Source organism: Carica papaya, chromosome 2 (assembly GCF_054855325.1).
Source record: "Carica papaya isolate Zhongbai chromosome 2, ASM5485532v1, whole genome shotgun sequence".
NCBI lineage: Eukaryota > Viridiplantae > Streptophyta > Magnoliopsida > Brassicales > Caricaceae > Carica > Carica papaya.
This window is the reverse complement of record NC_142310.1, coordinates 566,016-637,183: the sequence shown is the minus strand read 5'-3', so window position 1 is coordinate 637,183 and position 71,168 is coordinate 566,016. Positions and strand designations below refer to the sequence as shown.

Genomic DNA, 71,168 nt, shown 5'->3' with positions numbered 1-71,168 from the left:
TGATTTTTTTTTTTGGGTTTTTATGTATGTTGTAAATCAAATTTAAATTTTGAAATGGGTTTTTTTTTTTAAATTATAAATTATGTCATAATTTAGATGATGTCAAAAATTTAGTTGTTTATATTTGAATATTTAATGATAAAAGTGGTAAGGGTTAATTAAATTGTTAATAAAGGGGTGATGGGTATCTTTGAAGGGAAGAAAAGAAATGCTTATCATGTTATGTTATATGATAAACGATATATATATATATATGTAAGTATGCTATTGGAAAATAAAAATTAATTACTTAAATTTTGATTGTCAAAATACCCACAAATTAATAATTGCATTCAAGATTTGTTTAATTAATGGAAGCCAATATTTTCGAGTATCGAGTAATTAGTAATTATTTTAGAATTTTTCTTTTGTCCTCGGTGCACATCACTACCAAAATCAACATAAATTGAGAAAATAGTCGTAACCCATCATTTTAAAATAAATAAAAGTGGAGCTATATATATATATATATGTATATATATATCTTATATGTTTTATTTTTTAAATTCACAAAAATTTTTTCCTTCATGCATGGAACCCTAAAATTACAAAAACACTTTACTCAATTGATAAAATTCATTCATTTATTAGATAACTGTTGTTTTTTTTCTTTATTAAAAAATACAACTTCGTATCAGAATGTATGTAAATTTTTATTAAAAAATAACGAAATAGATGATCGTATTCTATATATATATATATATGTATGTATGCATGCATGAATGAATACAAACTCCATGATCAATAGTGCATGAAGCCAAACCCTAGAACACAACTTTTTTATAATTGGTTTTTACCAAAATTTTTGCTTTTCTCAAAGAGGAAGAGAGAAGTCTTTTAGAAGGAAGTGATTCAAAGAGTGCAATCCAAGTTTAGTTTTTTTTTTTTTTTTTTAATAAATAAATAAATAAAAAGGGAAATCTTTAAAAAGAAAAAATAAAGAAGAATTCAGCTTTTTTTAGTATATGATTTAATAAAAAAAATTAATTTTTTTACAAAAATAAAATGAGAGAGAGTATTTTTTAAGGGATTGATACAAAGGGTGCAAGTCAAGTTAGTTAAAAAGAGTGGTACAATTTGTACATATTTGTGTATGTATATGTACACACGTATATATAAATTTCTTTACTACACTTACAATATATATGTATATTTTTCTCCTTGCGTTGGCTAAATAAGACTAAAAAGTCAAACCCTTTGACTCCATTTTATAATGCAATTTAACCGGACTCAAGTGGCAATAAAAAACTCTTTTTTTAAAAAAAAAAAATTTATAAATTCATAAATCACGGCACCCGAAACGTAAATTATATAAATTATTATTATTTTTTTGAGAAAGTTAGATTAATTATTTTCGAAAAATCATCGCCTGAATTTACTGAATTTTCACACTTTTTTTTTTCTATTAAAGTTGGCGAAAGAAAAATAATTTTCTACAAAAAAATAAAAAAAAAACCCATAATTTGAAAAAATAAAAAAATTTTAATAAATAAAATACTAATTATTTATTAGAAAAAAATTAAAAAATAGAGAGAAAATTATAAATTATAAATTATAAATTAAAAAATAAAAAACTCCATCAAAATCAAAAGGCTGCCACGCCGTAACAAACGCGTTGGGTCTCTGAAAAAACAGCAAATTTTGTAGTTTTATGAAAATTAGGGGGGCGAAAACGGAATTAAATTAAAAAATTCAATTTTTTTCCCGTTCCTCACGCGCGTATTTGACGTGGGAAAATCACTGACGAATTACGTAGAGACATGTATGTGTTTGCGGCGACACGCGCGGGTAAAACGCTTGGGGAGGATATGTTTATTTTTTGTAGAGCAAATTGTTTTGGATTTTTCAGCGGAAGAAAATTTATTTTTATTCTATATATATATTAAAGTGTAATAATAATAATAATAATAATAATAATAATAAAATCTGATAAAACAAGGTAAAAATATTAATAAATTTCTAAATTAAATTTATTAATATTAAATTAAGATTTTAGCATTATATTTAAAATCTTACTTAGTTAATAAAAATTTAAGTAATCGCCATAAAAAGTTTATTTCGTACATTTAATTGAAGGACAAAATGGGAAATTAAAATATAAATTCAGAAGGAAATTAAAAAAAGAAAAAAAGAAAAAAGAAAATTAGGAGGGACCCACAAGGTAATAAGAAGAGAGAGAGAGAGAGAGGGAGGGAGAAGACTTCAACATCAAGACAGTGAAGGGATTAGTAAAAGACAGCTAGCAATGAAGGAGGAGGCTCACCTACCTTCACTCCCTTCTCTCCCTTTTTAGTCTCTCCTTCTCTCTTCTTCTTCTTTTCAAATTTCATTTCTCCTTCTCCCCTTCTATCATCAGACTCCTCCAACTCCAACTCCAACTCCAACTCCAACTCCCCTTCTCTCTCTTTTACGCACCAATCGCAAGGTAACTCTCTTGTTTGTGTCTTCTTTCTTCTACTTCTGAAGAAGATTTTACATGCATTTGGGTGAATTTTTTCTTCTGGCTTTGCTTTGTGCTTTTGGAGATGGTTGCGATTTGACTGATGAATTCTCACTTGGGATTCGAGTCTGGAGTTAAGGGCGGGAATTGTTAATTTTTTTTTTTTTAAATTTCTGATTTGAGTTTAATTTCGACTTTCAGTACGTTACTGTACGTAATTCTGGACCATTTTGAGTGTAAACCTGGGGTCTTTTTGAGTGTCGGCAGCGAGAGGGATTTCCCTTCTGAACTGCCGTTAATTCTCTGTTTGGTTGCTGAGAAAGCTTTGGGGAGGGGGAAATGGAAGCGAAAAATTAAAAGGACCATTCAAATGTTTTATGTCATTTTTAATTTAAGAGAGAATTCAATCGAGTTAGGTTTTCGGCATTTTTCAAGAATTTTTTCTTCCCTGTTCTTATTTGCTTTCGAGTTTTCTGCATTACCACTGTAAAATTAAACTAAATTATCCTGATAATTTGTACTCAACTCACTTTTTTTTCTCTTCTGTTTCGTGCAGGATTCTTCGATTACTCAGTTTCTCACCAAATTCCCAGTAAAAAAATCCATCTGAAATTGCTCGAGGTTTGCTTCTACGTTATCAATTCTTTTCTCCCCCGTCAAATTTTTCCAAGAAAATTAAAATTCTCTGCAAATAAAACCAAAATTTGCAGAGGGTGGGGCTAACATACGCCCCGTGTTGATTACTCTTCCTTTTTCAAAAGATTTTTTTTTTTTTTTCTTTTCTTAACCTCGAGTTTTGAAATATCTCTTTCGAAGAATGGCTCCAAATTTATTCAATTTTTCGAATTTTCATGACATTGATGCCCCCAAAATTTATTTTAAGAAAATTGAATTAAATGGTAACATTTTGATTTTTTCAACCTCGTTTTAACGTAACATCGGTTAGAAGAATCATCTTTACTGAAACGTAAATATACATACACGCATATATATATATATATATATAGATATATACACTGTACACAGATATATACGCATTTGCTAACATGCGCCACACGGCTCATGAGCTGGCTTAATCATTGACACGTTGCCAAAGTGCCACTTACCATAGATATAGCTTAGCACTTTTTAATAAACACTGTGTGCTGCCTCCTTTTTCTTCAGCGCACCCTGAAATCCTCCATCCCCTATATATATATTTACAGTTTTCTCTCATTTTTTCTTTCAGTTTCTCGAGAAATACACCCGACCCAGGACAGTTTTCTCACTGCCCTTATCTGGGTATTCTTCGTTTTTTTGTTTTTCTCAGGAACCAAAAGCGGTGTCGTAATGGGACCGAATTTCATCGACGAGATAGATTGCGGCAGCTTCTTCGACCACATCGATGATTTGCTTGATTTCCCCGGCGAGGACATAGAGGCCGGGTTGGGTTCCGCTGCAGATTCCAACTCGCTCCCTACCATCTGGCCGACTCAGTCGGAGTCGCTTCCGGGTTCCGAATCGGTTTTCTCTGGGAACAGCAGTTCCGACCTCTCCGCAGAGCTCTCCGTTCCGGTGAGTAATTTTTATCTCCGTTCCCTTCTCCCCTGATTTGCAGGCGTTGGATTTTGCTGATGATGACTTCACGCGATGTTCGTTATTGATTAAATTAATTAATTAAAATCATTACTGGTGTTTCGTAGTGATTTAAGTTGGGGTGATTAGTAGCTGATCTGCGGGGGGTTAATTAATCTTAGGGGGTTGTTTTAGTAATTATGAGATTTGGATTTTAATGTCGGCGACTGGGTGGAATCCAGTGCACCAAAAATAAAAATGAATTATTAAAGGATACATAATAATTGTGATTTCATTTATGGAAGTCACGTGATGGGCCATGTGATTAGTTGATTGAAATTGGTTGTCACTTTAAAAAAAAATTAAAAAATTAAAAAAAGAAAAAGAGAAATTCTTTTGGAATGTTCTTAATCGTAATGTACCCCCAAGTGATTTCCACATTGGTTTCTTGAATTTTTCATCTTTTGATGAATTCCTCTTTAATGCATTGAATGTTTTGTATAACCTAATAAAAGTAGATTCCTTCAGTTGTAATTCAGCTTTAATGTTTGATGAAATGAAATGGGCTTTGTATCAAAAGAAGAAACAAAGAAATTAGTCCCAAGTGGGTATTGATGTGTTGTTAGTCCTGAGTCTAATGTGAATTGTGGGCGACCTTATCTGTATTTGTATGATTGAGTCGGGGGAATTGGCGAGCTTGAAGTTAATTTTGAGTGTCTAATGTGAATTGTGCAGAATCTTATTGGGATTTGTATGATTGAATTAGGAGAATTGGCGAGCTTGACATTAGTTTTGAATATGTTTTGAGTGGATTTGGAAAGCTGTCGACTGATTTGGTTTGGTTTTTGCTGTGATTGCAGTACGAGGATATTCTTCAGTTGGAATGGCTTTCAAATTTTGTTGAGGATTCCTTCTCTGGAGGAAGTCTCGCAATGAACAAAGAAGAATCTTCATGTGTCACCAAGGACTCATCTCACAACCAATTCCAGACTTCCAGTCCTGTTTCTGTCCTTGAAAGCAGCAGCTCCTACTCTGGAGACAAGACTGCTCCGCGTAGCCCGGACACTGTTGCTGTTGGAAGGTGTGGACGTCCGCGCAGCAAGCGTCCACGCCCTGCAACTTTCAATCCTCGCCCTAGCCAACTCATATCCCCCCTCTCTTCAGTCAACGAGAATTGGACAATGCAGCCCCTTGTGGCTGATCCTAGCCCTAAGGGGTCTTCCGATTCGGAGAATGTCGTGCAGTCACGACTTGTTATCAAAATACCAAAGCAAGTTGCTACGGAGCATAAGAAGAAGAAGAAGAAGATCAAGCTTTCTGCTCCTGAAGGGAATTCGGATACAAACCAGAATCAACCATCGCAACCAGTGAGGAAATGCATGCATTGTGAGATAACAAAGACTCCGCAATGGAGGGCTGGGCCTATGGGGCCAAAGACACTTTGCAATGCTTGTGGTGTGCGCTATAAGTCTGGCCGTCTTTTCCCTGAGTACCGGCCTGCTGCTAGCCCAACATTTGTCCCCTCTTTGCATTCCAATTCTCATAAGAAGGTTGTTGAGATGAGAAACAAGAACAACGAGAAGATTGCTATGGTTGGGAGCTCAACAATGACGACTGAAATGCCCGAGTTGATTCCAAATAAGAGCTATCATGCACTAACTTACATGTGAAGGAGTGAGTGAAGTTGAGAGTTCCCCATCCGGGAATCCTCTCAGCTTCCTTCTCTATTTCACTCTTATGTTATTGGGTTATGTCATTTCATTTCTTTGTTCATTGGTTTTTTGTACAGGGACAGGTTCGAGAAGGAATAGGAGAGCCATAGATGACCTATTTTAGCTTTAAGTAGAGAGGGATTGTAATGAGAGAACTAAAAAAAAAAGGGGTAGAGAGAAAATTGCAAGTCTTCAAGAGTAGCAGAGTTCTTTTAGGGTTTAGTTAAGAGTTTAGTCTTTAAAAAGTCAGTAGGTATTTCGGGGTTATGTGTTTGTCTTTTTTCTCTTCTGAATTCTTTTTTCCTTTTCCCTTCTTCCTTATGGGAATTCTTTTTGCAGTTGATCTGTTAGTAGAAAATTCTGAGATGAGTAATGCCATTTGAAATCTTGTTCTAAATGCATGGCTCTCTGCAATTTTCCCCCTGACTCTTCCCTTTCCCCTACTTCAATTTAACTTCATTGGTGGTTTGATTCTCGTTGCCAAGTAAATCGAATACTTTGTTTTCTTGATTTTAACCGGAATTGAACCCTCGATGTAAATCTCCATAGTCGAGCAATTTTATGTGTGCACAAAGATTTTAAAAGTATACCGAGATATATATGCGCAGATATCTAATTGTCATTTTCATCAAGAGAAAATGACTTGTTGTTTGCCATGAACTGCCTAAAGAAAGGCCTTTTCGTAGTCGAAGATTAAACGTTAGTGCATTTTCGTACGAATTACAAACGAGTAATAGTATTTGAGCGAATCCATTGTTATGATCTCACGAAAGATGATTATCGGATGAAGTTGTCGATGCATGCTTAAATTGAATTGAAAGTATGTAGGATAGAAATCTAGGGTTTGTTGCAACCACAAACAATTAGAAAATATCTCTTTTGAATATGAACAGTGTAAAGATTAAAACTAAGGGTAAGGTGGAAATCCAATTAGTGTTTGGAAGGTGATGAATTAAATCCTAATTTTTTGTGGGAAAAATCCCAATCAATGACAAATAATGTAATCATGTCTAAGTTGTTGCCATTCATCTGGCAAAATGTCCAAATCCAACCCAACACCACCAAAATTATATATTATATATATATATATATATTTTCAAACTTGAATCGCAATTATATATGATTTACCCTTGAATGAGACTTAAAAAAGATAATTAATTAACTTAATTAATTGAAATTAGTAAGTAGATTACATCAATCAACGTTGATAATTTTGTTGAAGGGTGATTGGACTCCTAATCATATAGGGTGGTGATATTCTTTTCAAATGCATGTTTTTACGCTATGGTTGATTGAGACTCATAAAAATAAAGACAATACACCACGATTATGAATTTGGGTTCAATCTTTGTCAATTCTATCACCAAACAAAATTGCCTAACCAACCCTTTAAATATATATATATATATATATATATATATTACTTTTTAAATTCATATATCTTATTAATTATATATAAATATTAATAATTATACAATTTTTTTAATAAAAAACCATAAAAATTACTAAATAACTCGAAACTTAATCTCTTTTTTAAAAAATAAAAGTACCAACTATTTAGTAAATGAATTACTAATAATATTTTACTTATTTATATCCGTGTTTGTATTCATATATTATTTTTAATTATAAATTTATATATATATTTTTTTTTGCGTTAGTTTATCAGTAACTATATTAATTCACTACATTTTGATTAATTACTTATATAAAAAAATTAGTTTGCGTCGTTATTCTATCAAAACTTTTTCGAAGATCATATACTAAATTTTTATACCACCTTTTTAGTTTAGCAACGGGAGTATTATCTTATTATTTTTCGGTAAAAAGTAAAACATTTGCACAAAAGAATAAATGATTTAAAATAAATTTTTTTTTCGCAAACCCTTTTTTAGAAATTAATTTTAATTCTTAATTGTTGCAAATATAAGCACGACCCGTGTGATTTACATGAATTAGATGTCGAAATAATATACCTAAGTTTGAATAAATAGTAAGTTACATGTTTTATGGGGGCATAATTCGATCAAATTCACGAATTAAAATCATTACTATGGTTAATGAAGTTGGGGAATGGAAGACATTATTATTATGAGCTTGGATTTAAGACCCACTAATTATGTGAGTAATTATTTTTGTTCCATAAAAAAATAGTTTGAAATTTAAAAAAAAATACTTAATTTTTAACTCGAGTAATATTTCTTTATTTTTACGAATAGTTTAAGAGTAAATATATATTATGTTGTACTAAAAAAATATATAAATAAAAAAAATCCTAATTACTCACAAAAGAAGAGAAATGAAAAATAAAACAGAAGGTGTTTAGTTAGGCCTTTTAAGAAATGGGCTCTGCCTAATACATATATATATATATATATATATTTGAGCCTACAATATGTATGTGTGTATATATATATTTGGAATAAAAACCCAATGGAAAATAGATTTGACCCACGAAGCCCATTTTTGAATTACCCAAAAATTGAGGGTGTACAAATTTTGGGTTCAATTGGGCCAAATTCTCAGCCCAAATTACAAATTTCTTCCTTCGAAAACCAAATTAAATTACAAGTAACGTATATAACATTGAGTGTGTGTATACATATATATATATATAATATCTACTTGTAAATAATAATAGTAATAATTAATTAATTAATTAAGATTAGCATAAACAATCCAAAACATTATTAAATTACAATTAAGAAAATAAACCTTCATTAATTAAGGTTAGGTTTTTTAGTATCCCAAAAGCAACGCAATTCATTTTTCGAAGTGAGGGACTTGAAGGGGGAGTTGACTAAAAAGCTAAGCGACGCCGCCGGTTACGGCCGCCGGAGCGCCGTGTCTGCAGGCTGCGTGTGTGGCCAATTAATGTTCCCATTTAATTTAATTTAATTTCTCTTTTTTTTTTTTCTCAATTTATTATGATAATGATAATGATAATAATAATATAAATTCAGAAAATAATGTATTAATTATATATTAAATTCGAGATAAATATATATATATATATTTTTTAAAGTGTCTGACAGAAACAGTGAGTGTGAGATATCTTCTACTGCTACAAACAACCGGACATGTAACGACAGAGATTCGAAGTGGGCCCCGCGGGATGTCCCCGTCACCCTCAAGCTGACGAGAATCTCACAGTTATGTTGGGCCCCGTCTATCCGTCCCGTCAAGAGTAAATTCCTCCATGTGGCAAATCACGCGTGCCCGTGACAACTGAACTTGTCCGGTAGCTGTCACGTTAGCATGGCCCGCCCCCTTTGCTTTCTCAAAGCCCATTGGGCCCACACTCACACCAAATACGTACAGTTTATATGGGGACAAAAAAACATGTAGCGATTAATTCAAGGAACCCAAAAAATTAGTAAGAAGAAATTATTAAGTAAAACAAAATAAGTCATATTCATTATATTAATTAATTAATTATTTATTTTTTTTACTAGCGGTAATTTTCTCCATAGTAAATCACGAAAGAAAGTGAAATCTTTTTTTTTTTTTTCAATTTTATATTATAATGAATAATTTTATTTTAATATTTTATATTCTAAAATATGTTGATTTAATTATCCCTTATTATTCTTTAGCCATAAATATTTGCAATTTTTTTAATAAATTTATTATTTTTTTAAAGAGAATATGTAATAGACGGGTGCGCTATTATTTTAGATGACAAATCAATTCGTCGTGTGGGATCATGCATTATCGCAATTAGTAAGATTTATACGATCTTTGATCTCTGTGAGACGATGAATGAGTATAAATATATTATATCTATGTCACGAGCTTTATAGGTTAAAGTATCCACATATGTGTTGTCTTTTATATAAACATATAAAATTTAAATATCTTAATTACGATTGAGAAAATTCTGAATCTCGCTCCCAAGAGTGTTATTAGTTTAGACTCATTTAGTGAGATATAACAAAATATTTAAAAAATATATCTCATTTACTAAGTTTGTCACGAACCAGACCATCTCCGGTAGCAATCTTAGGTAATCTTTTCTTAAACTCATATGTATTCAGTTTGACCTCTCTTTATGAGGCAACTCTCTGGCCAACTTGAAAACATCTATTCACATTCCAATAGTAAAAAAAAAATGATTCAGGTAATTATAGGCATCTTAAACTATACAAGCATATATTAGTATGCTTTTAAAAAAATATATACATTAAATTTAGTTTAAATTTAATTTCATAAAATAAGAATAAGAATATAATACAAAAAAAAAGAAATTTAAATGAAAACATTATTGTAATTGTAATTCAACTTTATATTTAGTAAAAAGTTAGATTAAAAAAATACGAACGAAATAGATTTAGTTATCCGTACAAACTTATAATTATTATTGATTTCTTTTTTTTTTTTACATCAAACTAAATTTAGAATTTTTTTTGACTAGACACGATATTAAAATAAAAATTATTTTATAAAATTCAAAAATTTGAAGATGGTAAATGTGGGTAAAACTGTAAAATTTGTTGGAGAAAGGTGAAATTTCACATGTGAAGATTAGGTAAAAGAAGGTGAATGAAGTCTTTGTCAATGCTTTTTTTTCCATTTGTTGTGTATATGTCTTGTGTTGTGTCACTTTCTATCTCATTTTTATAATGTTTTGTAATTTTAATAAATATTACCAACATTTTTTTTACAAAATATCCATAATATTTTATTATATTTTGCTCTTATTTTAAAAGTTATATTAATTTATAAGCATTATTTTTTAAAAATTCTAAGTGGGTATCTACATATGAATTATTAAAAAAAATCATAAAAAAATAATTACAAAGTTCAAAATTTTTTTTCCATATAACTTGGAGGGACCAAAAAAGTATTGATGGATTTCAATATAAATTTAAATTTGATATAAACAACTTGTAATTATATATAAAAATAAGTAAATATTTTTTTTTAATTTCTTAAACACAATTAAACTAATTATTTTATCTTGTTAAATGAAATATTAAATTTGATTACACAAAATTGGTATATTCTTCACACTTATTTATTAATAAGTACTTTTATCACAACAAACATTAAGTGATTCAATTCATAGATTTTGTTCCTATTACATAAATTATATATATATAGATTTATCTTAAAAATATTATTCATATGACAATTTAATTCTTAATTATAATTTACTTTTTAATATTTTTTATTTATTTCAAATGTTTATTTAAATTAGTCATTTTAAGTTTTTCTTAACTTTAACCCATTTAAATTTTCAATTAACCATTAAATTAATAAAATAATTTATTAATTTAATTAATTGGTCAAATTGGGCTTTTGACATATTTTTTAAAACGTCCAAATAATATATAATTATTTTAAATATTTTGTATTAAAAAATAGTACGAAAACGAATATTTAAAATAAAAAAAAAATTAGTGATCAAATTATAATTAAAAAAAATAAAAATTAACTCAAAATAAACACCACATTTTTAAATGATTAATTTAATAATTTACCCTAATTATTATCTCATATTTTTTAATATATATATATATATATATATATTTTACAAAATCTTAGTTTTGAATACACGTATTAATTGAATTGTTGTTTTACAATCATATCGTGTTATTGTATTAATGTTTAATTTGATTCAAACATTAATTAAAATTAAACAAGGTCATAAATGAAGAGTCGAATTACTTGGCTTTTGTTCCAACCCTCTTCATCACCACATTATTTTGTCCTTAATCTCCATGTAACCATCATAATTAGCGTCCTACCAAATTCCTTAATCCAATTTTGTTTGTTAATTTAACCTCTCATGTACTTGTCATTACCCACAAATTTTTCGTTCTTAATTAGACTTTAAACCAATAATTAATTTAATTATTAATATTATAGCGCCCGGAAAGGGGCCGAAAAAAAAAAGCCACGTCAGCAGGCCCGGTCAGCAGTCCCGGCCAACCGGGACCTGCCACGTGGCAAGACCACGTCGTTCCGGAACGGGCCACGTTGGCGATCCGCGTAGGCGCGATCGGACGGCCCAGATCAAGCGTGCGATCGGACGGCCCAGATGCAATCGCACGGACGGCCCAGATTCAATCAAAAACGGACGGCCCAGATTAAAACAAAATGGACGGCTGAGATCAAAAGGCAAAGGGTTATAAATAGAACCCCCACACCAGACCACAAACCCTAGCCGCCTGCCGCTCGCTGGAGAAGACGAACCAGAAGCCGGCCACCGCCACCCGCCGCCGCACCGGGGAAATTTCCGACCGCCGATCAAGGTAAATTTCGTACCCCGACTCGTTTTTCCACGCTGATTCATCCTGTGGCCAAATCGGAGCCAAAATCCCGGCCAAACGGCTGGAATACACGGCCGAATCCCAGCGGCGCCGCCGCGCCCCTTCTCGGTTTTTGCCTCCGATGAGGCCCTTCTCGGCCTCCGTTTGATGCAATTTTTATATCACCGTGATCACCATTCTTTTCTCTACAGGTTGACCGGAGCCGAATCACCAAAACACGAACCTCGCCGGAGAGCCGCCGCACCCGAGAGCGCCGCCGCCGGTAAGCTCCGTTTTTTCGTGATTTTTTGGCCCCCCGAGGGCCCTAGGGTTGTTTTCTCGCAGGGACCGATGCGAGTGTGGCCGAATTCGGCCGGAAACGGCCGAAAACAGCCAACCCGAGGCGAATCGCCGCCGCCAGCGGCGGTGCCGTCGCCGGAGCACGGCGGAGCCGCCGTGCCGGAGTTACGATATTGGCCGAAAGGGGCCCTGGGCCTAATTTGGGATTTTTTGGAATACGTGCAGGTACCAGTAGTGCGTTTCAGTTCCCCGAGAAAAATTCAGGGAAAATTAGGGACAGCCTGTAGGTGCACTGTGAAGCCGTGTTCGAACCCCGAAACGTGTAAGGACCCCTCACCTTATTTCCTATCACGGTTTTAAAGTTCAATAAATGATAAAACGGTATTTCATGAATCAACGAATGTGTGAAATTGCTTAAGGTTGCTAATGGAGCCCAAGTCTAGTGTATTTGTCGGTTAACTGTTATTTGGCCTGTTTTACAGTTTTAAATGCAGCATGAGGTTCGATATTTTCATTTTATAGTTTCGTGTGCATATTTTACTGTTTTATTGATTATGGATTAAATGACCGGGATATTGATGCTGCATGTTGTCTGTTTAGCATAAATTACTGTTTGTTTGCTTGTATGTGGATTAATGATGCTGACTGAGGAAAAAGAGAATGAAAAATTATGTAAATGGGTAATGGTATAATGTGGTCAGCCTGACTAGATATCCTGGGAGATGGTGGACGGACCGGGTCCGTAGGGAACCCTACCGGGATTGTGGTCTCCCATACCGGACGGGGTATGAAGATCTTATGTGTTTTGGCGCCCATACCGGACTGGGTATGGGGACGACCCGTTTCACCCTCATACCGGACGGGGTAATGAGGTCTATGGTTTGGCGCCCATACCGGACGGGGTATGGGGACGGCCCTGGAATGGATTTCAAGTGTTAAGGATTAACGGGTAGCGGGACCCCTATGGATCCCCATAGATACTAGTGGGCTGGTAAATGAGGAAAAGATATGTTGTATAATGATTGAATTATAAAAGGCGTGATAAGTGTTATGTTTTACTGTTTATATGATTCCAAGATTATGATAATGTTATTGCTTTCGTATATTATTTTATAAATTCCACCGAGGTAAGTGGATGGTAAAAGTTTTATTATTAATAAAAGGTTTTGTTGTAAATTATGCTCCATTGGTCTTTTTGTATTTTCTACCCACCTTTACCTCCGTGACGGTGAGATATCGTGATGTCTTTACTGGGCTAGTGTAGCTCATTCCTTATTTAATCATTTCAGATCAAGAGGACATCGTTCCCGAACCGGTTCCGCAGGAGGACGACGAAGGGGACGCCTAAAGACTCCCTAGTCACATTCGTAGTTTTTTTTTACTTTCAAGTTTCTCCTTTAGGTAGTTTAATCTTTTATATTTTGTGAGCACGTTTTTGGTTTTAGTGTAAGGGATGTTATTCAAATTCTGACTTCGCTTCCTCATTTGATATTTATAATATAATTTCCATTTTAAATTTCCGGGGATGCTACAAATATCACAGGTGATGTGTTTTTCACTCGTGAGTTTGAATCGAATTATATTTTTATTTAAAAATTATTTTTTATTATATTATGATCTATATTTTCTAGAACAAAAAATACACAATCATTTAACTAAATATAATACTTATAAATTATTAAAAAATAATGTTTTTGACTAAATTTAATTTCTTCTATTCCCAAATTTATAGGAGTACTTATCTAAGTTTATTAAGAAAAAATATTTTATTAGTGATTTAAGATTTAAAATTTAGATAATTGAATAAAATTTAGTGCTTATCTTGAAATAATTTCAATTAATTAACTAATTTAAGAGGGTAAATTAGTAATTTAATTAATTACTAAAGTTTAGAACTCTCCATAACATCCTTACAAATAATCAACTTACCACATCTTGTCCCAAGGCCCAAAAACTATTCACACATACCAACTAGGGTTAGTTCAAAATTTCAAGTTTAAACCCTAATTACTAGGATTAAGAAGTTAATCGCGGTTAATTAAATTAGTTCGATTAATTAGGACCTCGTGATAAATATGGATTTTAACTGCGGTTAAATATATATATATTTATTGTTAAAATTAATTATAATTAGTTTAAAAATATTTGTAATTTTTTTTATAAATTTATTATTTTTTTAAAGAGAATATGTAATAAACGGGTGCGCTATTATTTTCAACAACCAATAAATTCGTCGTGTGAGATCATGCATTGTCGCAATTAGTAAGATTTATACGATCTTTCGGAATCTCGCTTTCAATAGTGTCATTAGCTTAAACTCATTTAGTGAGATATAATAAAAAGATTTAAAAAAATATAAGAAATCTACCTCTATAATAAAATTAGGAGCAACAGTAAATTAAAATTTATTGAGAACCCTTAAAATCTCAACGTTGTTCTGATGCATTGTTGTCGTAAGTAGTTATAAATCTTAAAACCCAGTTCCCAAGGTTGTCACGAACCAGACCATCTCCGGTAGCAATAGTAAAAAAAAATGATTCAGGTAATTATAGGCATCTTAAACTATACAAGCATATATTGGTATGCTTTTAAAAAAATATATACATTAAATTTAGTTTAAATTTAATTTCATAAAATAAGAATAAGAATATAATACAAAAAAATAAAAATAAAAATTAAATGAAAACATTGTGGTAATTGTAATTCAATTTTATATTTAATAAACAGTTAGATTAAAAAAATAAGAACGAAATAGATTTAGTTACCCGTACAAACTTATAATTATTATTGATTTTTTTTTTTTACATCAAACTAAATTTAGAATCTTTTTTGACTAGATACGATATTAAAATAAAAATTATTTTATAAAATTCAAAAATTTGAAGATGGTAAATGTGGGTAAAACTGTAAAATTTGTTGGAGAAAGGTGAAATTTCACATATGAAGATTAGGTAAAAGAAGGTGAATGAAGTATTTGTCAATGCTTTTTTTTTTCCATTTGTTGTGTATATGTCTTGTGTTGTATCACTTTCTATCTCATTTTTATAATGTTTTGTAATTTTAATAAATATTACCAACATTTTTTTTACAAAATATCCATAATATTTTATTATATTTTGCTCTTATTTTAAAAGTTAAATTAATTTATAAGCATTATTTTTTAAAAATTCTAAGTGGGTACCTACATATGAATTATGAATTATGAATTATTAAAAAAAATCATAAAAAAATAATTACAAAGTTCAATTTTTTTTTTTCCATATAACTTGGAGGGACCAAAAAAGTATTTATGTAGTTTAAATAAATATTTAATATTTTTATGTTTAATTTTTTGGATTGATGGATTTCAATATAAATTTAAATTTGATATAAACAACTTGTAATTATATATAAAAATAAGTAAATATTTTTTTTTAATTTCTTAAACACAATTAAACTAATTATTTTATCTTGTTAAATGAAATATTAAATTTGATTATACAAAATTGGTATATTCTTCACACTTATTTATTAATAAGTACTTTTATCACAACAAACATTAATTGATTCAATTCATAGATTTTGTTCCTATTACATAAATTATATATATATATATATAGATTTATCTTAAAAATATTATTCATATGACAATTTAATTCTTAATTATAATTTACTTTTTAAATAATTTTTATTTATTTCAAATGTTTATTTAAATTAGTCATTTTAAGTTTTTTTTAACTTTAACCCATTTAAATTTTCAATTAACCATTAAATTAATAAAATAATTTCTTAATTTATTAATTTAATTAATTGGTCAAATTGGGCTTTTGACATATTTTTTAAAATATACAAATAATATATAATTATTTTAAATATTTTGTATTAAGAAATAGTACGATAATGAATATTTAAAGTAAATAAAAAAATATTAGTAATTAAATTATAATTAAAAAAATAAAAATTAACTCAAAATAAACATTACATTTTTAAATGATTAATTTAATAATTTACCCTAATCATTATCTTATCTTTTTTAATATAATTTTCTTTTTTTTTTTATAACAAAATCTTAGTTTTGAATACACGTATTAATTGAATTGTTGTTTCACAATCACATGGTGTTATTGTATTAATGTTTAATTTGATTCAAACATTAATTAAAATTAAACAAGGTCATAAATGAAGAGCCGAATTACTTGGCTTTTGTTCCAACCCTCTTCATCACCACATTATTTTGTCCTTAATCTCCATGTAACCATCATAATTAGCATCCTACCAAATTTCTTAATCCAATTTTGTTTGTTAATTTAACCTCTCAAAGTACTTGTCGTTGCCCACAAATTTTTCGATGTTAATTAGACTTTAAACCAATAATTAATTTAATTTTTAATGTCACAGGTAATCTATTTTTCACTCTGTAAGAAATTGTGAGTTTGAATCGAGTTATATTTTTATTTAAAAATTATTTTTTATTATATTATGATTGATATTTTTTAGAACAAAAAATATATAATTATTTAACTAAATATAATACTTATAAATTATTAAAAAATAATATTTTTTACCAAATTTAATTTCTTCTATTCCCAAATTTATAGGAGTACTTATCTAAGTTTGTTAAGAAAAATTATTTTATTAGTGATTTAAGATTTAAAATTTAGATAGTTCGATAAAATTTAGTGCTTATCTCGAAATAATTTAGATTAGTTAACTAATCTAAGAGGGAAAATTAATAATTTAATTAATTACTAAAGTTTAGAACTCTCCATAACATCCTTACAAATAATCAACTTACCATATCTTGTCCCAAGGCCCAAAAACTATTCACACATACCAACTGGGGTTAGTTCAAAGTTTCAAGTTTAAATCCTAATTACAAGGGTTAAAAAGTTAATCGCGGTTAATTAAATTAGTTCGATTAATTATGACCTCGCGGTAAATATAGATTTTAACTGCGGTCAAATATATATATATATTTTTTATTGTTAAAATTAATTATAATTAGTTTAAAAATAATAATAAATAAAGAAATTCCACGTTCGAATAGTTTATTAATTAGACGCTTCTCCTCTGATTCGGGGGGGAGACAGGTGTTCTGTTGTGTCCTCGCGTGGAGGACAACCTCACAACGGTGTCGTTTCGTCCGGGCTGCAGTGCGGGTTTTGAGGAGATCACACGCGCCTGAGGGGTGAGAATGGGGAAGGACGCGAATGAAAACAGTTGGAAGTAAAAGGGACTACGTGTATGTACAGATCTGGAAAAGAAGAACTGGTAAACAAATAAATTAACTAATTAATTAAATTAATCAACTAATTAATTAAATTAATTAAAAGAGAAATAAGGCGAAAATTCACCTGAAATTGGCTTTAATGTTGGACTCTTACGATCCAAATCTATCGATAAAACGCCTCCCCATCAACAAATCTTCTTCTTTCTCTCTGTCTGTCTCTTTTACTCGTTTTACTTCTCACAGTCTCTGGTCGGCAACAGGAAGCTTCACGCGTATCTCCACTCTCTCTCTCTCTCTCTCGTTATAAGCTTCTCACTCTTCATAACCCAACTTTCTGAACAGTAAACCCACTTTTCTTATCTTCTCTTTTTCTCTCTCAAATTTCCCGAGAAAATTTCACTCCTGGTACTCTTGTTTCTGGGTCTTCTTTTGTTTCTATGGTCCTTCAATCCGAGGGGAGGTGATCGAAAAAGTTTCTCTGTCGTTTTTGGTTAATTTCTTGTAGTTTTTGAGAGGTGTATCTGAATTGCAAACTTCGATTCCGTACATTTACTTGGATTTCTTGCTCTGTTTTCTTGGTGGGAGGATTTGAAGTCAGAGATTTGTTGTTTTCTGATGGGGTTTGTTTTGCTTGCGTAAATTCTGTTCCAGATAAAGGTAAGAATACTATGAATTGACTCTTCTTTCTCTTTATAAACTAATTTTATGGCGGTTGTTATTTGTTTGGTTATCTAGAAAATAAACGAGAAAATTATTGAATCCATTTGGTGTTTTAGTTATTTTCTTTTTCTGGGTTCTCTATACAAAATGAACTTGACCTTATTAAAGTCTGTTAGTTTCTCCCTTCCCCCACCCTACTCCCTCCTCTTCTACTAAAAATTGGAATATCAAAAATCAAAATTGGAGGGGTTAAGTTATACTGCCAAACATGGTTATCTCTACTTTTTCTTTTTAAATATTGTAATTTTAATTTTTTTTGATTTTATAGTAGGATGTTTGACTAACGTAAACTTGCTAAAATTTTCATGTTCTCGCAGAGAAAAATACCAAAGCAAGAACGGAGGTTTTTATGCCAAAAACTAAACAATGATAACCATAATGGATTCCATTAAAGACCCAATGAGGAAAAACTCAGAGAACTTGTTAGATCCTCAACTATGGCATGCCTGTGCTGGTAGCATGGTCCAAATTCCACCATTGAACTCCAAGGTATTTTATTTTCCTCAGGGTCACTCTGAAAACGCCCATGGGATTGTGGATTTGAGGCATGTCCGAATTCCACCCTTAATCCTATGCCGTGTATCAGCCATTAAGTACATGGCTGATACTGAGACTGATGAGGTTTATGCGAAAATCAGATTGGTGCCTCTCAGAGAAACTGGTTTTGGCTATATTGGTGATGATCACGATGTGTTTGATGGAAGTACTGGGGTTGATAGTTCTGATAAACCTGTCTCATTTGCCAAGACTTTAACTCAATCTGATGCTAACAATGGTGGGGGATTCTCTGTTCCGCGCTACTGTGCGGAGACTATATTCCCTAGGTTGGATTACAACGCTGAACCTCCTGTCCAGACCATTCTCGCCAAGGATGTCCATGGCGAGGTTTGGAAATTTAGGCATATTTATAGAGGGACTCCTCGTCGTCACCTGTTGACGACAGGATGGAGTAATTTTGTGAACCAGAAGAAGCTTGTGGCTGGGGATTCGATAGTGTTTTTCAGGGCAGAGAATGGGGATCTTCGTGTGGGAATTCGAAGGGCTAAGAGAGGGACTGGTAACGGACTTGAATACTCATCTGGGTGGAATCCGGTTGGTGGAAATTGTAGCTCTTCATCCGGGGGATATTCTGGTTTTTCTAGAGAAGATGAGAGTAAGTTGATGAGGAGAAATTGTTCTGATGGAGATTTGAGGGGAAGGGTAAGGGCAGAATCCGTTGTTGAGGCTGCAACTCTTGCTGCCAAGGGACAGCCTTTTGAGGTTGTTTACTATCCGAGAGCAAGCACTCCGGAGTTCTGTGTGAAGGCCTCAGCTGTGAGGGCTGCTATGCAGATCCAATGGTGTCCTGGAATGAAGTTCAAAATGGCATTTGAGACTGAGGACTCTTCGCGGATAAGTTGGTTCATGGGGGCTGTGGCTTCTGTTCAGGTTGTTGACCCTATTAACTGGCCTAATTCTCCATGGCGGCTTCTTGAGGTATGCCTCTTACTTTCTGTTGAATCGTAATTATTACATCAATTTTCTCTAGATTTTCTAATTTCAGTGATACAGAGCACTTTGTCACATCTCATTTAAATCTGTAAATAACAGATACCTTTAACCGATATTAACATTGAGATAGTTAGCATAGTTAAATTTCTTGCTGGTTCGTCCTAGTTGACATTGATTTATGTTAATGAGCTTCAAGCTTCAAAATTCAGTCTCAAAAAATCATCCAATTCATTTATGTTTTCCCTTGTCATAGATTTATTCAGTCTACCTAGTTTTTTGGCTGAAATGTTCTTTTGCCAATTATAATCTTTTAGGTGACATGGGACGAGCCGGACTTACTCCAGAATGTTAAGCGTGTTAGTCCGTGGTTGGTTGAATTGGTGACCAACATACCAACACTCCATCTGTCCCCCTTCTCGCCACCAAGGAAAAAGATGCGGGTTCCACAACACCCGGATTTCTCTCTACTGACCCAAGTCCCAGTGCCATCATTTTCGAGCAACACCCTCAGGTCCAGCAGCCCCTTGAGTTGTATTTCAGACATGATACCTGCAGGCATACAGGGAGCCAGGCATGCTCAATATGGATCATCTTTTTCAGATCTCTACTTCAACAATCTGCAGCCGGGGTTGTTTCCAGTTGATTTCCAGCAGCAGCAGCAGCAGCAGCAGCAGCAGCAGCTTGATCATGCTGCCCCACCTTCCAGAAGCATCAATGGCAATTCTGTAAGAACCAGCAAAATCAATGAGAGTTTATCTTGCTCGCTGACAATAGGAAATCCCACCAGTAGTTTGAAGGAGAACAGTGAAGTAAAGACACCGCACTTCTTTTTGTTTGGTAAACTTATTCTAACTCAACCACAAAATTGTGAAAGCTCTTCTGGGGATACAATGGGAAATGGTTCGTTGGATGGGAATCTAGAGAAAACTACAATTTCTTCTGATGGCTCTGGTTCTGCAACAAATCAGATAGGTACACAGGAAAATTCTTCGGATGAAGGATCTCCTTGGTGCAAAGATGATCAAAAAACTGATGTTGGATTCGAGGCAGATCACTGCAAAGTATTCATGAAATCTGATGATGTTGGTCGAAATCTTGACTTGTCAGTCCTTAGTTCATACCAAGAGCTGTATGGAAAGCTTGCAAACATGTATGGCATGGAAAATTCGGAGATGGTGGGCGCAGTGCTGTACCGAGATGCGGCAGGTTGTCTTAGACAAACTGGCAATGAACCCTTTAGGTAAGTTGATCTTGTTGTTTGTCTGGTTAACTAGAGTTTGAACTTGCAACAGATTCTGAAACATGATTTTTGTATATTGGACTGGCATTGCAGCGTGTTCCTGAAGACAGCGAGAAAGCTAATGATTGTTCCGGATTCAAGCAGTGACAATGTAGGAAGGTAGAGAGAGATGTAGGAGCAGTTCCGCCATGAAATTGTAAATGCACCAAACTTGATTCAGATTTTTTCTTTTTTCTTTTCGACATCATAACTTTGCAGTTTGTTTCTTTTTGGGTGTTGTGGGAGAAGGATATTATCTATATCATCCAATTTTTGGGCATTTTAGCTTAGCTTGAATTTTTATTTCTTAAGACAATATTGTCTGTTCACGACATATTCTGTTAATTGTATCAAAATCTCCTTGTGGGAATCATTTGTTCTCTGCTTACAAAAATCGATTCTGCATATCCTGAAAATGAAAAAAAAAGGAATGTTTGGTCTGAGCATGTAATCTTTTTCGAAAAAATATATAAGTTCTACATAAACATCTAACTTGAACCGAACATTCTTGAACCGGAGAACTTCGCCAAAATCTCCGGTAGAAATGGATTCTTTGTCTTCGCAGAGATGAAATGATATAAAGTTTGAGAATTCTAAGAGCCGATAGATGGTAAGTAGAAGTATAGTAGTGTATGCATCTAAAATATATCTGAAGAGACTAACAGACTTAAACCTTATTTTACACGAACTAATCAACTCGATCTGGTATTCGGCACTTAAATATTCAACTTTCTGAAAAAAATTGAAATTAGAGTACTTTTTTATTTAAATTTTTATTAAATTTGAGAGAAATTTAAACCCTATTTAATGTTCTAAACTCTGGAATTCTAACATCATTTGACTTTTGAAAAAGAAAAAGAAATTACAGTAGAGAAGAATCCAAAATCTGGAGTTTGGAATGTCTTGAAAGTGTTAGCCCTTCTTCTTAATTTCTGTACCAGTGGCTGCAAGTGTAAGAGACTTGCAAACAAATTTCTGGGTGGCCCATTTTTTGTCTTTACCTTACACTTTGTCTATATTCATATGTATGTATGTATGTATGTATGTGTATGTATCTATCTATCTAGGTAAAGACAAAAAGTATTGAGATCATAAACTGCCCAAAAATCAAATTTCAGTTTTTTTTTTTTGTTTTTTAACAAGACCTAGAAGAAGGTAAAACGGTAAAAGTAAAATAAAAGTCTCAAGCGCATAACCAAAGGTTAGAGAAAACAGTAAAAAATAGTTACCGTTGTGGAATGAAACAGTAAAAAAAAAAAAAAAAGTTGATTCTAGAAAGTGGTAAAATTGAAATTACCAAGTTAATTAATTAAAAAGAGATTTTAACCCGTAATTTGTGTTTAACTGTTAAATACTCGAAAGATCCTGATGATCAACCAATCCGGGTCTTAAGGCGTTCGATGTGGGATACCACATCGCCCAATCCCTATGCTCTCCAACTTCCCAATACTTTCTTTAATTAAATTTAATTAGTCTTAATTATATTACTAATTAAAAATTAAAATTAAAATTAAAATTCACTACTGTATTATATTTTTTTTAAAAAAATTAATATCCAATGTTGTCACAATTTTGAATTAATTAGCCGTTTAATTGAAAATGGAAGTAAAGAATCGTGGCATGCATACAAATTAGGGTTCGGACATATACATATATATTAAAAAACATATGTGTGTGTGTGTGTGTGTGTGTATATATATATATTATGTGTATATTTTAACAAAGAGACAGAACCAACCTCCAAGAAATTAATGGATTGATTTCAACGTTGCACACCTCTCTAATTAAGTTGACTCTCGTGCCACAAATGTTGAGGAATTAATTAAAATTAACAATAATTTAATCTATATATATATATATATTGGGATTTGATTTGTGATTAATTAATATTATCATATATAATAATAACATAATTTAGTATTAATTAATTTGAAATTTGGGTTTGCAAAAAAAGTCAAACGTGAATTTCAATTTTAAATTTTATAAAAAAAAAAATAATTAATAATTTGTTTAGGGTGCACGAGGCAGACAAAGATTCGTGAGTCAAGGAAATGCCAACCTTCTCTAAGCTTACCATGCATACGTGCATGTGACATTCTTTAATTTCCTTTCATCTATACATACACACACACGTCATGTAAATAATATAACATACTCGCATTATATACGTTGTGTTTTCACTATTACCATATTCTTAATTGTATACCAGCATAACTAAACTAATAAACTAGTCTTTTGAATAAACAAACTATATATATATATATATATGTACATACGTGTATATATATACATATATATATATATATATGCTTGATAATAAGAGGAAATTAGGTGGGTATATGTCAAATATATTTCAACTCTAGCTTAGCTTCCATCACTTACCGGTGAAATGTGAGACGGGTTGTTGAGTCTCATAATGGTTCAATGTATATTGTGTATATATATGTATAGACAGAGATATGTTTTTTTCTTTCTTATAAATAAATTTCTTTTTTCTCTCATTAATAAAATACGAAGAAAAACAAAAGAAAACCCGATTAGGGTTTTTCCAAATCGTTGCCTTCTTTTATCGTCTTTTCTTTTTTCAGGTCAGTTTGGATCTCGTCTTTTTTCTCGTTAAAATTTTCTTCACCAAAATTTTTTACTATTAGAAATTGAATACAGTTGAAATTACAAAACGTAATTTAATACAAAAATAAATAAAATAATTTATCGAATTGATATTCAAATTGCGTATCGATAATGTAACGTTTTAAATTGAAAGTTATATATATAATTAGTTTATAATTTTTAAAATATAGTTCATTATATATTATTCAAATTTAATTGACTTTGAAATAGAGTAAATGGTAGTAATTAAATTGAATAATATGATTTATAATAATCTTCTTCTACTATATAACTATAATTCATTATATAAATTGCAATAGTAATGTATTAATCCTCTTTGACGAAGGTAAATATTTAACTAATTAAATGAAATATAATAGTAATTTAAGGCAATAGATTATGGTTTATCATAAAATTAAAAACTTAATTAAATATAAACAATAAAATTAAAGACAAAAAATTATTAATTAAAAGAGTTTAAGTCAACTCTAATCGTGCCGTTTTGCTGGCTGTATGTGTTCTAATTTTTTTCTTAATTTTATTTTATATTAATTAATCTTGGTAAAACTACTAACATACGTATAAGTGGATAGACTTATGTTATAGTATGTACGTACGCATGTATTTATATGTGAATACATTATATGTATATGTAATAATTAAAATAACCCAAAAAAAGGTATTATTATATATTTCTTAACTAGACTTGTGTTGTATGTATGTATGCATGTATTTACATGAAAATACATATACGTATATATATATATATATATATATATATAGAGAGAGAGAGAGAGAGAGAGAGAGAGAGAGAGATACAATTTGCTTAAATAATTTAAATATCACACTTGTGCAAAGTGGGGATTTAATATTCTTAGGCAGCAAGATTCAAAGTAGGAGGATTGTGGTTTAATATATATATATATATATATATGTGTATATATATATATATATATATATATAAAAGATGTTTGTATTAAGAAAAATCGAGGAGCGTTGAAATTCATGAGTATTGAGGCAATTTATGTGGCATGAATTGTTACAAAAATGTTTTCATACGTTATTTTAAGGACCAAGATCCAAGAATTGTATACATACATACATATATATATATACACATATATTATATGTATATGAATGTGTGTAAACACGTATGTATGTTCATTTGGTCAAAACCCAATTTGAAAAGAAAAAAAAAAAAATCATATTGTCCGACATGAGAATTGAAAGACTCCAACTGTCTTTTCTTTATATGTAATTTTTCACAATAATTGATATCTCTAGTTAATCATATAATTACATAGCAAGACTCTATATATATATATATATATATATATATATAGATATATATATATAGTATAAGTACACACCTGAGCGACATGGATAATCATAATATAATAGCTTCGTTTCATTAATTACAGACAGTCAAAATTAGCATCGTCAAAAGTACAGTCTATATTAATTAATTACTTAATTAATTAATTATTAATATATTGTTTATTGTAAAACATGTCAATTAAGAGCCCTAAAGCTTGACATTAAGAAAAACTAAAAACCTAATTCATTTATAAAATAATTTTGTTCATAGTTTTTTAAACCATCAACTAGTCATGATTTATAGGGTTTTTTTTTTTTTTTTTTTATAAAAAAAATATATAAATAAACAATCTATATATATATATATATATAAAACTGTAATTTTAGGTCAATCAAAAAATCATTCTTGGTATACTTAAAATTTCAATTTTGTTAATTGAATTTGGTACTAAACCCTAATCTGTTTCTAATAAGAAAGTGCAATATAATAAAATTAGGATAAATGAGAAAAGAATTTAGATATATGTTAAATGGAAAGGCCATTGCCTTTTAGCTCATTAGGGCACCAATACATTTCAAACTAGGCTTCTAAAGCATTCAACTGAAATGGGCCCTGCCCTTGAGATGGTGATATGGAATTTTCATGTACAATCAAAACAATGCACTAAAAAGTTGCATTTAAGTAGAATTTTGATTCCATCAATTTGAACTAAATCCTGATGATCTGTAAATATATTTCACAAAATCTTCAAACTTGTGCCAGACATGGGTTAAATTGAATCAATCCATGAGTGGTATAATGAATGCATGATCTACAAGCTTCCTCTCTGTGCAAGCCAACAAGTAACTAAAGATTCAAGAGCACCATAACCAGATCCATTTGATAAAATATACCATAATGGCAAATCCATCATAACTTTGTTACCCCAAAAACTATCAACACACATACAAAGCATGTTCAACCTGCTCAAAGCATTTCATGTTTTTTTTATTAGTACAATATGTATTTGCATCTCTTACAAGAGATTACAGACATTACGTGAATGGAACAGCAACCGCCGGCATCTTCTCTTCAAATTCTTCCCATACTGCATTTACCTGAAACGGGAGCCAAAAAACAATGACACGGGTAAGTTATCCCAACCCAAAATCATAAATGGCCAATAATAAGAAGCTACCAACTCCAAACCACCTGTGCTAAAATCATGTGCAGTGTTGGAATGATATCATCAAATGCGAGGCACTTGAATTTTAGGTTTCGGATGCACAAACAAAGGCTGGAGGTGCCAATTAACAAATGGTTTACAACAAGAAATCCGTGCTGCCATGCCAACTTAATTGAAAATTGCTATTTAAACACCGTTCCATCAATTATTCATACAGGCATATGGAAAATCCACTATAGAGGTTAAGGCCTCATCGATGTTGCCATGAAACACAAAAAACTAACCGCCATGCTTTCTTCCAACTGAAAGACAACCATTGCAATCCACAATTTCCACATGATTCTTCTCATTCAGATTCATAGTTTTTGTGTTCATTGAAAGCATACAACTCTAAATTTCTCTAAGTTTCACATTTTGTATCTTGGATAACTGGATCCTATTGTTGTTCGTATTTATCAAATTAAAGAAAAAAGGAAAGAGTTCACCAACTGCCATTCACCTGCATTCTTCTGCCCACCTTCAATTTCTTCATAAACAGTATCAATTCTACAATCACTGTCATCATGCCAACATCAACATGTGACAGAACTAAACAAGGAACTAATTCTATCATAAAGGGCAGTCCGTAAAATATACATGAATCAATCAATGATTCCAGCAAAGGTTCAACTGTTCAAACCTTCTGAATTATCAACCATGAATATGAAATAAAGGAGGCAAACTAATCAAAGAGGGGCAGCATGCAGAAAGATTGGATATACTTAGCTGTCTCCTAAAATTCTCAAGCATTCCACTATCTATTATTCACTTGATTTCATCCCAACCATGCACAAATTTGGCCAATGTCTTTTTTTTTAAAGATAAAAAGTATTGTATGATATATATTATACAAACACCAAAAGAGCATCAACTCACATACAAAAAGTATTTACATGTCAATTAGAAAATCAATGAGATCTTAAATTCCTCTATTATATAAAGAGGATGACTCATTAGTAAAAAACCAAGGATCTGAAACCGTCTACCTCTAACCTATCAAAATCATCTTCTACCCCCTTAAAAACTCTCATGTTCCTCTCTTTCCACACCATCCAAAAGGTAATAAGAGGAATGAGACTCACACTATTCTTCCCTCTAATAAGAACCCTCAAGGCCTAAATTTCTTTCCTAACTGACCCAACCATCACCCAACTAAGCCCTAGTATCCCATACGCCATGGTCCATAACTTACATGTAAGTCGACACCAAAGAAAGATGTGATTTCAAGACTTCGCCTACCTCTTGCATAGAAAACAACCATTCACCAAAATAATCAGCTTGTCAATAGTAAGGATACACTCACGACCTGCTTCCCACACAAAGAAAGCAACTTCAAGTGGAGCATTAACCTTCCAGATTTGCTGAAAAGGAAAATTTGTCACCGTTGTATTGTTCTTAATTAAACATCTATAGAAAGACTTGATCGAGAAAGATCCTCTAGTATTGAGTCTTCAAATTGGTTGGCCATTACTTCCATTAATTGCTGCTGAGGAAAGTGTATCTACAAGAGCCTCATAATCATTAATTTTCCAAATCATTGAGATTCCTTATAACTTCCACATACCACTCCTTTCACCCCTCCCCCAACCTCGATATCTTTGAAAGACTAAAAAATTGTGATTTCTTTGTTCCTGCCATAACATAGATCTGAAAAAACTGATCTCTAAGCGAGCTCTCCCTAATCCAAATGTCATGCCAAAAACTAATTACCAACTCTCCACTTGACATATTTCTAAAATTTATTCCTACCCCTGCATATCTTTTTCCATATCCCCGTCACATGTATACCGAACTTCGCTGCAATCACCCTCCTCCATAAGATACCATTTTTTTCATGAATCTCTATAGTCACTTCTTTGCAGAGTCAGATTCATCTCCACTAAAGATCTCAACCCCAAACCTCCTCGAGATATTGGCTTTTTTATCTCATCTCATGTCATCAGGTGATATCTCTTCCTATCCTCGGAGTCGCCAAAGGAATCTATACTGAATTAATTCCAGTCTTTTGACAACACTCACCGGGATTGTTAAAAAGGACATTTAACAAAATGGGTTGGTTGATCAACGTGCTTTTAGTAAGAGTGAGTCTTCCCCCTTTTGGGTTGTAAATGAGATGTAAATGGGTGGTACTCCCTTGGTACCAATGAATTTACAATACTTTTATTTGAAAAAAAAGGCTTCCCCCTTTTGACAAGAGGGTTCCTTTCCAACTTGCCAACCTCATCTTAAACTTCGTTACTATTGAATCTCACATTGTCAAATCTTTATATTTGACTCTCAAAAGTAACCCGAAATACTTAATCGGCAACTCTGCACGTTTACACCCCACGACTCCCGCCAATCTCGAAGCGTCCCTTCCATCACCCATCTCACTAATTCTGAGTTAGATAGGTTGCTACTAAGACTAGAAACGGCTTGAAAACTCAATAAAATGCATATGAGATTAAACATTGCCTTCTAATCCGCTTTATAAAACACTAAAGTGTCATCAACAAAAAATAAGTAAATTACCTCCTCCGTGTGCTTACCCCCAATCACCTTTAATCCTTTAAATAGCTCAAGCTCTCTAGCTCTTTGCAAAAAATTGTTCAGCACTTCCATGACAACAATTAAAAGAAATAAGGATAATGGATCACCATGTCTAAGCCCTCTAGAGACCTTGAAGAAAGATAAACGACCCCCATTCATCAAGACCGCAAAAGAAGTTATAGTAATGCAAGAGTTAATCCACCTGCACCATTTGTCTCCGAAACTCATTCTCCTCAACATATAATCAAGAAAACTCCAATTTACTTGATTGTAGGTTTTCTCCATATTCAACTTGCACATGGACATCCTCTCTATTCCAAAAATATAGCTTATCCACAACCTCATTAGTCACAAGAGCCGCATTATGTATTTGTCTTCCTTCCATAAAAGCATGTTGATATTCACCAACCACTTTATCTATCATCTTAGCCATCCTTCTAGCCAATACCTTCGCAATGACTTTATATAAGCTCCCAACCAAACTGTTATGTTTAAAATCCTTAATATTTGTTGCTACCTCCATCTTTTGAATGAGAACCAAGAAAGAAGAATTAAGAATATAGCCAATGTCATGCACAGAATTGTAAAGAACCCACCATGCAAATCCTTCTATAAGGAAGAAACGAAACACATTTTTCACTCCATAGTTTGCTTTGTTTATATTCCAAGGTTTTAGAAAAAGAAGCATGCTGTGATCTACAAATCAAACTTATATTTAGCTACGGCTAGCAGCAAATTCTTGTTACCGTTGTTAAACCGAACAAAATCCTCCCTACTTTTATAATACTCTCATCTCATTGCCAATTTTGTTCATTTTTTATATATTTATTTACTTAATTACTGCAGTTTTGTTTAATCTTTAATTATTATAGTATTCATAATAGATATATAATTTTGTGTTTGAATCAATTCCATGAACTTCTAGAAAGATGGATTTCTAATGCCCACTAATTGAGTCCGAATTAGAAATCCATCGCACCAATTTACATCACAGATTCCTAGTTACATTATCTAGAGGAATAATAAATAGATTATCAAAATTCAAAACCTTATCGAGAACTTCTTTCCAATTCTTCCTACACCAAAAACTTGCTAAATTGACATTCCTGGAAGCTTAATAGTGCAAATAAAAGAAAATCACAATCCAAATCCCATAACCCCATTGCTTACTTCGTAAAAAAACAGTGGTAGACTATCAAGACAATTCACATCCTCCAAATTCATGGCTAACAAACAATGCGTAATTAAAACCCTAACTAGACAAGATTATACGTTGACATACATCGACGCAACCCATCTGGAAGTAGAAAAGCATACAGATAAAACATGTTAGAAAACGGAAAGAAAGCTCAAAACCTAACAGAGAACTTGAACGGACCAAGGAAGCTTACGAAATCAGCTGTAGTAGAGCTCGAGGCCCATGCCATCGTGTATCTCGTAGTCCTTGAGAGTGATGTGGTCCTTGTAGATTGTGTACCATTTCTGAATCCGGATCTTCTCGGCCCGAGTACCCGTCTGAGCCGCAACGAGCTTCTTCAGATCACCGATGGTGTCATCTTCGTTGCACTTCACCCGGACCTTCTTCCCCAACCGATCGTTTAACACAACTTCGATCATCTTGAATAGAAACCTTAAACCTGGAAGCTGAAGCGGAGAGACGACTTTCTTCTGCTGAGAGGAGGAGATTACTGCGGGGTTGAATTCTCTCTTCCGTTTCGTTTATTTAAACGGTTTGATCTTTTTTCATATTCCGTCTTCGACAAGGAATATTTATCCACAAAAACGCTGTCGTTTTCTTCCCCCACAGGACACCTTCCAACACTCGTCCACAATAATATATATTTTTTAAATTGTATTATTATTATAAATATATATATATATTTATTTATTTAACAAATATAATTAATAAATATATTTTAAAATTTTAATATAATTATATTTTTATTGACCGAATCATATTCGTATCGCAGAACGTGCAAACTCAATATAATTATTAAAAATAAAAAATTCAACATTGTCTTTAATCTTATTATAAATTAAAATTATTAATATAAATTTTTTAATAATTTATTATCATATAGTTTTAATTAAATTTATAAATTTACAACTTCATATCTGTAAAAAAAAAAATTAAACAACATGATGTGATTTTACAGGTAGTTACAGTGTGCATGCCCGCACTCGATTAGAACGCTCGTGAGATTATGAGCATCTACTATCGGACGCCTGCATTATAAAATTATCAGCTTCTCCATCAACTTCCCATCGATTATATCAAAACCCTGGTGAAATTTATTTGCTACTATCAAATGGCGGGTAAAGTTCTTGAATTCATCGTTTTCATTTCCAGCTTCATCAATTTTTAGTCCACTTTATCGTCTTTTCTTTCTGATTTTGGGTTTTATTGAAGCTCTAATTTAATGGTGTGTAAATTATAATAAGTGCATGTTGGAAACTAAATTAAGGTTACTTGTTGATTGGGTGATGAATAAATGCCTGAGTCTGAGATGGGTAAGGATTTAGCATGATTTTAGGCATAGCCACCCATCTCTTTGTGTAATCCTCCTGTATATGTGTTTGTATTGGTATAGATAGATTCATAGATACCAGAAATCGGGGAAGTAGGCTTTGTTTGGTTAGCTTTATGAAAATGGTTACAAAAGGTAAAGAAATGGATTTATTGATAGGTTTTATTTGGTGTATCGAGGACTGCTAATATTTGATGGGTTGTATTCGGATAACAATTGGAAAGAATGGGTCGATGGATTTTGTTGTTGTTATCAATCAGAAGAGAGTAATCATATTAGAGTCAGTGACTGGTTTGTTAGGTTCAAGATGCAGAGTATGAGCATATTGGAATTACTGAGTATTTCCGGTCCACTTTATTGTTAGTAAAGTTTGAGAGAAACGTCGTCTTTGAACTCGGAAATAATTTTGACTTTGGTTTTGGTCATTCAAAAATGTCATTCATGGTCTTCAGCGTAGGAGTTTAGAATCAAATACTTAATGCATCATTGAATTTAAAGGCTGAGCATATCAGCTTATGCCCTGTGATTCATCCAGCCAATATCTGCAGCTATTATTGTCTTCAAACCATATTATTAAGGTGGCTATTTTAGCTAAGAAACTTTTTTGGTTTTATTTATTGAATTAAAACTTAATATCTTGCGGAAGATTATGAGTAAGACAAAAGTAATTCAAAACTGTATTAGTTGAAGTGCTTACAAATTTTACTTCACTTAAAAAAGTACAGATAAAACAATCTAATAGAATTGTAAATTCTTATGCAGCAATGTCAGGGAACACTTTACAAAATATTTTTGTAGCACAGTGCTACCAAAAGAATAGGCAGTTCGCGACCCAATACCAAAGGGATATTTGTGCCCCTTGTATGTGCACTTTGCTTCCCTTTCATGGAGGGAAGTTGGCATGGACTGGCATCTCTTCCATGCAAATGCGCACCTTGTCAAAATACCAGAGTGATTTTATTAACCGAGGAACTGTTTACTGCAACGGTCTGTTCTAGACTCTCATTATGCAGGTTGATATCAAGTGAAACAATTCTGTTTTCGTCAACCCTAAAATGATGTGATTTCTTTCATTGTCACGGTGCATCTAAAGTTACATATATTTGTGCAGTGGTGCATGCATCTCCTGTTGCAGGATGATATTTGTAATTCCATATTGTGGTGATAGTTCATTGTAATTCTCTTTGTTTTCAAACATAAATCTCATTTTCATTTTTCCATTGTAGCTGCTCCATCTACTGTCGCAGTGCCACCTCTTGACAAAGTTGATTTTCTTAAACTTCAAAATGGCAGGTGAAGCATCTATCGTAAGATAGCCTGATTTGCGTTTAGAAATTTCCCATTTCCCATGTAGTTTTGGGATCATTGCTGTTAGCATATACAGCTAAGTATCCAAACTTCTTCTTTGTTTCCATAGCGCATCGCAAATTTCCTGCTTTGATGTTTGATACTTGGTCATCTCACCGCTCTTTCTTTTTTTAATTTAAAAAATTTTTGGACTTTGTAGGAGTCTCAATCATTGATGAGAACTAGTAGTCCTAATTTCTGGCTGTATGTATTATAATTTTCTTAGTGCTTGACGACGTGTCAAAAATTGTAGTTGTTGCGGAAATGATACAAGGGAAATATAGATTTCCTATAAAGCAGTTGGAATTGTTAGAAGTTGTTAAAGTTGTTAAATCAGTTAGAAATTAGGTGAAATCAGTTGGAGAGTTATTAAAGTAGCCCATTGTAATCAACTTACGAGGGTAGAGATACCTTAGTTGATTGATAATGTAATAGCACACACGGTTAGCTTTATTAAGTTGTATCAAATTGGTCAATCTTGAGCTATCTATTTTAGATTCATGTCAGTTTTAGAAGGCACTCATTCCCAAATTATTGAAATATGGATTATTCAATCAAGAATATTAAAATGATGCTCAAAGGTTTACTTGACCACATTAAGCAGTAGGAATAAATTAATCAAGTAAGCTACAAGAGAGAAGATAATATGTATGTGGTGTTTAAAGAATTCATGAATCGTAATCAAATTGCTTTCCCAGTGAATCAACTTCATCCATGGAAATTCTCTTACAATCCAATATTCTTAACCCTTCTCTTCATCCCCAAAATTTTCCTCCACTGAAACACCTAATCCCAACAAAAGCCACCCACCGGTCAGCAGCACTAAATTCCTCTCCTATTATAAACCTTAATTCATCATACTTAACACTACTCACTTCCTCAAAGAACCATACCATATACCTACCAGATTTATAAGAGTGGAATTCCCTAGATTCATTGGAGAGGATACACAAGATTGGCTTTATCATTTTGGACATTTTTTTTTTTCAAACGATGGAACTCCTTCTAAAGTGACAGTTAAACTTACTTCCATCCTTCGATCCAGTAGGACAATGTGGCTCTCCAATGCTTGAAATGTGTATGCGCCATGACATTACAGATGAGGAACCTCATTGGGAAGAGTGCTTGATAGCATGCTTGTGTGCTTGGAGATATGAGTTCCTTTGATTGCATTGCTTGAGATGATAATACATTGTTCGTGAATGGATTCAATGTTGAGATAAGTGTGTTTGATTACCTAATGATTAACAAGTATCTTTATCACTGGTCTAAAGAATGAACATGAAATCAATTGTTGGGATGTGGGAACCAAAAATAGTATCTTGAGCCTATCGTTTAGGTAAACACCAAGAAGATCTAGTGTCTCTCCAAAACAAGCTCAAAAATCAATTGAAACCATATTATCTTCTCTTATGACCAAATCCTAAATCTCCTCTATTACCCGTAACATAATTGCCTATTGCGTCTTTCCCCCTAAATTATGAACCAAATTCCCACAATTCCAGAACAATGATCATCCATCACTACCCTTCTAGGACACTGTTTGAAGCTAAGATCGGAGATAAGTAGGTTCACGATGAGTCTAAGATCACTTGGTGGCCTTGAACATGGTGAAACAATCATTACGGAGGGGTGGCTTGGGCTTGAGATTTTTGGTAATTTTTAATAGAGCCTTTCAAGGAAAGTGGCTTTGGAGATTCATGATGGAGCAAGGGATTTTGTGGAGGAGGATAATAGAGGCGAGGGATGGGGTGGATGATCATGGTTGGTTCTCCAAAATCCTAAGGGTCCTCAAAAAGCTCTCCTATTTCTTTTCTTCCAAATTACCCATCAAGTAGCCAAAGGAATAAGCCTTGAGGAGCTCACTTGGACTGGGTTTGGAGGAGCAATTCATACTCATTAATCTCCCCAATTTGAGGTTCCTTGACCCCTAACTATCTACATACAGTTCACCGGCAGATACAGTTAGCTGTATCAAGAAATAACTGGTAATTATGTATACCAAAATTGGACTGCTTGCAACAGCAGTATCTATTCAGATCTGAATGTGGACTAACAAAAGTCTCAACTCATCCTAGGATTTGGATTAAGAATAAAGAGGTTCAGTGTTCTGACATATAAACCTACTTCATGGCACTTATAAAAATGTCCACTACCATTACCAATCAGACTTGGCTCTTATTTTGGTGCGAGAAGTATTCACTATTTTATTAAAGAGCATCAATGCTGAAGAAAATATAACTAAAAAGTTTCTATGGTGAAGAAATTGAGAATAAGACTGGTATATGCTATCAAAGAGATCATGTGGTTCCAGCCAAGTTTAGGCTTGGGCAGTGGAACCAGCCATGTCAGGCCTTTACGTGAAAATGCTAACATGCATATATGTTTTGTTCACGAGCTATGTTAATTGATTTCTTTCTATTATATTGCTGATGAACATGCAGTGATATTCGAGGTGTGGCTGTTGCTGGCGTTGAGGGAGAACCAGTTAGCCTCACGGAACCAGTTACTGAAGCAATAGCTGCAGCCTTTGCACAATGGTTGATGGAAAAGAAAAAGGCTGATGGATCTCGACAATTGAAAGTGTCCATTGGTCATGATTCTCGTATATCTGCACAAGCATTGCAGGTAATTTTCCATTTATTGTAATCAAGTTTGAGTCTCTGTACTCTTTTATGTAGTTGGAAAAGTAATTACTATGATATATATATTCTTTTTGATCCCTAAGGATCTTTAAGTTCTTAAGAATCAGTCATTACTTGTGCCGTGATGGATGAACTTGGTGGTTAATATCATCAACAGCCACATTCTCGCTAACTGATGAGACGACATAGGGTTTGTGATCCAGTTCCTTTGTTAGATAAAGGTTATAAAGACTTGGTGTTTATGAAATTGATTGGATGAGAAATATCGACACAATGGAATTGGTTGAACTGTAATAAGCACATATGAAACTCAAGTCTCTTTATTGCACCATTCTCCAAGCTTTTGACATTTCTGACTTTCTATTATTTTTTGTTATCATACATCAACAAACTCACAGGACGCGGTTTCTAGAGGCATTGCTAGTGCTGGCTTGGATGTTGTTCAGTATGGGTATGTTATGGTATTTCCTTTCTTCGGGTTGATTTTTGAGTTTATTATATTTTCCCATACTGTTTAGGCCTTTCCCATGGAAGTCTGGCCTGCAATCATAGGTCTGGCTGAAGTGTGTATCTTTTTTTGGAGTATATGTGCTTGTGTTACAAACATAGGTCTGCCTGAAGTGTGCATTTGTTTTGGTAGTATATGCATATATTTGTTTTCATGTTGTAACTAATATGAGTAATGATGCTATACTTGGCTGATCCAGTGCTTGTACCACTGGCTCAGCCTGGATCTTAGACTGAAGTAGCAATATGACCAAAGTGATTCAGACATGATGCAGTTTACTATTCCCTTTTTGACTATTTATGTCCAGAGTATCCGTATTATTCTCTTTTTACTATTTATTTCCAGGCTATCCATATTATTCCTAGAATGCACGTGTAAATATTATTTCAAACAACAAAAAGAATGCATGTCTAAATATATGTGATCATCCAGTATCTTGTTTCTTTTCTCAAATATTTATACACTAGTCAACTTGGTCAATCACATATTTCATGCTTTATTGCAGTATTGCATCCACTCCAGCAATGTTTAATAGCACATTAACTGAAGATGATGCATTCCTATGTCCAGTTGATGGGGCTATTATGATAACAGGTGGTTAACTATTTCTGCTATAACCTTCAATGAACACAAACCAAGCTTAGATTTGGATCTAATCATGTTCTATAATTTTGTTTCTGAGCAATTTGGTCACAAGCTTTCTTTCTTGTCTTTTAAGCAGCTAGTCATCTTCCTTATAACAGGAATGGCTTCAAGTTCTTCACTAGCTCTGGAGGGCTCGGAAAAGCTGACATTAAGAATATCTTGGAGCGCGCTGCAGATATATACAAAAATTTCTCAGTTGATAGTTTAAAGAATTCAGGAAGAAATGATTCATTTTCAGTTAAAAAAGTCGATTACATGACTGTCTATACTTCTGGCCTTGTGAACGCAGTACGGAAATCTGCAGGAAATATAGGTATATCTCTCTGAAATGTTTAGATGCAAGCTATACCTGCAGGTAGCATCTGTCCTTCCAGGTTGCGAAGAACTTTACTAATCATTGTTTGCTGTAAACTCTCAGAGAAACCACTGGAAGGATTCCATATCATTGTTGATGCAGGAAATGGAGCTGGAGGATTTTTTGCAGTAAGCTTTATTTTTATGGAAATTGAATTCAAACATCTTATTGTTCCATTTTTCCTGCTGAAAAAATACGAAATATAAAAATATATTTGTTGCAGCATGTCTTTTAGATGTTGAGCTAGGGAACCTATTGAGAACTCATAGATTCATCTTCGAAGTTATAACATTTTTGAAGTATAAGGATTGCTTTTTTGTTCACTGAGCTTAAAGAGCATAAACACTATTTTTTTAAACTACATATTCAGGCTTTCAAGATTTTTGCAGAAGGCTTTCGTGTAATTTTGTTCACTTGCAGACTTGCTTGATCAGTGATTTCCTGTAATTATGTTTAATTAGCTTGACACAGTTTCTTAAATCTTATATTTAGAATTTCAAGATTATTGCAGTGGGTTTATTCCCCCTTTTGACTGATGGATTTCATGTTGATATTTCACCAGGCTAAGGTGCTTGAGCCTCTCGGAGCTATTACTTCTGGTAGTCAGTTCTTAGAGCCAGATGGTAAATTTTGTTTCAAAATTTTTGGTTGATTTTTGCTATTTACATCTTTAAATGAGGATCTATTTCGGGATCAGGTCTTTTTCCGAACCATATTCCAAATCCAGAGGATAAAGCAGCAATGAAAGCTATCACCCAAGCTGTCCTTAATAACAAGGCTGACTTAGGCATCATCTTTGACACAGATGTTGATAGGTAGTAGCTATAACTACCCAAATGTTCCTCTAACAAAATTAAGTGATGTGATTGTCTTAAGCATTTTTCTTAAAGGTCTGCTGCTGTGGATTCCACTGGTCGTGAGTTTAACCGGAATCGTTTGATTGCATTAATGTCAGCAATTGTTCTCGAGGAAGTAAGAATTTTCTGCAAATGCATATTTTACTGTTCTTTTCCAAAGTTAATTTGTTCTATTCAAGTTTATTCCTAATCTGCTTCTCCCTTTAATATTTTCATGTGCTTTCCTCTAGCATCCAGGTACAACTATCGTTACAGATAGTGTGACTTCAGATGGTTTAACTACATTTATAGAACAGAAACTTGGTAGGCCAATTACTGACTCTGTATTTTGATTTTTTTTTTCAATTAATGTGTTATTGACTTGCAAGTCTCTTTAGGGGGAAAGCACCATCGTTTCAAAAGAGGCTATAAGAATGTTATTGATGAAGCTATTCGTTTGGTAAGCTGATTTTTATTTTTTTTTCTTCCCTATCTTTCTAGACAAATTTTAGAAAAGATTACATTAGGGAGGATGAAAGGAATGAAATCTTCTATTTATAAACACTTTCTTGCATTAATGTAATGGAAGTACATTTTGAAACCAACAGGAAATGATAATTCTTGTGGAGAATGAAATATAAATCTTATTGAATAACAGGGCCCTATATGTACAAATTTTTATGAACAATAAAAGAAACATTATTCCCAATTGTTAAGGTAAGATTCACAAATCAATTTAACTGGAATTAATGTGAAATCATAATTTTCCTACAAATTTTTTTCATTTGTATTGTATTGCTATACTTATTCCAAAGAATTAACATTAGCATCGAAAGTAGCCTTGCTCTCTGGTAATTATCTTGCCATGGCATCATTGGATGAAAATCTTTTATGCTATTTTTGTTACTTGCAAATTTTGTAATTAAAATAAGCTTACTGCTGACAGAATTCTACTGGAGAGGAATCACATCTTGCTATTGAAACCAGCGGTCATGGAGCTCTAAAGGAGAATCACTGGCTCGATGATGGAGCATACCTGATGGTAGGCTTCTAGTTTAACCTTCTGATTATGATTCTTCAGGTTATGCTATATTGTTAATTGATTGATCATCCAGAATATTAACAAAAATATGAACAAATTATTCATCTCATGAACTGCCAAAACTTAGATTTTGTATGCTTCATGCTGCACCACTTCAGGTCAAACTCCTAAACAAACTTGCTTCAGCAAGGGCTGCTGGAATAGGTGGTGGCAGCAAAGTTTTAACTGATCTGGTGGAGGGTTTGCAGGAACCACCTGTTGCTCTGGAGCTGAGATTAAAAATCAATCAAAACCATCCTGATCTTAAAGGAGGGTAAGGTGTCTTCATGCTTCTTTTTTCGTTTTGTATGTGTGACCTATTCCCTTTAATAACTGATGCAACTTACAGATCTTTCCGGGACTACGGAGAGGCAGTTCTGCAACACTTGGAGAACTATGTAAAATTGGATCGAACACTTAAAAAAGCCCCTGTTAATTATGAAGGGGTAAGTTTGACATAGACTTAGTTCAAAAGCATTCACTTGTGAATAAGTTGCAATGAATTTGGAGTGGAATTATCGACTCACAGTTACAAACCAAATTTCCTGGGTGTTTTCTTTTAACATCTTGCGAAAACAGGTTCGAGTTTCTGGCTTTGGCGGGTGGTTCCTTCTTAGACTTTCTCTTCATGATCCTGTTCTTCCCCTGAACATTGAGGTACAATTTTTTCCATCAGTTAATGCATAAACTTACATTATACTCTGTGATTTAGCTCCTGACCAACAACCAATCCCTGTAGGCACCAAGTAACGAAGATGCTGTTAGACTAGCACTGTCTGTGGCTGCTGCTATTAAAGAATTCCAAGCATTGGACACATCTGCCTTGGACCAATTCCTCCAAACTGCTTAGTTGCACATGAGATTGCCAAAAAGTATCATAGATGTTTAGCCGACCTGCAACTTAAGTAGTAGCAGTTGGAGCTTCAGAAGTTTGAATACATTACTTTTGTCAAATGGTACTAGAATAGTGGATATAAATAATAGGAACTTACTCCATTTTCAGACGAACAACGAGTGGGAGTTATGTTCCGTTACTGTAACTTGGTCTTCTGCTCTACATAATTCAGTAGGAGGTTCTTCCATTTTATTCACTGTTTATATTAACATTGATCTAGCTGGTGCATTTCAATCGTTTTTTATTAATCTCCTTTTTCCCTATGTTAAATTTAATGCACCGGCTAGATCTTCAGATTAACATGAATTAACTGTACTGGTTTCTTTTTCTTAGTGGATTTTTAGTTCAAGTTGTAGCTTGTCTTATATATATTATTCTATGTTCTACAGTATTTTATGTGGTAAATCCCCTCCTAAGCCCATAACTCATCTCTCACGACCCGTGTAATGACTCAATTAATCTCTAACAGATCAGATACCATTGTGAAAATATTATACACCACCAGACACCAAAAAAGAATGTAATTACAAGATTTCGCAGCTTTCTTACACGGATAACAATCATTTACCATAATTCTACCATTTCTCATCAATTTATCAATGGTTAAGATACATTTTCTTCCCACTTCCCGAGCAAAAAAATTTATTCTTAGGGCTGGCCTGGCCTTACCTTCCAAATCTAATTAACGGGAAGCCGGATCAAGAACACTTGACACTATATGTTGTTTAAACAATTCTCATTTCCTGCCTTTTCCCACCAATTCAACCTTATTAACCAAATAGAACAAACTATCATCTGCAACACTATCAAATTTCAATAAAATCTAGGAACATAAAGAATGAATAGCTGATATAGGATTAGATTCAAGATCTGAAGGCGTGAACCTTATCGTGACTGAGGCCTGTTAGTACCTTACCATCAGGCTGAAACGAAATTATATGGCCGGTAGCCAAGACAAGTAAATCAATCATATTTATAAAGGCGGCTGTACTAACATAGTTTACATTATATACAAGCTAATTCTGATATGGTATATTTCTAATTTTTACTTTTTATATTTTTTGGGTCTTTTTTTGAAGATAAATCTTGACTTAAATGGAAGTTGTTGGAGTGTTCAAAAGCTTCATCATGAAGTTAAAATTGATATCTGGAGAGGTCTTGGGTTGGGGCCAGTTTGCTCCTTCAGGAACCTTAATGCTTCTGAAACCCTGGCCTTTGTACAATCTTGTTGCCCCAGGATTGTTCAAATCACAGTGCAATGCAATTGTTCGGCAGCCCCAGCTCCGGGCTAAGACCTCTGCTTTCGCTATCAGTCTTTTAGCTATTCCCTTCCGCCGGAATCTCTCACGAACTGCAACATTTGAAATGTATGCAATTCCAGTCCTGCAATACATTCATGTGACAGTTGTAAGGGGGAAAAAAGATAATAACATGAACTGGAAAGAAGTTATGAGCTCATAATTTGCAGTTAAACACAAAGAATTGAATATATGCAACTTCATCGGCATGTTTCAGACTACCATAATTAGGCTAATCAGCTATGAAACCCAAAGATCTATGGGAGCTTAAGAGGCTGCTACATCATTGGAACAGCTTTTAGCAAGGAGGATGAAAAGATATGGCACAGCAACCTTGACCATATATGTATATAAGTTGCTTGCAATCACTTTTGATCATCTAGTAAGTTTATGGGAGGGAAGATATATATATGTATGCATGTATACAGAAAATGTGTATACAGGATGTCAATCAGTTTAACTAGTTAAGTCTCTTGTGGTATGTTCTTCTTTGGTGCCCGGTGATATATAATATTTAGACAATGTTATATGGTTTATTAGGGATTATTTGGGTTATTAGAAGGTCAGTGAGGGATGAATTATGGGCTTGAAAGGGAATATGTAAAAAGAAAAAATCTGTAAATTTTATTCCTTCAACTATTTTTTAGATAGTTTGGAAAGAAATGAATAGTAGAGTTTTAAAAGAGATTAAGGAAGAGATATCTAAAACTGGGGATAAATGGATACATTATTTTGGTTTTTATATCTTAGGTCATGAAATTTACAGGTTGGAGGATTTTGAAAATATTATTGATATACAAACAGACTTGTAAATATCTTGTAAATGGGTGGCACCTCCTTGGTGCCGTTTATTTAACACACATTTTATACTTTTTATTTTTTTAAAAAAATCTCTTGTGGTCCACAAAAACCTAGAATCAAATCTCATTCATACCTCCTCATGTATGTATAGGGCATAAGCTCAAAAATGAAGTGTAATATTATTCACCAAGGAAAATCCATTTTCATCATTACTCTTTTTCTTTGTGGAATGTTCTCAATCACAGCCATATCTTGCTCTTACTCAGCCTTTCTCTTGCCAGTATGATGGAATACCTCATGAATCAGTATCATCTACCATTTATTTCATCCGTTGATTTAATCTCAATTAGATTCTAATAACAAAATCTAGCCAAGTCATAATCCGTAAGACTGGACAAAAGGACTTGCTTGGCTCCAAGATTAGAAGCTATGATCTGCAGACAGGACGAACATACTCTAGTTTTAAAATATTGAATAAGGATTTCAGTCCTAGAGGCCCTTTAGTTTGTTTTTTCGTTCATCATTATCCGGCAAAAATGAATGGAGATCTTACTTCTAATAGCCGTTATGTGTAAAATGAAGCAGAATCTCATTCTCATCAACTTCTACGGTGCAATTGGGCAGGAAGGTTCAGCGAAGTTGTTTTAAAGATCATATAGGAGTGCTGGGCGGTCGTGGGCTCCATTCAAGATGAGATTCGGGCATGGTAGTGCCCTATCCCACTTTCTCCTTAGTGACATGTTTCGAGAGAAAGAGACCTAAGAGCCCTTGAAGGAGAGGTTTTTCCCTTCAAAAAATTCAGGATCATGGGTTAAGGAATCTATACTTCTTGGTTAATGGTTAAGTTTGTTATCTTTTGGATGTCACGTATATTTTGAAGTGTAAACAATTATCTTGTCTATCTTTGTACATCGGGAAGGTTATGTTGGTGCCTTGTTAGTATTACCATCCTTCTGCTAGAAAAGAAAATGAATTGATATCCTATTGCCTCCCTGAGGGGACTCTATGCCTGTCCTCAAACTAGAAACAAGGAAATGACAGTGAGTCTTGCTTTTCCAGGCAAGAGAGGACTACCAAACTCCTGGATAAAGAGTCTTATGACTTCTAGAGGAGAAATGGGGAGAGTTATGGTATGAGTATTTAGAGATGTGTTAGCATGAAGTAGTAGGCAGAGTTATATACTAGTCCTTAGAAATGGATTAGTAATTCTAGCCGGATCGTTGGTATGGAAAAAGGCCACTAAGAAAATAGTTCCTAGACATCTTGCTCTTGCCAAAGGTAAGGAAGCTTTGGTTAGTGATTTACTTTTTAAAAAAAATAAAGAGTAGAAAAATATCATTAATAACTGGTACCAAAGGGGTGTCAATTCATGTACAAAGTATTTACGTATCTCAATATATCAGTGAAGTTCTCTAAATCTTCTATTAAGTAAATAGGATGATCCCAAAGTCAAAAATCCGAGAATCTGAAACCATCTATTCTTAACCATGTCAAAGTTATTATCATCATTTACTCCATTAAAAGTTCTTTTTTTTTTCTCTCCTTATAGACGACACAAAAGCTGGTGAGCGGAACGAGGTTTAAGTGGTTTATTTCCCTTTCACCTTTATTTTACCTTTCTACCCCTTTTCCTTTCATACACTTTAAGTGGTTTGTTTCCTAATCTAGATCGTTCAAAAGTGCCAAACTTGATAGAAAAAGTAAAAGAAAGAAAAAAGCATAAATCAAAATTTACCTTCTCTGCCGGAGAGGTCCTTTGCGTGGAAGGAAGTCAGCCACTGTATCCACGGTTAATATCCCAGCCACATAGCCCTTATTAAGACTAATTTTTCCATCAAAACCTCCAATTTTGAAATCTTCACTTCCCAAGCAGAAGGTTTCATCCACCGAGCTACCAATAACAGCAACTAAACACGTTCTCCGGCAACCTGGTGGGGTGGTAAACCCCGACAGCATTGCCACCATCCTATCAATTCGAAGCATGAAGTCTAACGGAAAGGAATATTCAGGGAAGAAGGAGCTACAATGTGTCTCAGCCACTTCCCAACAGTCCTCCAACCTTGCCTCCCTGACAACAATCTCGGGAGATATAGTGGGAAATAGTTCAACCACTTGGCTGGCTCGGCATGCTCCTAAATGAGCCGAATAGCAAATTCGTGACAATCAATATATTTGTTGGAATGTATTGACAGAAGGCAGTAAATAGGAAGGTAGAATTTAGAAACTAATTTGTTAGAGTCTAGTCTTCCTAAAGCATCAAACAAGTCTAAGAAGAAATTCATGTAAAAATGTTAAAGATGAAGTAAATCAAGGTATTAAATAGGAAGAAAACCATTATATTAAAGAGAAAGTAAACTAATATGCTAAAGAAATAAATTATGGAATTAAAGAGAAAGAAAATCAATAAATAAATCAGAGTATTAGAAATTAAGCAAAGCAAATTAAAGGGTAAAATCATATCATTTTGTAATTAATTGTTTTTTGTTCATGCTTAAAAACCTCTCTATATATATATATATATATAGGGTTGTACTATGGAATACAACATCAATCAAAATCATTCTTCAAAAAAAGAAACAGATGAAGATAAAGCAAACCAAAGGATAAGAATCAGAACATATATGCTGCATATGGATTTATAAGAATTTCAAGTAAATTTAGAAAAACCCATTTCAAATTCATCAACTTTAATACAATCTAAAAGGAATTTGACTAAAATTAGAATTACGAACTGAATTTTCATCATTTTCAATACAAATTTCAATTTTTCATAATAAGAAGTGGTGTAAATTTTCAAATAAATTTCAGAAAAACTCTTAATTCATTCGAATTACAGCCTTACGCATACGACAAGCAACAGCACAAATAAATCCATTCCCAAAAGAAAACCCACCAGAATTTCCCGGGAAACAAACAACAGAAGAAAAGGGTTAAGTGGGTACCTGATTTTGGGTCATGAGAAACCCTAGGAGAGGGAAAAGAGAGAGGTGGGTAGTAGAGTTTCTTGAAAAGGAAAGACAGAGGAGGAGAGTTCGTATTAATGCAGTTGTTAATGGAAGTTGGAGTTGATAATGTGGTACCCAACGGTATGCTCCGCATTTCTGGGAGATTTCTTTTTTAAGGTAAGCTCTAATTCTGTCTCCCCTGTCTGTCTCCGTGTTTTTCGGTCTCTGGTCTATCGGAGGTACGAGGGACAGAACAGAAGAGAACAAGATGTGAAGACCGGAAGAAAAACACGTGTGCTTGAGTTTGGTGTCTCTGGTAGGACAAATCCAACACCAGGGGAACTCAAGTAAGTCGCACGTGTGAGCTATGTAATGATTTTTAGCGACGGTTAAAAGTGTAGTATTAACTGTTAAATACTATTAATTAACTATTTAAGTGAGACTAATTCAGATTTTCCGTAAACCCCTTATATGGTTCTCCTAAATCTTCCATTGATGATGGAGAATGACTCAATAACAAAAAATTAAAGTTCTAAAACTATTTATTTTTAAGTATATCAAATTCATTAATATTATAAACGCCCCGAATAATAGTAAATAGTGTTAAGTTCGCTTGTTTTCTCCGTTACTTGATGCCCATTTACGTCCAAATTTCATCTCTCATCGAAGCAGCCATCACCTAAGTGATGCTTAAAAACCTATAAAACATGGCCCAAAACCACCGGACATCAGAAAATTACGTAATTACAATTCTACTCTATCCGCCTAAAAAATTAATTACAGTAAAAAAATATATATTTTAATAATAATATTAACACTAACAATCATGCTGATCACTCCTCCATTTGTTAATGTAATTACTCAATCAACTAGTATAAATGTCTCTACCAAACTAATTATTTCTATAAATATTACATATATCAGCAGGATATTTCAACTGCTCAAATAGCTCAATGCTACATGATCAAATAAATAAATAAATAAATAGCTCAATGCTATACAAAGAATTTACTTTGTTGTGTATATGAACTAGTGACTATGATATCGGTCATCATTCATATGAGTCCATTATTTATTCTCAGAGAAAATGGTGCGAGAAAGAAGCTTAGCGTTTTCCATCGTAGATATCGACAGGAAGACTCGTGAGAAAGGCTAATGTATGAGGAGATGTGGACTTGCCGAACTGAGAACACCAAGAAGGAAGCTTCATGAGGACTCTTTCAGTTTTTGGTGTTAACCGATCAAAATCAGTTCTTAGCTTTAAAAGGGGGCGATGCTGCTCCTCTCTCTGTCCTACGTTGTTATGAGATTGCTGATCTCTCACCCAGAGAAGAGTAAGATTGAAATTTGTTGGCGACTTTTTTCCTCCGCTGAACTGAATAATGTGCCATCCATCTACACTTCCCTTGCCACCAAGTGAAACTATCTCATCCACATCCCCTGCATTTACAGTTCAAAATTTAGAGAACAGACAGAGAGATTAGATCAGCATCATGCTCCTTCTTCCTTTTCTGTAGTTGTGAAGTAATAGATTTTCCTTTCTGAAAACCTTAGGAGCAATATAATATAAGATTATCTCTATGGTTTGCATCAAGAGAAAAAATTTATAGGCCACTGTCTGCTAAGAGATTATCCATTTGCAAATTCGTGTAGTGATGATTCAGAGCAAGCCATGACATGTCAGTCAATAGATTCATAATGAACATGTTACATACAAAATATCAACTGTCCGGTGTTGGCAGGGGAAGCTGGATTAACTTGAGTTTACAGTTTTATTCTGAACATTAGACAACTCAGACCAACATCAGAAGGGAGGTAAAAGGGGGTAAGATGTTCTAAAGCAACCCTATTTGCTTTTTTCTGATTGCACAGTTATCTGAAGCATCAATGTCCAGATAGTATAGCTCTTTTTGATATAATCTTTGCCATCTAACATTTACTTTAAAATGTCAATTTCCCACCTACAATGCCAGGATCCAAACTCTGCAGAATTTGAACATGATTATAACATTTTTGTCTGCTTTCACCTTAGAAGAAGGAGATGAAAGACCGGGAAGACAAGTGTACGGATGCAAAGACAAAAGAGAACATTAACACCATTGACAAAAAAAATTATTACCTTGGAATGTGAAATCTCTTATTTCCTCAGTATTGATTGCAAGAGACCAGCGCGTAGAACTCCTAGTATCAATTGAAACTTGTGTGACTCGTCCATCTACCATGGTATCACTAACAACATGCACTGTGGGAATATCAGCCTTACTCCACCCAGTTTCAGCATCATCATAAGTTATGCAACCATATTTGACTGAAAAGGTAACAAAATCAATAACTCTCTCTCTGCCACATGTGAAGCCTTCTTTAATCTGTTCGGCCTCTTTTGTCAACTTTCCAGGAGTAGTTGAAAATAGAGATACAAATGAACTAGGAACTTGATTTCCATCAAATTTTCCTGTCACATCGACGACATGCACAACCTGAGGAACACAAGCAAATGTTAAATCTCTATTAGATAGATATGTTTTCTGAAGGAGAAATTTTGTTTCCTTTGTCTGGCTTCGTTTCCTTCTACTGAAAAGTTTTTCAAGTAACCCAACCAAACACAGGAAAATACCGCAAAACCGACAACTTGGAAAAAGAAAAAAAAAACTTTCTTCACTATCAAGTTAACTTGGAAAAAGAAAAAAAAAATTCACATCTAAAACAGGTTTACCTACATGAATTCTTCAATTACATAACCAATTATATGATAAAGCATAGGAAAATTCTTGAATTAACAATTTTTAATAAGATATATGCATGTAATAATCAAGCAATTCTTATTCACCAAACGCATAGAGCAGGCAAGAATCAAATAGTTCAGTAACGAGGTTACGTACATTAACAGCTCTGGCAGTGTGCTCGGTGAATGGTGGAATAACACCAGATGATACCAAAGCAAGTGAGAGGCCAAGTAAAACGCACATTGTAGTTATAATAGATACTTTTGCACCTGGACATCCACGTTATACAAAAGGAACAAATATAAGTTTCCAAAGTAGACCGAAATATTGTGAAAGTATACATGTGTCCTCTAAATAATGATTAAGGAAACATCACACAGGATGAACTCTAACGTAGGATAAAAACAATAGTTCCTCTACCAAAATATGGCATATATGGCATAAAAAAATTGACAACTCCCTAGAATCATGAAAAGAATAGTTGTTTTAACTTCTTACTCCATCCATTTATGCTATAATACTTTCTATCTTTATAGATCAAACAATTCAACATTTGAAACTGCTAGGTAGCTGCCAATCTCATTTTCTACATGGTAAGTAGCTTATCTTCACCATTCAGGCTCTTATTAGATCAAATATTCATAAAATAGTTAGGTTGGTTCCAATCTTCCAGATCCATTTTATGCTCAAGACATCATTAACTTCACCTTATGCCTTAATGGCTAAGTATGATCACATTAAGAGGATGCTTGAAATTGCTTATTTTAATGCTTATAAGCAGCTTAAGCACTTTTCTTCGATCTCCCTGTTTGGTAAATGGTACTTATTAATACTTAGAAATGACTTTAAGGTAAAAAACATGAATCTGAGTCCTCAATTTTTAGGTTCTTTATCATCTAACAAGTTGACTTAAATACTCTATTCATATCCACTTAAAATTAACAATTCATATAATAATATAAATTATAAAATAATCATAACAAATATATTTTTTTACTAGTTTTTTACCCAAAAAAAAAACTGTCTATTTTTTATAATCAACACTTTATTCAAATGTTTAACTGTTTATTTTTTAAATAAAAATCTATTTATTGTAAATAACTTAAACTATTTTAGTGCTTGAAGTATATTTTTTTGATAATCCAACATTTTATTCAAACTTGTTGACTTAAATACCATTCTAGTGCTTGAAGTATATTTTTTTGGCAATCCGACATTTTATTCGAACGCGTTGACTTAAACACTATTTTAGTGCTTGAAGTATATTTTTTTAGCAATCCAATCCTCTAATTCAGTTGCTAATGATACAGTTAGGTGCTCAAAAATATGCTCTAAGAGTAACTATCAATTCCAAATCTAACGGAATTATCTATACTTAATGAAATCAAACAAGAAAAGCATTAACAATAAATACCTGAAAGATGAAAATATGACAGGAGATACACCAGAGTCAAGCACGCAATTGCAGCAATAAGAATTGCGAGAATTACATTCCCCAACCATTCAGGAGTGCTACCTGGATTCCTGTATGTATATACAAAAGTCAGAAATGCATCTCTTCCCCCCCACCCCAAATTCCTGCGTCAAACTGGAACCTATAATTCATTCTCTTAAGTGATTCCTATTCAGCATGAATTATAGATAATACGTTTGAAATAATTTACTTGAGCATTCAAGTAATTCAAAAGCTTTAGTTTATAAGAACCAATTTTATTAAGTTATACTATATTTAACATGCTCACTCATTGTAAGTAGAATATGAACTTCGCACATGGACACAACACCAAGGACCAATTTTATTAAGTTATATTATATTTAACAAACTCACTAATTGTAAGTAGAATTTGAAATTTGCACATGGACACAACACCAAGGACCTTGTTGCTTAACTTGATGGTAAATAATTGAATTGGGTGACTAATAATCCAAAAGTTTAAAATAATAAGGAAGAGGGAATTTTTATTCGATGCCGTATTTTAGCAAGATGATCAATGTCCTCTTTAAAAGAAATACTTTACAAACAATCAAATAGAAAATGCAATTAAAGAGGCAGAAGGATAACTTAATAGTATAGTTACACAATTTTACCTATCCAATCGAACTGCAGACCCGATAGTTGTGCTGGCCAGCTGGATGAATATGCCAGCTGAAATTAAAATTGGCATGGCCAAGCCTAAGAGTAAAGTTGCAAGTTTGAGTGGTTTTGGGAACCGTGTTGGCGTTAAAGTAGCTTCAAACAATCCATCTGAATATTCCAGAAAATCATGTTAATTTGGAACAATAAGGAACTATCTTTTTGTCTCTTGAACATCCATATGTTCATGATTTATGTACTACTGCTGCCTCAAAGCAATAACAACCTAAGGATTCTAGAGCATATTCATGTGATAGATGAAGTGTCCACTTACATGCAAATGCAGGTGGAACTAGCCAGACCAGAGCCATATATGAGGATCCAATGTTGTAATAAGTTCCCAAAATCAGAAGAACAAGCCACTGAATGAAACCAGCTTTAAAGAGCCATCTTTCAGCCTCTAACTTGACCAAGTCAGCTTGAATAACTGGTGAGAGCTGCTTTTTCTTAGAATACACATTTGATAAATATGATTTAAGAATAATATAACCGAAATGTTGACCCATCAAAGCTCCAAGAACAGCAGGTGCAACAAATAATCCAATTACCAACCACGGGCTTCCAACATAGGGAACAGGTGATGAAGATATCAGAGGCAGAATGAAGGCAATAACGACAGAAAAACCTATTGAGAATATCCATACGAATATAATACTCAGACATGACAATGCCAGGGACACAGCAGCCGGAATACCACCCATAAACAATGATGTAGTCCATATAAGAAGCGATTGCATGATCACCGAACTGTGAAGCATATTTGCAAAATTTTGATTGTATACAATCATATATGTCCCCTGACGATTGAGGTTAATGTTAGAATACAGCATTGCTACAAAGGTAAATTGGATGGACAAGTTGCAGGAAAGGGAATATGAAGCCAAAAACACTGTTAAATCTTCTGTAGTTAGAAAGTTACCAAAATGTCAAAAAATATTGCATTGCTGTGTCTAGATTTCTCCTCTTTTTCAACAGCCTTGCCTTCTGGCAGATCAGAAGATGAAGCAATTTTAAGCAGAAAAGCGAGCATATTCTCTCCAAGATGCTGAAGAGATCCTGGTTTCAATAGCTCTAATTTGTCATTCTGCACGGAAGAATCTTTGAAGTCTTTATTTTCATCACGAAAATAAACAAGGTAATTTTCCACAAATTATTTCCTTTTTTTTTTCTAAAACTTCTTTCAGACTCTTAAAAAATCAATCTTTTGTTGTTTCTGACTGTTCAGTAGTTCATAAGCTGAGAGGCAGAAAAAGGTAGAGGACGTAGACCTTTGTGTGATATACTGCAGTGTTATCTGTGTATGCAAAATCCAGCCCTGAAAGACCAGCAACCTCTTTGTATATTTGGAAATCTGTCGCAGATTTTATGGCTCCAGAAGAAAAAAGATCCTGCATTTAGCTCTTTAGATGATTTGCTTGTTAAATACACACATTTATTATGAAAACCAAAAAAATAGCACTGAGTAAAACTCCTAACCTGCGCAATTATTTGGCCAGATGGATATTTTGCAACTGAGGCAAAGTTCTCGATAGCCCATGGATGGGGACCAGCCTATCACATAAGAGTAAAAGAGAAAGGATGAAATATCCTCGACAGTTAATTGGAATAATTGCTAAATTCAGGGATGATACACCACAAGGGGGCATTCTCATTTAAAAGCTAACACACCAAGCTGCATAAATAGTACGAAACATGAAATTTAGGAACTATAATGATGATCAGGACCACTCAACACAGTAGATCCTGCCACTCAAGACTAATCAGATGCTAGTTCATTGTTAGTTGCCAAGTTGTAAAATAGACCAGGTGCTATAAAACAAGGAATTGTACTAATTATTTGAATTATCAACATGAATTTGCCATGTCTAGTATAGATAATCTATTTTCTATCAGTATAATTACTTTCACATGGACATCGATTAATTAAATCCACCAAACTAAATTTTAATACAAGGTATAGCAATCCACCAAATTAAATTTTAGTGCAAGGTATAGCGAGTCTGTGCTCGGCCACCTTTTTTGGATAGAAGACCTTAGCATGAGAGGTTGTCTTGAAGTATAAAAAACATATTAAGTCATTTTTTTCAATTCAAGAATTTCGGAATAATGTCACTAATAAATTATTTCACAAGCCACATCAGGAACATGTATACAATTCAGAAAAGCATTCAAGTGTGAGTATTCTACTACCAAAGAGGAACAGATACTTTCCGAGATGTGCACTCTTCTACAGTGATTGTTATGCTGTCTAAGAAAAGGTTGGAGAAGGCATAGCTAGTTATGTAAACATACAATTAAAGGAAGGTCATAATTTTTGGGAAACTTCAGCATGAACCTGATATTGAAAGGGATATGTGAGAAGCTTTTGACATTTAGTTGTATCGTCAAGTTTGGGTTTGAATAAACCAGCACTTAACTGACACAAAAATATTATACACTTAAAGTCCATGGAAAAGATTTAAACAGTTAAAATGAGCATCGAAGTTAAGCCGTTAAACAGGAAATTCATATCAACAGCATAGTTATCAAATTGAGTAGAAAATTAAGAATTACAGCAGTAACTTATTCAAACCAACCTGAAAAATTCCAGACTTTCCTCCAATACCCATGGCCTCCAAATCAATAGCCAAACAAATAGTAGAACTCCAAGGATGCTGAAACAATAGATTTAAAAGAATCTGTCAGAACCAATCTAAAAACAACTCATAATTCCGCTTCTTGAAACAGTGCCTAAAATAAAAATTACAAAATTAAAAAAGAAAGAAGCAAACAGAGCATGGAAGTAAGACCAATCTAAAAACCAAAAATAAAAAATTATTACGAGGTCAAATTTAGAACAATTGTTTTGAGCTCAACCATCCACTCGTCATTGGCTGGATGGTGGATACTTGTACACTTTTTCATGGGAATGTGAGATTGAGATGTATGTTGTGCAATATCGTATATTCTCATTGAGAGGTTAAGCATGTGTGTCTTTTTTAGGAAATTGTGTTCTTGTTGGTATGCAGGTACCACCTAATTATTGAATATATAAATTTCAGCTGAAGAATTGTTTTCAGCTCAACCCAATAATACGCACCTAATGCAAATAACTGGATATTCGTATAAGCATTATATGAGAGTAATCTTTATGTTGAGCATAATTATTTGGCAAGTGGATATTTTTCATTGGCCAATTCATAAACTACAGAAATAAGTTTGTAATGAAGTCAAATTATTTTCTTTTGCACATGGTCTTTTGTCCAAGTCAGGTAGAAAAGTTAGTTGCGTTTTCATTGCTTATAAGAAAGATAGTTCAAGACATCATTTTTACACAAAATAATTATAAATTGTTCTGCTGCATTTTCTCAAGCCAACCATCATCAGCAGTAATGTATGGACGTCAAAGTATACAACTGTTTCATAAGAACAAATATGTAAGGAACTAATTGAAAATTGTAAGTAGAAAAAAAACTATAAACGAGGAAATTTCACAGGAAGCAACCCAACGAAAATGCTTCTAACCTGGGTCAAAGTATACAACTGTTTCATAGGAACAAATATGTAAGAAACTAATTGATTCTTCAACCACAGAAATTGTAAGTAGAAAAAAAACTATAAACGAGGAAATTTCACAGGAAGCAGCCCAACGAAAATGCTTCTAACCTGGGTTATAAAGCTATGAGCACCATTTAACCCCTCTTCCTCCCCAGTATTGAAGAGAAATATAATGCCATTCTTGAAACCATGCGCCCATTGAGAGATGCCTCGAGCAAGTTCCAACATAACAGCAACACATGAACTGCAATCACCGGCACCTTCCCTGAAATTGCACAACATTTTTCACAAGGTGACAAGGCAACTGTTTCATGCAAACAAGTGAAAGTGCATGTCTCTACCAAGAAAAGAAAATTCCAAATGTATGTGAAATATGAGAGCAAAGGCCATGCTAGGATGGCTACAGCAGCCGTGTAAGAAAATATACAGATTTTATGAGAGAATTCTGAATAAACTCCCTTCTTGATCGAAAAGCTTCAACAAGAGCTCCCTTTGTGCAAACCATTTGACCAGTCTGGTTCAGCTTATCTTGGTTAGCCACCTCCAGACCGGTTCTTAGGGGTTTTAAGCTTGTTATTTCACTTTTGAGGTTAGTCTGGTCCAATTTATGTTCTATACTCGCTTTTTGGTAGGTTGATAATTTGGACAAGTGAGTTAGTATCTATTTATGCATTCCACCCAAGTAATTTGACTTAAGATGTATGTTATTAAGTGCTCCAACTGGCTTGATGGAAGAGAAAGTGAAGATAATACTACTAGCATTATGGTACGATGTGGTAAAAGTTTTAAATGATTGCTTATGGATATTGTTTATATACTTACCAACCCTCTTCATTCAACTAATGACCTTTTTCATCTTTGGACCAAGTATTGTCACTCAAAAGTATACCAACAACCACCAAAGTCAATATGAGATGCACTTTAACCATTATTAAAATCCTTCGACAGTGATCAACTTCTCAAGCACTTAAATGTTAATGTGAAACCTGAAGTTGCTTACTGCATATGTGAGTTGACTGGAATCACGACACCAAATATCCATTGTGATGGTAATCAGATGAAAATGATTTTTGAACTAATTGTTTCTACATTTAAAACATTAAGTGATTTGACGAGGCAAAGATGTACTACGGAATCTTAATTCTTGAAATAGTGCAAGAATCTGACATAATTCTCCCAATGTTGGGTCTTGATAGTGAAGAGATAAGGAAAATGTTTCGTTGGTTGTTCATGTGTAAGTGGTCCATAAGTTTGAACATTCTTTCAATTGTCTAATCACATTTTAAGAAAGCACTATATATTTCAACAGAACAAATCGAATTAAGATTAAAAGAAAAAGAATGGCTAGAAAGATGAAGAAAGCATACGTCGAAAAAACGGAATCAATGTGAGATGAGACCAATATAGCATTTTCTCCTGCTTCAGATACATATTTTGGCAAGATTCTTAAAATGATGTGACTAATATCTGAATAAACAAGTGTTTTCCCCCTAAACAGGCCACTGACCAGACGATTTGCACCAGTTTTTGCTTGGAAAAAATCAACTTGGACATCAACCTCCCAATGAGCTGTTTTCTTAATTTCTTGTGCTGCAGCCAAAACATACTGTTGCATAAAGTGCATCAGATGATATTGCAAATGCCCACTATAAACATAACATCATGCTAATTCTAACCATAGATAATCTAGTAAATAATATATAAAATCAGATATATAAACAACTAAAAGAGTTCTTTACATATACCATGTTCCATTACCAAAAAGAAAAATACTAGAGAAAAGGATCTTAAATTAACCAAAGCTATTAAGAAAATCAAGAATATAACCAGAAAAAAAGGATGGTGATAATTAAAAAATATGCACTTAAAACATATGGCCATTTTCATATCCTACTGGCATCAAAAGGCAGAGATGAATAATCTAGCTACAAAACTGTAAATGTAAGTACTTAGCAACAAAAGAAAAAATGCCAAGACAAGTCTTAAACACTGAAAATTACATGGGCAATGATACCAATCATTTTAACATTCAAATATATGCTTGATACAATCCACAAGAATATTTTTCAAAGTTTTTATCTCATATCTCAACCTCTCACATGAAAAAGGACACTTGAAAAAAGGAGCATATATCCATTGATTAGTTCATATGTATAAACAGCATCAACCAATTAATGACAGCATATAAAACTCAACAGAAACACAGACCAAGTTGAACAAAACAGTTCAATGGACCAACCTGCAATGCCTGATCTAGAGCATCTGATCCAACAGGATGTGGGCCTAATTTAGTCAATTCTCTTACATGCTTCATGGCCTCGAGCTCAGAAAATCCCCTTTTCCCTGCCTGTTTGGCACTTAGTGGTGCTGGCAAATTCCCAAACTGATAGTCATATATAGCCCAAGAGCTGTATATGATCAATCCAAACAATATCATCCACACAAACCCTGATCTCTTCATGTTCTTCATCTGAAAATTCTCAGTTTTAACTTCCTCACCAACAACTTTAAACCCATCATCCTCTTTACTACTCGATGGTTCAGATACCAATGAAGATTTCCCTGGCCTCTTCCTCATTTCGTATAGAAACAAGCACTCACCTGGTTAATTGATAGTAACCCAAATAAGCTCATAAAGCACTCTCCGGAAACCATTGTAAGGATTCAATAGATTGAATTGAACAGAACTCTAGAACAACATAAAACAAATCCCTAATAATAACTTCATCATCCATGTAAATCAACTGAGACTCTGTTAATACTTCCAATTTATCACTCTATTAAAGAGATTCAACAGATTTTCACCGGAAAAACAGAAACCGATTGATATATTTTGAATTGTGTGGCTACTTTAATATATGATTAAATGATGGTCCGTTCTAGTTAATAACTCAGAATTAGTTCAACAAACCGTTGCTTCGTAATCAACCGATTCATGAAAGAACACATAAGCAAAATCCAGAAAACCAATTCACTGAAGAAACTTTAAGAAACAGAGGAGGAGGACATGTACACAGATAGAGTTGAAAGCTTGCGGTTGAGATTTTCTGTTCTTTCGATTTCTCGCTTAGTGAAAAATAGCATTGACTGCAATATGAAGCGCTCGCTTTTTCCTTTGTGGAGTTGCTGACCGTTGAGATCTTCTGATTCGGAGCCGTAATTTTTGCAGGCGACTTACTTCTTCGATTCGACAGCTATAAATTGTAGAACTCGTCATACTTCAAGGTTGACTTACTTCAAGATCCAACGGCTATAAATTGTTGAAAGATTTAAAGCTGATAATGACCTTTTTTTTCTTCTTTTAAGGAGAAACACGACGTTAATTTCATGAGTAATTTGGATGATATTATTAAAATCATATTTCTTTGCTAGTGGTATAATTAATTTAAAATATTTAATAGTATTTAAAAAATAAAATTTAAATAAATTTTTAAAATTATTAATTTAATAATTTTTAACGGACTCATATTTTTATTTCGATTATATATTTATTAAATTTAGTTAATTTTTATTTTACGAAAAAAAAATTATTTCAGACTTTATTTTTTTTATCAGCAACTCAAATTGTTTCTTTTCTTCTTCTTTTTTCCTTTTTTCTCTTTGTTTCTTGATAAATAAAATGATAATAAATAAAATTTATTTATTTATTTTATTTATATCATAATAATACTAATAATAAATATTATGTAATAAATAATTTTTTAAAATTTATAATTATAAGTAAAAATTTATAGTTTTAAATTAAATTTTTATATTAACTATAAAAAAAATAAATTTTTATTTTTATAATAAATTTATTTTTTTAATATTTTAAGAAAATTATTAAAAATTACAGTTTAAATAATTTTTTAAGTTAAATAACTTAATTACAAGTTAAATGAATTTTTTTTTTCTTTCCTTTAATATTACATACAATAAAATATAAATAAATTAGTAATTTGACTTAATATACAACCATATCAACTTATCAATCCGAACAAAACAGTTGTTATTAATGTACATTAATAAAATATCTTCTCTAACATATCATACTTTCATAATTAATATCCTGCACACTTAATATATATTACCTTACGTTAATTATTCGTGATAAAAATTATTCAAACAGAGCAAAAGAGTTAAAGTTGATTTCGACTTCTAAGTATGAATTGTTATTTTATTATTTCATTGTTTAAATAATTTTTTTAATAATAAATTATTAAAATAATTATCGATATTTAATTTAATTTATAATATTTTTTATTATAATTTATTTATATGAGTCTTTATTCTTTAATATAAAAATTTAAATAAATATTTTATAATAATTAAATTCATTTAATTAGGAATGTCACGACAAGCAAAAAAACGGGACATATTATTTTTCTTTAAAAAAAATTAAATTATTTTTTACATGATTTAATAATTAATTTACAACACAGAAATTTAGTTACAATTCTCGAATTATTTTTATATATAATAAAAATGCACAATAGTTTATTTTAAATTAGATCTTTATTTGGGGAAATCGGGTTGAAAATTATGGCGACAAAAAATGCCCGACCCGAGTCCAGCTGAGACGGGCCAAGGCAAGGCGATCATCAGGCGACACGCCAGACCTGTTTGGCTGCCCAGTACTCCATCCACTCGAGAGATCCCCAAAAAGGGACCTCTCATCGTCTTTCCTTATTTTCTTCATCCGAATTCCATAGACAAAAGAAAAAAAAAACTGCTCTGTGTATATTAGTACAGTCCTCGTATCCATTTCGCAGTACGAATTAGGGTTTTTTTGAGGTTTCACTTGGCAAATAGGTGATAGGGAGAGCCAAAGTCCCGGCCATGTCAGCTCTGTATCGATCGTCGACTGCTTTGTCAAAGAGCGGTCTTCCTCCAAAAGAACTGCTCGATGATCTATGCAGGTCCCACTACGCTCTCTTCCTCTTTGGTTTTACGAAAGGAAAATGGATATGTTTTCAGTTTGCTCGTTTTTCTTATGTTGTTTTCGTGTTTAATTTACTTCGAGCACTGAAGACAGGAGATAGACGTGTATGGATTTCTTTTTCTTGACGTTTGTGAGACTCGGTTAATCAGTATAAGAATGTTTTAGTTTACTTGTCAAAGTTGCATTACTGAATTCTGAATGAGCATTGCAGTTACAGGAACTTAGATTGTGAAATTGGCTAAGATTTGTGGATAAAGTGTTAGGGCTAATAGTTTTGGAGTTTAGTGGTTAATCGCTTGGTTTCAAGGACCTCTCAGGAGAAGAAAATGGTCTGTTTCGAGGACCTTATGGAAAAGAAAGGAAAATATGAGTTTGAAAATGTTGCAATGTATTGGAAATGTGAAGAACTTAGGAACTCTTTTATGACATTATCAGATCATGTTTTATATGGTTCAGAAACAGAGAACATACCAAAAGAAGAATGGACCAGATTTAGGAAATTGAAAATTTTTGTGACAGTGTTAAGGTTTGTCGCTAGTCCCAGTTGTCATTTGGGTATTTTCATAATTGTGTGATGGTAATATGTTAAACATAAATGGAAATTACTTTTTTTTAATTTTTTTTCCTTATTTGGTGCCTTGGGAAATTAAATAGATTGATCTTTTATCTTATGTCTTTTTTTGCACACTATTTTGTTATGACTAGAGAATAAGATCTAAATCTTTTTATTTCATTTTAATTTTGGTGCAGTCGATTTGTTTTAAATGTGCCGAAAGAAGACCAGCAATCATTTGAGAGAATTCTTTTTCTTGTGGAGTATGCTCATTGGTTCTACGAGGATAATACCGTAGAAAAAAATCCATCACTGAAATCTTTGACTTTGAAGGAGTTCACTTCTTTATGTATCCTTGAAAGAATTCTCAAATTACAATGATTTAAACAATTCCTTGTTTAGAATGAGCTCTAGCTTATTAGCATCATAAGTCATATCATCAGATGGTATGCCTATTCAACCATTGGTTATTACAAATGTCCCATTATACCCTTTCTTCTTCCTCAAAAAAAAAAAACATTCCAAGCATGCAATCCATCTAGTTGGCATTAATGATTTACTTTCACATCCTTTTCACTTTTGAACCCTCATTAAGTTGTCGTTTTATCAGATGGCATTTGCAACATGAAAAACATTATTTGGCATGTTCTTGAAATTCCAGCAGTACCTCTTTTTTTAAGTACATAATTTTGAAAGTTTGTACAAATTCTCGATTTTTCTTGAGATGTTCATGTCTACGTTGTAGGTTAACCTACGGAAGTTAATATATCACAGTCAGTATGTTTTGAACTTTTGGTGGTATTATTTGCGACTTTCCAGTATATCCTTGTTTCCCTTAATGTATTGTCTTGCAGTGTTTAACAGTTGTGATGTTTTGAGACCATATGTTGCTCATATTGATGACATATTTAAGGACTTCACTTCTTACAAGGTCCGAGTTCCTGTAACAGGGGCAATCATATTGGATGAAACTTTTGAGCGGGTAAGGCTTTTTCAAAATTTTCTTATCTAAACACTTATCTTAATATTGCAACTGAAATATTTCCTTTGGTTCTAGTTTTAACTTGGTCACTTTGTTTGTTATTGCAGTTTGTAGTGATCTTTTAGTTCTTCAGGTTAGTATAGAGACATACAGACATTGTTATAGAGTGAGCACATTAAATCACAATCATACAAGTTGATTGCCCTCATGCCCTTCTCTTTTCCTGGGATCATTTTAAGATAATGAAATAGAAAAGTTTTTGAAGGTATCTAACTTTTCTAGGGAGGAAATAACTTGTTCTGTACCTCATTGATTTTGTTCAAAAGTCATCTCTTCATCATGGAGAAGATTTTAGGGGACTTTTTACATATCTTGGCTGATCATTTTTCGCAATTCTGATTGCTTGTCTGCATGGATGGCACACCTCAGTGCCTTTTGTCCTATATTATTTGTCTGTATCTGTGTGTATATAGACATTATATATATGTAAAAGAATGCTGGTGAACATGGACGGAGCTTGGGCTTGGCAGGACATTGAGGCTGATAAGGGTAATCAATTCTGATATACCTCATCCGGTGGCTGTTTTGGGTCATTCAGAAATAGAAGAATTTGGGGGACCAACTTGATTTTTCAACAATCCAAAAAATCGATTCTTTTGTACATTGCTGGCACCCATTTAAAGAAAAAAGAGATATGGTAATGTGAGGGCAAATTTGAATGCCAGGATTTAAGGAAACAGAGATCTGAATATGAAGATTAAAGGAAATTCAAAGAAGTGCCAACAAGAAAATGGAGTATCCACAATTCAAAGGAAGAAATGATATGGATTTGGAAATTAGAGTGTTGCAAAATGCCAGAAAGTATTAAATTTTCATAACATCCAGAAAGGACTAATCATGTGTCATTGTGCTTTCTGACCTTCGCTCTCAGGCTTCACTTTTCCAATGATGTGATCCTTCTCTAGGAATAGTTATAATTACTGATCTCAGTCACTAGTTTCTTATCTAGCTAACCGTTAAAGACACTCTTCTACATGGTTTAGGATTTACTGTTTATCTCTAGAGCAATGCCTCAATCATCATTATCCTGCATGAATTACTACTTTCTGATTTATGAACATTTTTTCTAATAACCGCCTTATCAATTGTTGTATCTGGTGCTTAATATTCTATTTGTGCAATTCACAGTGCCTCTTAGTTAAGGGATGGAAAGGGTCAAGCTGGAGTTTTCCACGCGGGAAGAAGAACAAGGATGAGGAAGATCATGCATGTGCCATCCGAGAAGTGAGCTTGATTCTTCTGAACTTCTTCTAGCTTTTCTATGTAGCTGATTTTTTTTTTTTGGCATTCTCTATGCATGTGAAGTAGTCATTGAAACCGTGACTTGTCAGAATAACAATGATTTAAGGATATTGTTGTTTTCAACATTACTAGCTAGCTGGCTGAAACGAGCTTGTTAAATGAAATGGCATTTGGTGATTCTGCTGTTTAGGAAACGAATCACAGACCTGGAAGGTAGGTTATTATAAAGTTTTTGGGATGATAAGACATACTTCACCCATTGATGAAGAATACTTAATTTGATAAGGCTACGATTAACATTTTCTGAAATGAAAATAGTAACCATTCACAAGCACTAAAAAGGTGCAAACCCATGTACAAAAAATTTATACGTCAAGCAAAATATCTATAAGGTCCCCAGCTATCTCACAAGAATAAAGAGGATGATCCTTTATCAAGGCTGAGATTAACATATTCCAAAAAGAATAGACTTGCTATCATTTGTTAGGTGCTATGATGAAGGAAGAAGTGTAGATAGTCGGCAATTAGTAATGCATGAGAGACTGGTTCCTTAATTGGCATTTCCATCGAACATAGTCAGCATATTCTCCAATGAAATCTGACTTTCAAATTTTCTTCTTAGACATAAATCCACTGTGACGAACATATGCACTTCTTCACTTTTCTTAGTCTGACTGTATCCTTGAACTGTTTGATTAATTTTAATCTTAAACACTTGAATTGGAAACTTTTTTGTGTGGTTGTTGAAACATAAAGGAATATTCCATGTGTTTCACAGCTAATGTTTAGGGGTGAAAGGGCTTTCAGTCAACTTTGGGTTAGAGGCATAGAGCAGATGCAAGAGGCTTAGTTATAGATGAAACTTTACTGAGAGGAAATGTGATATGTGAGTTACAATCAAATGCTGTGTATTTCTGATTGAGAGCTTTCTAGGGGAGTAGCTAGTGTTGATGGGTAGAAGGTCCTTCACTTGGTTCTTATTTCAGTTGTTTCTTGGTTAGAGGCATAGAACAGATGCAAGAAACTGATTTGCAGATGAAAGACTACCGAGAGAAGTCGATACTTATCAATCAACTGCTATGTGTTTCTATTGAGAGCTTTTTATGGGAGTTGGACTTATGTTTGCTAAGGGTTGACTCTCTCTTCCTCTCTCTTTCTCCTTCATGTTTGCTGATAGTATACTTTTTGTGTCTCATATACAGGTCCAGGAGGAAACCGGATTTGATGTTTCAAAACTACTAAAGAAGGATGAATTCATTGAATTGATATTTGGGCAGCAGAGAGTACGGCTCTACATAATTGCTGGTGTGAGGGACGATACTGCATTTGCCCCACAAACTAAAAAAGAGATCAGTGTATGTAACTTCACATTCTTTGGGGTTAAAAAAACTTTATTATGATGGGCTGTTTTTAACTTCATCAACTACTCAAGCCCTTACACCTCATATGCAAAAGTATTGCCCTTTAATGCACTCATTCACTGAAGGTGACTTAATGTTAACTTATTATATGGCTCATTACTTGTCAACTAGAAGAGTGAATTTTTTCTGGGAAGATAGAAGAGTGACATAATTAGCCATCTTCAAAACCTGTGCAAAGTTTTGTACATTATAACCAATCATCTGCTTCCCCAGCTCGAAACCACTCAGTTTGTTGCAGAGGCAGCAGTTGTCTCTGGGCATATATATGCTGTCTCTTAAGAGTAGAACTCTTTGTACAATTTGATCGAAAGATAATTCATGCTTATCTTGGTTTTTCTGGCCTGTAAATTTTGTTACTCCTTCTTTGTCACTATTCCATGGAGAAATTATTTTTACTAATGTAGGAAAGAGTTCTAACGTTGAGTGCTTGCAGGAAATTGCATGGCATCGAATTGATGATCTTCAGGCAGCAAGTGATCATGTAATATCACGTGGGGTCACTGGCCTCAAGCTTTATATGGTGTCCCCTTTTTTGCTGTCAGTATTTTGTCATTGCTATTGATTATTTCTTTAAGCTGATTACTTTTCTTCTATTCTGCCAGTATCTGATAAACATGATGCCTTGATGCAGATCTTTGAAATCTTGGATTTCAGTGCACCAGCCTCCCGTGGCTCGGAGACCTGATATGCCCCTCAAAGGTAGAAACTTTTTCCTTCAATTTTCTGGTTTTACCATAACTAATGCTAGGATTTATTGCTATTGTATATCAAAAGGAAAAAGGAGAGAAGCAGAGGGAAAAAAGAACTAAAGACTTGCCTGCTGGAGCGTCTTGGCATAAGAATTAAAAGTCAACTCAAGATTAAATTATAATCTACTCGAGCTCAGTTTTATGAGGAATACCAGGGTTGAGAAATGATGTCTGTAGCATGATTTTTTGAAAAAATATTTTTGCAGTTTCTACAATATATAATTACCATCCACTTCAACTATGTTCAAGTCATTTGCTTGCATAAGTAGACTTTGGCTTTGTTTAAGGATACTGACCCTAGCAAAATCCTGTAGATGTTACATGTACATTTATATCTTTTTCTGTGTGTCTAGGCATACATAATTTAGAAAAAAAAAAGTAATGAAGGTCTAATGAGAATTCAAGTTTTCTTCTCCGTGAAGAAGAAAAAAAAGATTATTGCCATAGGTGGTGCATCCCTTAACTCGTATACCCTGTTTTTCTTCTTGTATAAGCTTTTGCATTTTTTGAATGAACAAAGTGTTAGCTGATTTCCTTTTTTCTTTCATATTATGGTGATTTTTCTTGTTGTGTTTATCAAGGAATCTGCGTGTGGAAAGCAAAGAACAGTTCCGTAGGGAGCAGCATACCGGTAGCTGAGAGCCAATCAGCGAAACCAGTATCTGATCGGCCACCCGAGACTGGTGCTGGCAAGAGTTTCAGAAACTTTAAATTCAATACTGCTGCAATCTTGCAAGCAATGGAAGCTGGTTTTTCTTCTTAGAAGGTCAAATTTCAGTTTCTTTGGAAAAAATTTTAGTGTTACACACCTATATTAGTGTTTCACCCCTTCACCTGTAATATTCAACAATGATTGATGAGGTTAAACTTCAAAATTAGTAGCCATACACAGGTTGTACATTGTCATCTGTGTCATTTCTGGTTTCAGGTTTATATAATATATAATAGTTTGCAGCCTGTACAGTAACACCCTTTGGGTCGGAATACCTGTTCATTTGGTAAACTGTGTACAATCCCTCACCCTTTTCCCCCCAAGTTGACTGTGGTCTCTATACTGAGAATTTGAGACACCGCCTCCATTAATGCTTTTGAGTACATTTTATGTTGAATATGTTCTTTTTTAAAATCTTTGCCATGGCCAAGTCAGCTTTCTGGCTCTTCGAGTTGAGTTTAAAAAGATTAGGACCTTCAGACTGGTGGACCGAAGACAAGGCTGTATGAGCTGTGCGTTCGCATTCATCTTGGTTCCGTCAAAAAGCAGAGTCTACGATGGAATCCTGACACTAAATGTAAATCTGAGGTAGGTATAGTTGTACTCTGCCTTACTGTTCATATATCAAAAGGTGGTTAGCTATCATCATAAGCTGCTTGCTTAGCATGTAGAATTAAAATTTTCTTGCTTCAAGTATATTGCTTTTGCTCGCTTCTGTGTAATTTCTCCTCCTTGTTTAAACTTTGATGGATGTTAAGATGGAGTGTGAACTTTGTGTAGGCACCGCAGTTGCATTTGGAGCAGTCACAGGGCTTGCAAAAATTGATCTAATTGACTTCTTTATACATATAGGATACATTGTTACGTACGCATATCCTGTTTTTAACTAATTATTTCAGTATCGACAACTATGTATATCATATTCTTAACAGTTATTTCTATCGTATTAAATTTATTCTAATAGCATTTCATCAGTCACGATAGATGCAGTAGTCTCGCCACGATCATCGTGGTCGCAGCACAAAAACTTCTACGCAGTATAATAAATGAAAACATAGTGTTTGACGCCGGTAGTTTTTGCATATAAAACGGTTCGTTTTTTTTTTTATTTTTTTATTTGTGAAGTATTTTTTTCAAAGTGGTGACAGGCGGTTAGGGTTTTAATTTGGTGGTCCGACTCAATTCTTTTTGGACTTTTGTAACTCTCGGCACTATATGCAAACATTTCCGAATTCCGAAAATTTTTCTGTTTGGTTCCTGGGAAAATTATTATTTTCTTTTTTGATTTGGACTTTTCAGTTAATGATTATTTTCGGGTTCTTATTTCTTCGTCATAGAAATAATGCAAGTCTAGTTAATGTATTATAAATTAATAGTAATTATTATAATACACGAGGAAATTAGGAATTTAAAGATGTATTAAAAATTTATGTTTTAAGTTTTAATAAATTTATTATATTTTTAAATTAATTATATTACGTCAGCTATACGAATTAATTTTTTTAATAAAAATATATATACATACATACATACATACATATACGAAGTATGAAAAATATTTAAATTGTGTGGCACTAGAATAGTAAGTTGATATCGAAAGGACAATTTTTTTTCTTTTTTTTTTTTTTTTTTTGGATGCAATTATTGGGAGTTTTGAAACCTACAAAAAAGTCAAAGAGAGCGGGCACCGACCGCCGAAGAAGGATTGTGACGCACGGTGTTTTTTACGTGCGGACACGTGGCAACTCACTAGCCACTCCTTGCTTTTTTCCCCCCAACTCGCACTTCAAATTTCTACCATGCCCATTATTTCCTTTTTTTATTTAAATATATTATAATTTTTTAAAAAATAATATACCCATATATTAATGAATTCTATTATATCGTAAATTTGTTTTCGCACAAACTATTATTTATAATAATTTTTTTAAGTACTAAGGATTAAAATTTTCACCAAGTTTTACCATTTGGGGGTTAAAAAAATATTGGGTTAAAAGTGATTCAAAATTCATCACTAGAAAACATAATATAAATTTTAATAAATATAATATGCTAATCGTGAGTTTAATTTTGTGTATATTTTAATTTAATTGTTTTGATGTAACGTCCTATTTTTTTTTTTTTTTTTTTTACTTCTAATAGCGTAGTTAAAACAAACCAATTATATGATCAAATCAGTCATGCACATAGAAACACTATCACGATCTCTTATTCAAAGTCAATATAAACCTACAATCATGCATGAGACATCGCGTAAAGTACAACTGTATACGCTATTTACACTACTATTAACTTTTACACACTCAATTCTGCTAAAAGAAAAATAAAACTTTTATCATGTCGTTCTGTACACTAGGTTCGAATACCAGCAATTTCGATCCGGTCTCCGTTCCTACATCATCTGTAAATAATAAAGAGTGAGTTCATGTAAGTCAATACAGTAAAAATTAAGTTACAGATATGAGATGCAACAATATCAAAACTTCATATTTCTACAGTGTACGAATGTACATTTATAGATTAAAAAAACATTACGCGAACATTAGAAAAATAATAACAGTGAATTAAAAATTTAGGTTGACTTTTATACTATTAAAAAAAAATTAATTGCTTAAAAGAATGCACGTGTAAATATAACATATGACCTCCATGTTTGCTACGTATACAAATTAATATTTAAAAATTATGCAAATTGCAAGTTGTTTATTTATGAAAATGTTTTTATTACATATGTATATATATATATATATATATAATACAATAACTCCCTTAATTCATTGTAGAATATTAACCATCTTCTTAGGTTTTTGTGATATTTCAAAAAAAAAAAAAGTCATCCGAATCTCTTACATGAAGATAATCTCAATTTCCAATGTTTATAAAATAATAAATTACAAATTAAATTAAAACCATCATAATATATATATATATATATATTTTTTTTAGGGTAGACCTTATCTCATTATTTATAAATCTTAAAAAACACATGGAAAATCGAATATTTGATCTCTTCAATGTTTACCAAACTTGCTTTCGCTGTCTTCACACACACACACACATATATATATATAATACTATATATACATATATGTAAATAAATTATTAGGACCATGTTCTTTATTTTTTCTGATGATAACATAACCTATACATACAATATGATTTGATATAAATATTTATTGGGGCATTTCTCGTGCATGCTAAATGCAATCCTTCATGAAATTTATAAATAATATATGTATGTGTATATATATATATATATACATTATCTTGTCGGCTTAGGCGGTGGCTGGCAATGATTAGAATTTGTACTCAATGGTTGATACATACATGTATGCATATATACATGTATTAAAATGTTCATTAATTATTTATTTTTTAAAAAAATAAGTAACGACATGTTTAATGTCTTCATATTTAAATTCGAATGATAAATTAATTAATAACCAATTCCAATTTTATTTTTATTTTTATTAATAATTAATATTATGATTTGATTCTTTTTATATTATAATAAATTTTTCTTAAATAATTTACAAAAGAATTGCAATACAACGTTAAATTTATTTATTTTTTTAAAATATTTATTCTTGTAATCATATTGAATATATTAAATTATTATGTCAAGAATATAAAATTTAATTTATTATTTTATTTCCGCATTCAATTCATAACTTGTTTATTTTCAAATTTTACAGACCGTTACATTAATACATTATCAACCATGTGTCCGAAATCTAATATTTTATAAATTATAATTAGCGTTAAAAATTGATTTGATAAAAATTTAAAATTATATGATTAAATTATACTTTAAAAAATAATGATTTAAATATAAAAAAAAAATAACTAGTACAAAAACTGATATAATATTTTTGTCTTTATACTTATATACATTTAGCTTATAAGAAAGTTAATAGATAGAACAAACCGAACACAATTAATATATGATGCGTATTTATCTACTATTATTTAATTTAATAGTTTGAGTATCAATTTCTTTATAAAAAAAATTGTAAATTCGAACAAGATAATATTTTAAAATATATTATTATTTAAATATATATTTTTTATTATAATTGATGTATGAATATTACTATATATTATATATTCAATATATAGATACAATTTGTATTTTAAATATCACATATTTAAATATTAAATAAAAGTTAACAACAAATAATATATTAATATATATATATATATATATGTATAGGTAGACTATTATTTATAATGAAAAAGGTAAAAAAGCTAAATAATTTATTAATCTCAAGTTGGGTTTGTTATCCATTAATTAAAAAAAAAAAAACCCAAATGGAGTTTTAATTTATAATTAACATTTGCTTAATTTAACCTAATTACTTTGTTTAATTTACATTTGCTTTCCAACTTATATTCCCTTTTTGAGTATATTCCAAAAGGAAAGTGGTGGGCTGAATTTATTTATTTATTAATTACATAATATACATTAATTATAAGACAATAAAAAATAATTTATAATATAAAATATACGCAAAAACTTAATTTAATTGGAATCCGTAATTTTTTATAAAATATAAAATATATTAATTATTTATTTATTAATTATAATAAAATATAAATAATATTCAATTCGAATTTATAATTATTGTAAAAAATAATAAATACACGTACTATTAAATTAAATAATAATAATTTTTTTTTCTTTTAAAAAAATGCTTCTTGTACAAGTTTTATTTTTATTTTTTATTTTTTAAAAATATTTTGATTAACTACTAAAAATAGAAGATGCTTTAAGGACACGGTTGTGCTTATTGGTTGATGCTGAGCTGGCAATAATTTTGGTGGGCTGGCATGTGCACCTGTGGGGTTGATTTAGCTGGCTGACCGACCAATCACAGCTGTTCTAATCTGCGGCTGCGGGACCCGCAACAGAGAAGTTGTAAATCCTAAACATTTGCTGATACCAAATCCTAAATTAATTTTTTTTTAAAATTAAAATAAATATTATATTAGTTTAAAGTGTTCTGAATTTTTAATTTAATTTAAAATTTGATAAATAATTATGAAATAAAATCATATATATATATATAAATATATCCTTTTGATAAAAATGCCCATTTATTATTTTTTTACATTTTAATAAATGGGTCGTCCCCTATACTATAAATAAGGGAAAAAGAATGTTCTCTAAATAAATAATAATTTATTTCTTTAGCTCTTTAAAATTAAATAATTGTGGTGTATGTATATATGTGGGTGTGTATGTAAATTAGAGTATGTAGGGAGAAAGTGGGATTTCTTTAATCAACATCTAAATTTAATATACAGGAATAAATGTATAGTTTATTACATACATTAATAGTAGAATATCATGTTTGTTTATGCACGAAATTAAAAATAATTTATTATTATTATGACGATTAATTATTAAGATGACGTAAATTAAATATTATTACAATTTAATAGTAAAAATAATAACTTTGAATCTTATCTCATTGTATAAAATATATATATATATATTGTTTTGTATATGTGGTTTCTTTATATAAAATCACATTAGCAAACCATTATTAGGGTATATATAATTATAGGTGTACTTGTTAATTAATCACTATAGCCACCAAAAAATGAGTTGTAAAGAAAAGCCAGCTAAATGAATTATGATAGTTTTAACGTAATCTTTTTATTCGTGATATATTTAATATCACGAGTTTAAACTTATTCATAAAGTAAATTTCTCATTTAAATTTAAATAATGTATTATAAACTGACGATAATTGATTTGTAATATTTAATTAAATAGAATTGGGTACTTAATTTACTGATATTTAATAACAAAATTAAATATAACGAAATAAACGAAGTTGGTATATATCTATAACAAAAGTAATTATAATTATAATGAAAAGTTTTATGATTGCCGCAATAATGAAAATAAGTAATCTAAGAATGTCTTCGAAGAATATAATAATGAAAAGAAGTGATAATCATTATCAATATATTTAGTAATATCTTGATAAAATTCATCATTAAAATAAACTCACACTTAATCGTCATTATTAATATCGTAAATATAATACTATATCGGTTGGTGTATTTTTATTATATTTAAATACCACGTATCTATATATCATTAAAAGCGTAAAATTTATTATTTATTGAATGTATTATGGATATTAGATAGAGACGAGTATTTATCGAGTGATATTACTAATGTGTCGCAATTAATTCTAAATGAATCAAGTAATAACTTATAATTAACAAAATACACGATAGGTATTGACAAAAAATTATAAATTCGAAAAAAATTATAATAGATATGAATTTAAGAAATTAGTTACTCAATTCTCATCATACTGTATATAATAAATAAAATTTGAATAACGGGTAAAAGATTTTTACCACCGAGATAGGTGGTGGATACAATTTTTTTTACTTATCTAAAGTACGATACATATAGAAATTTATATTTTTATCAGTCAAACTCGTATAAAATTAATGTACTTACTCGAGACTTGTCCAATATCCACCTCCTCGTACGTGTCTCGTACTCATTTATAGACTTTCGGGTAGTCGAGAACTCATAAAAACTCACACTTAGCCTCCTTTTAGGAATTTTGATGAAACTAATTAGTTTGTGGTAGGAGAACAAAGAATTATTCCACGAATTCAGCTTCTTTCAATGGGCGAAAATGGTGAGATAAAACGGCGACGTTTGATCTCTCTTGCTCCTCCCTACACGGCCAATAAAATCAAAGTGACGAATCAGTGGGCCCCTTTGGAGCCTCCCTAATTGGATCAGCAGGAACCGCCAAGTCATCATACGCCACAAATTTTTTCCACGTATCGTCACCGCCGCTTTTCACGGTCTTCCAACCATTCGATATCATCCACGCGTCCTTTTAAAAATTAATTAAAAATCGAAAATGTCTTTTTTTGGTTTTTCCTGTTTTGAGTTTCGGGGGTTTCCCTTTCTAGTCTCTTCCGTTTCTCCGGGCCCCGAGAAACCAATTAGAACTCGACACGTGTTACTTTGACTGATACAAGACCTGCATTGATCATTAATGAGTATAAGACCTGATATATATAACTACAGACTGCATAAACCAGAGTGTCTTGGGATGGCTTTGAATTTTTTTTTAAAAAAAATTATAATAAATTTAAAATGCAAAGTTTTAATAATTTCACATAAAAATTCTATATGGGTTTAATTTATATTGTTATATATATATATATACATATATATAGATATTTAAATGGTAATATTATTATTAAAGCAATAAAACCCAAGTGGGTCGAATTACCTTGAAAGTGAAAAAAAAAAGAAGAACAACTTGTTAGAGCTTACTTAGAAGAAAACCCAAGTAAAAAAAAATTAAAATTAAAAATAAATTAAAATCACGATATATAAAATTAATAATTTTATATTTTATTCGAACGTTATAAATTTAAATTTTATATTTTATAATATATTTCAAATTTTATATATATATATATATATATGCTAAGCAACACACATAATATGATATTGTGAAAATGAAATCCATATTTACAAACAAAATAATTTGAGTGATTTACTTATAGATTCTTAATTCAAGAAGGAATAATTATT

The 71,168-nt window shown here is 32.4% G+C and overlaps 7 protein-coding genes across 13 annotated transcripts; 4 read left to right on the top strand and 3 right to left on the bottom strand.

Moving 5' to 3' along the window:
* The first annotated feature begins 2,296 nt into the window (after positions 1-2,296).
* BME3 (Plant-specific GATA-type zinc finger transcription factor family protein) lies at positions 2,297-6,142 on the top strand. Its single transcript, XM_022049911.2, has 4 exons — positions 2,297-2,464; positions 3,036-3,100; positions 3,789-4,033; positions 4,894-6,142. The coding sequence occupies exons 3-4, from the start codon at positions 3,809-3,811 to the stop codon at positions 5,701-5,703; spliced, it is 1,035 nt and encodes a 344-aa protein (XP_021905603.2). The 5' UTR covers positions 2,297-2,464; positions 3,036-3,100; positions 3,789-3,808; the 3' UTR covers positions 5,704-6,142.
* An 11,532-nt stretch (positions 6,143-17,674) lies between these two features.
* LOC110814618 (auxin response factor 16-like) lies at positions 17,675-21,368 on the top strand. Its single transcript, XM_022042153.2, has 4 exons — positions 17,675-18,165; positions 18,546-19,704; positions 20,034-20,959; positions 21,053-21,368. The coding sequence occupies exons 2-4, from the start codon at positions 18,595-18,597 to the stop codon at positions 21,120-21,122; spliced, it is 2,106 nt and encodes a 701-aa protein (XP_021897845.1). The 5' UTR covers positions 17,675-18,165; positions 18,546-18,594; the 3' UTR covers positions 21,123-21,368.
* Positions 21,369-25,785: 4,417 nt separating this feature from the next.
* On the bottom strand, positions 25,786-30,402 carry LOC110814661 (ubiquitin-like protein 5). Of its 3 annotated transcripts, none has more exons than XM_022042208.2 (2): positions 30,038-30,401; positions 25,786-26,023 (listed from the first exon to the last, which is right to left on the bottom strand). In XM_022042208.2, exon 1 carries the CDS (start codon positions 30,274-30,276, stop codon positions 30,055-30,057), a length of 222 nt encoding a protein of 73 aa, XP_021897900.1. In that variant the 5' UTR covers positions 30,277-30,401; the 3' UTR covers positions 25,786-26,023; positions 30,038-30,054. The 3 variants fall into 3 exon arrangements, with proteins under 3 accessions (XP_021897900.1, XP_021897899.1, XP_088068554.1); XM_022042207.2 differs by having other exon boundaries at positions 30,051-30,400; XM_088212428.1 differs by having other exon boundaries at positions 25,992-29,956; positions 30,051-30,402.
* Positions 30,403-30,820: 418 nt separating this feature from the next.
* Positions 30,821-39,848, top strand: LOC110814594 (phosphoglucosamine mutase family protein). Of its 4 annotated transcripts, XM_022042114.2 has the most exons (18): positions 30,823-30,975; positions 31,950-32,174; positions 32,414-32,480; positions 34,979-35,162; positions 35,578-35,630; positions 36,193-36,281; positions 36,409-36,645; positions 36,751-36,815; positions 37,250-37,310; positions 37,385-37,502; positions 37,578-37,659; positions 37,775-37,847; positions 37,922-37,983; positions 38,470-38,565; positions 38,724-38,878; positions 38,954-39,050; positions 39,184-39,261; positions 39,344-39,848. In XM_022042114.2, exons 1-18 carry the CDS (start codon positions 30,969-30,971, stop codon positions 39,452-39,454), a joined length of 1,860 nt encoding a protein of 619 aa, XP_021897806.1. In that variant the 5' UTR covers positions 30,823-30,968; the 3' UTR covers positions 39,455-39,848. The 4 variants fall into 4 exon arrangements, with proteins under 4 accessions (XP_021897807.1, XP_021897806.1, XP_088068553.1 ...); XM_022042115.2 differs by lacking the exon at positions 31,950-32,174 and having other exon boundaries at positions 30,821-30,975; XM_088212427.1 differs by lacking the exons at positions 31,950-32,174; positions 32,414-32,480 and adding an exon at positions 32,481-32,570 and having other exon boundaries at positions 30,904-30,975.
* Positions 39,849-40,331: 483 nt separating this feature from the next.
* On the bottom strand, positions 40,332-44,861 carry LOC110814614 (Acyl-CoA N-acyltransferases (NAT) superfamily protein). The gene is made up of 3 exons (XM_022042141.2): positions 44,541-44,861; positions 43,334-43,730; positions 40,332-40,882 (listed from the first exon to the last, which is right to left on the bottom strand). The coding sequence occupies exons 1-3, from the start codon at positions 44,695-44,697 to the stop codon at positions 40,591-40,593; spliced, it is 846 nt and encodes a 281-aa protein (XP_021897833.2). The 5' UTR covers positions 44,698-44,861; the 3' UTR covers positions 40,332-40,590.
* Positions 44,862-45,370: 509 nt separating this feature from the next.
* LOC110814597 (Zn-dependent exopeptidases superfamily protein) lies at positions 45,371-56,124 on the bottom strand. 2 transcript variants are annotated; one of them, XM_022042121.2, is made up of 14 exons: positions 55,849-56,124; positions 55,177-55,538; positions 54,305-54,543; positions 53,046-53,202; positions 51,977-52,054; positions 50,877-50,951; positions 50,669-50,788; positions 50,320-50,484; positions 49,675-50,197; positions 49,355-49,511; positions 48,681-48,790; positions 47,423-47,535; positions 46,663-47,020; positions 45,371-45,983 (listed from the first exon to the last, which is right to left on the bottom strand). In XM_022042121.2, exons 2-14 carry the CDS (start codon positions 55,513-55,515, stop codon positions 45,649-45,651), a joined length of 2,769 nt encoding a protein of 922 aa, XP_021897813.2. In that variant the 5' UTR covers positions 55,516-55,538; positions 55,849-56,124; the 3' UTR covers positions 45,371-45,648. The 2 variants fall into 2 exon arrangements, with proteins under 2 accessions (XP_021897813.2, XP_021897810.2); XM_022042118.2 differs by having other exon boundaries at positions 55,951-56,123.
* Positions 56,125-57,526: 1,402 nt separating this feature from the next.
* Positions 57,527-63,991, top strand: DCP2 (decapping 2). Its single transcript, XM_088212424.1, has 8 exons — positions 57,527-57,835; positions 58,609-58,760; positions 59,266-59,393; positions 60,582-60,677; positions 61,898-62,050; positions 62,550-62,653; positions 62,748-62,815; positions 63,447-63,991. The coding sequence occupies exons 1-8, from the start codon at positions 57,756-57,758 to the stop codon at positions 63,626-63,628; spliced, it is 963 nt and encodes a 320-aa protein (XP_088068550.1). The 5' UTR covers positions 57,527-57,755; the 3' UTR covers positions 63,629-63,991.
* The last annotated feature ends 7,177 nt before the right edge of the window (positions 63,992-71,168 follow it).

Bases quoted from the DNA above. Each gene is read 5' to 3' on its own strand.
- BME3 (XM_022049911.2), top strand. From the start codon at position 3,809: ATGGGACCGAATTTCATCGACGAGATAGATTGCGGCAGCTTCTTCGAC. The intron at 4,034-4,893 runs GTGAGTAATTTT...CTGTGATTGCAG, and splicing joins CCGCAGAGCTCTCCGTTCCG to TACGAGGATATTCTTCAGTT.
- LOC110814618 (XM_022042153.2), top strand. From the start codon at position 18,595: ATGATAACCATAATGGATTCCATTAAAGACCCAATGAGGAAAAACTCA. The intron at 19,705-20,033 runs GTATGCCTCTTA...ATAATCTTTTAG, and splicing joins CTCCATGGCGGCTTCTTGAG to GTGACATGGGACGAGCCGGA. The intron at 20,960-21,052 runs GTAAGTTGATCT...CTGGCATTGCAG, and splicing joins ACTGGCAATGAACCCTTTAG to CGTGTTCCTGAAGACAGCGA.
- LOC110814661 (XM_088212428.1), bottom strand. From the start codon at position 30,276: ATGATCGAAGTTGTGTTAAACGATCGGTTGGGGAAGAAGGTCCGGGTG.
- LOC110814594 (XM_022042114.2), top strand. The intron at 35,163-35,577 runs GTAATTTTCCAT...ACAAACTCACAG, and splicing joins TATCTGCACAAGCATTGCAG to GACGCGGTTTCTAGAGGCAT. The intron at 36,816-37,249 runs GTAAGCTTTATT...ATATTTCACCAG, and splicing joins GAGCTGGAGGATTTTTTGCA to GCTAAGGTGCTTGAGCCTCT.
- LOC110814614 (XM_022042141.2), bottom strand. From the start codon at position 44,697: ATGCGGAGCATACCGTTGGGTACCACATTATCAACTCCAACTTCCATT. The intron at 43,731-44,540 runs GTACCCACTTAA...CGGCTCATTTAG, and splicing joins TTCTCATGACCCAAAATCAG to GAGCATGCCGAGCCAGCCAA. The intron at 40,883-43,333 runs GTAAATTTTGAT...AATGTATTGCAG, and splicing joins GGACCTCTCCGGCAGAGAAG to GACTGGAATTGCATACATTT.
- LOC110814597 (XM_022042121.2), bottom strand. From the start codon at position 55,515: ATGAGGAAGAGGCCAGGGAAATCTTCATTGGTATCTGAACCATCGAGT. The intron at 52,055-53,045 runs GTTAGAAGCATT...CTATTGTTTCAG, and splicing joins CTCATAGCTTTATAACCCAG to CATCCTTGGAGTTCTACTAT. The intron at 50,485-50,668 runs GTCTACGTCCTC...TCTTCCGTGCAG, and splicing joins CTGCAGTATATCACACAAAG to AATGACAAATTAGAGCTATT.
- DCP2 (XM_088212424.1), top strand. From the start codon at position 57,756: ATGTCAGCTCTGTATCGATCGTCGACTGCTTTGTCAAAGAGCGGTCTT. The intron at 57,836-58,608 runs GTCCCACTACGC...ATTTTGGTGCAG, and splicing joins CTGCTCGATGATCTATGCAG to TCGATTTGTTTTAAATGTGC. The intron at 62,051-62,549 runs GTATGTAACTTC...GAGTGCTTGCAG, and splicing joins AAACTAAAAAAGAGATCAGT to GAAATTGCATGGCATCGAAT.